Source organism: Vicugna pacos, chromosome 1 (assembly GCF_048564905.1).
Source record: "Vicugna pacos chromosome 1, VicPac4, whole genome shotgun sequence".
Lineage (NCBI taxonomy): Eukaryota > Metazoa > Chordata > Mammalia > Artiodactyla > Camelidae > Vicugna > Vicugna pacos.
Genome location: NC_132987.1, coordinates 76,659,317 through 76,731,405, shown reverse-complemented (window position 1 = coordinate 76,731,405; position 72,089 = coordinate 76,659,317). Strand labels below are relative to the sequence as shown.

The 72,089-nt window shown below is 38.2% G+C and overlaps 1 protein-coding gene across 1 annotated transcript; it reads left to right on the top strand.

Annotated features, from left to right (window-relative positions):
* Nucleotides 1–38,967: 38,967 nt before the first annotated feature.
* TRAT1 (T cell receptor associated transmembrane adaptor 1) lies at nucleotides 38,968–71,316 on the top strand. Its single transcript, XM_015249232.3, has 6 exons — nucleotides 38,968–39,105; nucleotides 50,375–50,485; nucleotides 57,143–57,179; nucleotides 63,433–63,494; nucleotides 66,068–66,156; nucleotides 70,930–71,316. The coding sequence occupies exons 1-6, from the start codon at nucleotides 39,099–39,101 to the stop codon at nucleotides 71,185–71,187; spliced, it is 564 nt and encodes a 187-aa protein (XP_015104718.1). The 5' UTR covers nucleotides 38,968–39,098; the 3' UTR covers nucleotides 71,188–71,316.
* The last annotated feature ends 773 nt before the right edge of the window (nucleotides 71,317–72,089 follow it).

The following is a 72,089-nucleotide window of genomic DNA, read 5'->3' as shown; positions in this document are numbered from 1 at the left end:
AGGCTCCTTTGATATGAAAAATAAGGGAGGGGGAGGGAAAATAAGGGAGGAGGTATGGTTGATTGTTGCAATCTTCTTGCTTCAGGCATTCTTTGTTCTTGCAGGCAACCCCGTGGGCTAGGTCATGGTGTCCCTGTAAACCTCCAACAAAACAAAGGTTATTCTCTACTACAGGTGGATTTGGGTTATACAGAGAAGGCTGAGCCTCTTTGGGGTTTCCTGATAGACTGGGTATGGGGTACAGGAGAAAGAGATCAGGGAAAGATCAAAGTTACGTTCTGAATGAATTGTTGAAGAGTGATGCCATTTATAGAAATGGGGACCCCTGGAGGAAGAGTAGGTTTGGCAAGAACATTAGGTCATATTGATCATGATCCATTTCATATGCCTGTTAGACATCCCGGTGGAGCTCTGACTTAAGGAATTACGCATACAAGTCTGGGGTTCAGGGGAAAGATGAGAGTCAGAGATACAAATTTGAGAGTAATCAGTCCAGAGATGATATAATAGTATAGATGATCTAACAAAAGAAGAGAAATCAGATTTTGCTTGAGGGAATCAGGTGAAGAAAGTGATAGACTGGGGAGTGGATGACCAGAAGCACTTTGGTTTAAAGATAGGAATTGAATTGCACTGACCAGTAGGTTTATTGAGAAAGACAAGAAAAGAGAAGAGAACAGGATCACAAGAGAGAACTTGGGCTAAAATAAGCCTGGACAACAGGGAGAGTAACCACCACCTCTGGGCAACACTTGTGGTCATTGGCATTTAACACCCAGAGGGAATTATTAATTTTTTATTCCATTCATTTATTTTGAAGTTTCTTAAAGGATCCCCTTTTTAAAAGATTAAGAAATATTTATGAATAGTCACATAATTCATGTCTTTAACATTCCAAATAAAGTTCAGAGTTTCCTGAAGGCTGTTTGGGGCAATTTACTTCACTGTGCCTTAGTTTATTCTTCCGTATGTTTCTGATCTCTGGGTCCTCTCCTACCTCTGTAAGTCCATATTAGTATACTAATCGTAGATAGGGTAATATACTTAATCTTACTTAAAACAAAATACAAAAACCAAATATAGGTTCCACAATTTACATTTGTCATTTAAAAATCTAACATATCAGAGATACAGAGGTTTTTTTAATTACAAAAGATTCCTGGCTATTCAGGTTATTCACACATGAGATTATAGGTGAATAGTGTACTAAAAATCGAAACAAATGTATAAAATTTATGGACAACAGGATCTGTGCTTGGAAGGGGCTCTTAGGTGTCAGGAGTCTCAGGTTCTTTCTGATGCATTGCAGTCAACTAGGTCTTCGACTGTATGCAAATCATTAATCTTACTTATAAAACAAAAGACTCATCAGATTCGGATCACTGGGTTCTTTTTTGTTCACATACTCCCTAAAAAAAATTTGGAAAAATCCGTATTGCCTCACAGCTTTTGAATTTACATTCAGAACTTTAATGCTTAAGTTTAGGTAGTGGCAAAGAGTATGATTTTTGACATAGTACCAGTTTAAAATAAACACTTATTAAATTTATCCTGAGACAGGAGGGAAGGCAGGCAACAGCCACTCAAGGAATGACAGCAATTTAACACCAAAACGGTGGAAGATCCACCTCCTAGTGGGCCTTAAGGATTAAGAGGTTTAACTTCTGGTAGACCTTGAGCTTCATTATATGCTCATTGTAACAATGTGATCAAATAACATGCCCGTAGGCACCATGACAGCCCCGAGGCTAACCGCAAAAGGCCAAAGACTGGGCGGTGGCCCAATTCCTGGTAATCCCAGCCCCTTCCCCAGGGCAGTTGAATTGATCCCACTTGTAGGCGTGTGAAATTACTGAGACCATAAAAAGTGATAACACCACACCTAGTGGCCCTTTCGTTCTCTCCTCTTTGGAGACGGCCCACACTCTGTCTGTGGAGTGTGTACCTACCTTTACTTTAACCTGAGCACCCAATTCCCACACCCCTTCCTTTGCCTCTCTCTTGCCTTATACTCTGTGCAGTATGTATCTCTCTAAATAAATCTGCCTATACTCAATGGTGGCTCGCACTGTATTTTTTCCTGTGCAATGCCAAGAACCCACACTTGGCGGGGCATATCCCAGGGGCTCAACCAAGACCTGGGACTCAGCCCTTCTCACGCCCCACATCTGTTTTCCCGCATCAATCCAATGAAATTTATATATCATAGCAATTTGATAACTACCACCCATTTTTTAAAATGCAAACATGAAGCTTGTATTAATGTGTGGATACAACTTGTACATGGATTACACTTACAATAATAAGTGGAATAGTAATGCTTCCACTTATGCAGACTAGATCGACTGGTCAAATTTAGAGATAGAAAGTAGAAGAGTTGTTGCCAGAAACTGGCAAGAGGGAAAAAGAAGGAATTGTTCAATGGCTATAGAGTTTTAGTTTTGCAAGATAAAGAGTTCTGGAGATTGGTTGCACAGCAGGGTAAATGTACTTAATGCTGCTGAACTGTACACTTAATGTAGTTAAGATGGTTAATTTTATGTTATATGTATTTTACCACAATTTTAAAAACCCTAAAAACAGATTTTAAAAAGTAAAGCTTCCACTTAATAGTCAAATTTCTATATTATTACTAGTTTTCTGAATTTAAATTTCCATTTCTTCCCTCTACAGAATTTTTTTTAGACTTTGTGAATGAAAAATATTGCAAACCATATCAGTAAACAAAGAATGCTGAAGCCATCAAGTCATCAGCAGCTGCCACCACTGCCCAGTGAAGACAAGCCTGCAGCCCAGCCTCTGCAGCCACTCATGATGGTGCACTCTGAGGGGACACAGAATAAGAAAGGACAGGATACTGGCCCTACATAGCTAGGTGCTTGTCAAAGAAATGAATTCAGTGAGCCCAAATGTTTGCTGTCTCCCATACACAGAAAAGCACTAAGTTCTTTAACTTGAGATGTCTGTTTTTCTTTAGATAACAAGTAATCTTTTATTGTTCCAACTACCTGGCCTTTTTTGTAAAGCTCCTATATATCCTAGCTCCTCTCCTACCTCTTCAGAGCAGTCCCTCAGAGCCATCTGAGGGGCTGTCATCCCGGCTCGAGTCCTCCTGCCAAATAAAACATAATTCTCAACTTTTAGGCTGCACATTTATTTTGGTAGACAGCTTAACAGTAATTGGATGAAATTCATTACGTATTCTAGATTTTTCTTTTTTTAAGATAATATTGGCTTGAAACATTATATAAATTTCATGCGTATGATATTATAACTCGACTTCTGAGTACACCACAGCGTGATCACCACCAAAAGTCTAGTTTTCATTTGTCACCATCTAGTTGACTCCTTTACCCATTTCACCCTCCCCAGCCCCCTTGCCCAGAGGGGATCATTCTTTAACATTCCCATCCTTTATATAACAAAATTATTTCCAGTAATAAGTATGTTATGATCAGTAATAATCATTATTTCTTAGTTCATCCTCTAGTTTTAAAACAAAACAAAAACTGTTAAAAAGAGCAAATGTCAATTTTAAAGACGCTGTTTAAATTCAGAATATCATTTTTGTGTGAACTAAGATTTGTACTTACCAAACAAAAACATTGTACTTCTCAGTTTGCACACTCTGAATTTAAATTTTAAACACAAATAAACTCAACATAATCATGTATAATGACCAAATTGATGTAATTCACGTACTCTTAATTTGTTTTAATCATCAGGCTACCATTGCTTATTTAGATTCTACTGTTTAACTGCTGGAATACATAGCAGGATAGGAATTGCAGACACAAATGCAGACTTGAATGTTTTTTAATTGTTACAAACTTACTTTAAAAATGAAGACATACAGCTGAGGCCAAGTACATGGGACCAAACCATAAAATTGGAAGTTTTCTCAATTAATTTTCATGTAGAATACAATGCTCGTTAAAAGATGAGTAACACAAATGTGCTACTTTGGAGCTTACATGAATATTATTAAAACTGAACAGTAATCATAGCATTGTTAAGGCTAACAAATAATGTTTTAGAGGAGGAGTATTTTACCATTGACGTTATTTAGAATTGCCAGTGGATGATGATAATAGGTGTCAAATTGACTTTTCCTCAGATTTATTATTGCTTTTAAATTCTCTATAGACGATGCACCCTGCTTCTTGCCTGCATCCCTACCCTCAATAGTCACTGCTTATAGTGTAAAGACATTGAGATCAGGTATTGTATGATAGAGCTTCCACCTCAGCATTCCCTGAAAATGTTCAGAAAGTCCTATACAGAGAAGGTGGAAGAAAGGGTTTTGTTCCTCCAAAATCTGTAGATAAACTAAGTGGAGTCTTTTATCATTCTCTCCTTAGAGCCGCCCTCTTCCTAAGAATGCACTTCTTTCCCAATGACCCAAAGGTGGAGGTACATTTTCAGTCTACTTTATCTCCTCTCCCCCTGAAATTCTTCACTGATTACTTTGCATTTTATTTTACTTTATAGAAATAAAGTTTGAAAAGTTGGTAGCATAGGACAGAGGCTGCAAAGAGGAGACCATAAATCTGAGTAAAAGTAACTGTGCAACTGGGAAGAGTAAAGGTGGGTAAGATGGGGCTGGGACAGGGTTGCCTGTTACAGGTTAAGCTAAGACAGAGCACTGTTTTCTCTGCCTTCCCTTGTACATGGGAGTGGGGGTTTTTAGTGTGGAATGTAGACCTCTAGAGGGGCACAGACTAAGCCATTGAGTTATAAGAAGTAAATAACAGAGCTTCTATTTTTATTTATTTTTTCTCATTCTTTAACATTTTTCTGTTTTGTATATGTCTCAGCCTAGACATATTACTACATGTTTATAGTTTTTAAACTTCATTGAAATGTATGCTTAATTTTTTTAAAACTCATGGCACATCTGAAAAAATAACAGGAGACCAAGAAAATTTAGAGCTGCAGAAAGTTTGTGGATCTCTCAAACACGAGTTTCTAGCTCAGTTTTTGACTAGAGTTGGAGAGCTCTCAGATGAGGCATTAAAGTGCTGCTATTTCATCTTGTGAATCCATATACTTTAGATACTACATGAGAAATCAGTCAAGTAGATATTCGATATAAAAACTGAGATGCAGATAAAAATTGAGAGGCTGATCCACACTGAGCAGAGATTAGTCATGGAATTGCTTGGAGATAGGGCAAAGTGCAAAAATGATCTTGGGAGCTGCTCAGTGGTTACACAGGTACCTGATTAGCCTGAAGACTTCTGCATCATCAAGCAAGGGGAAAAACTGGTGCTGGGATGATGAGTTGATGAGTTGATGCTTTCAATTAGCTGTGAAACCACAAAGTCTCTCTACTCATCAGGGTTCTAATTGGGTGCAAATTGGCTGTTAGAAGAAATTTTGTGTTCCAGTGGTCAAAAAGAGTATCCTAGAATGGTTAAATGAATTGATTTGTCCAAAGCTATTGTCCCTTTGGATGCTGGAAATGTCAAATACAGACAACAGTATGTTCCTGGCACTATCTATTGTCAAGTTAGTTGTGCTAATGTTGGCTAACAGATTCAGCTGTGGCAAGAGAGAGATACTGGGTGGAGAATGATTACGGGGAGGGACACTGGGGAGGGGATAATGAAAGAAGACGGTCTGGAGGAGACAATAGTGAGGAAGAAGTCAAAGAAAAGAGGATGAGCATGGTGGAGTCTAGAGGCGGCACAGGCATGTGAATTTTCCTGGAAGAGACAGCATTTCAGTGGAGTGGTTTAAAGGAGACATGTATCAAGTCTGCATGATCAAATCCACCCTGGGACTATGTGCTGTGGCAGCCATCCTAGCTCAGCACCCACTTCCCTACTTGTTATTCAGCCTGTCTGTCTCTGTGTTCTGGCTAAAGAGAAGCAACGGGGGATTCCCGGGCTCTGACTCAGGACAAAGAATCGGTCCATGGGGAGATTGACAAGAGCCCCCGTAAAAGAGGAGAGACCTGTGGAAACTGCCCCGCGCTCAGGAGAAGGCAGTAAAAAGTAGTCGGGCTGCCAAAAGATCTTTGGCAGTATCACTCCCGCCATATTCTTAGGAGTGGACGCCCAGCCATTTGACTCTCTAACTGATGCTTTTTGAAAGTGCCTCCAATTGTCAGTAGGGGGAGAGCCACCATAACTCAGGCAGGCTAGGAGCCATGTGCCCTTTAATTCTTTAAAGTTGTGAGAGGAGAACAGAACTGATGCGGGACAAACTGAGAGGCCTGAGCACACCTACGTGTCTTTAGCTCTCTATCTCTAGATCCACGTGTATACAGAGAGACAGGTAAAATCTACCATGAAACTGATCCACATGCATTTCAGTGACATGATGATTGTTGTGCTGCATGGTAATTGGCCGTGTATGGTAAGCAGCTGACATACGTGATTAATAAATATGTCTTTACAGAGCCTAATCAGGTTTCTGGTTTTGTTTTCTCCATATTTGGCTGCCTAAAAAAACGCCCATGTTGGTAGCATTCCCTGATATCAGGTTCTGTCTAACTCCTAGCATAATCACTGAATTAAATCTGATTGGCAAATCGTCTTCATGTACCCAGGAATAGTACACAGGATTGGGGAGCATCTGGCTAGTTTTTGGTTCACTCTACTCTTGAGAATCCTGGAGTGCTGAGCTGGGTCCCTGGGAGAAGATGGCCAAATGTATAAAGGGGCCAAAGAGGTTGCTGGGAGGAAGGGGCCTCCAACACTTCCACTCTGAAGTTCAAACATTTTAGAATCTTATGTTTAGAATCATACTTTTAAGACTGAGAGGGTTCTTTAGACTCAAAGTTGGAGGATTGAGAAGGTTGTGATTGAGTCCCGCTAACACAAAAGGACACCAAGATCCCAAATGTGGACACTTTAGGAAGGAGGAAGGAGTGTGGACTGGCTGACCTAGGCTCCACACCAGGCAGTAGGGACCCACAATTGAAGACTGGTCTGGAAAAGCCTGTGGCTGAGCCTGGAATCCGCTTTGGTATTTGTAGTGATTTGGTAACAAACAACTTGGGAGACTCTTGTGTAGGTGTGCCCAGATTTAAGTTATGCTTTGAAAAAGAGTCATGTTTCTGACTTGTTTATTCTTAGTGGTGAGACAAGCTTAATGCCACAAATAACTTGAAGTATAAGGGTCTCACTGTGGATGCATTGTAGTTCCATAGCCTAAATAAGTGGACACCAGCAGATGTCTCTTCCCTGCCCAGTTGTTTCTTTTCCCTAATGTCGGGTGCTTTACTAGATTTTAAGTTGCTTAAAAGCAAGAATCATTTCTTAATTCTTCTCCGTATCTCCAGCACGCACAGTGTCTGGCCCATGGCAGGTGTCAATAGTTGTTGGTTGGTTGAATAAATAAATGGATGAATGTTGGCATAAGGATCTATTTTATCTTTCTCTCTGGTTCTATCCTGAGTCAACTTGAGGGCCCTTGTGATCAGTTTTCACCAATACATGTGGCAGAAATAATGCTGTATAACTTTTGACGTTAGGCCATTAGAAGCCTCGCAGCTTCTACTTTGTTTTCCCGAAGTGCTGCCCTGAAACCACCATGTGAGGAAGCCAGTCTAGCCTACTGGAGAGAGAACAAGAGGCCTCACAGGAGAGAACTAAGGTGCCCCAGCCAACAGCCAGGACCAGCGGCCAGACAGCAGTGAAGGCATCAGGGACCCTTCGAGCCAGTCGCCTCTCCAGCTGAACGCAGCCAAATGAGTGAGCAAGCCCAGGGGAACCCAGCAGAGGAACCTTCCACCAACCCCCACAGTCATGAGAAATAATAAATTGTTGTTTCAGGCACCAGTTTGCAGTGAATTGATACTCAGAAATAGATCATTTAAACAGAAAAATGAACATTAATTTTAAAAAGGAAGTCATAGGTTGGCTATAGTTGTCAACCTAGATTCCAAGGAGCTTGAAAATACCTCGATGTTTAAGTGGAAGCTCTACGGCAGTCGTGGGACAGTTTGTGTTTTGGAAGAGTATCTGGTGAGAAGAGATTGGTGGTCTACAAAGGTCAGCAAATAGGAGTGAGTATGTTGTGTGTGTCGCTTTTCTTCATTGGAAGAGCACAGTTTCTCCAAAGCTCCCGCAGATGGCTCAGAACGGAACGCCGGCTGGCTGTTATCAGAGTCCTTGGATCCTCCTTCCTGTGGAAGCTTCAGGAGGGATGCTTGGCTGCATTCCTATGACCCCTTCAGAGCTTTCGTACCAGTGGGATGTCTGGGGTAGAGGAGAGGGAGGGCCCCCTACTATTTTTGAGGATAGTCTCAAAATCTTTATTTCTCATTCAGAGAAATGAGACATTTTTCAGGAATACTGAGCAGAAGTGGTACAGAGATCTCTGTTAACTCTTTCCTCTGAAGTCTGTTTGGGGAAATTTCCAAGATATCTTTCCAACACTCCATCCTCCAGTGATCCATGTATCATTATAGGAATGAAAACTTGAGGATGAAGCCTAAGAGTCCGTGTCTCAGGTGTCAGCCTGAGCTCAGCACCAGAGGGTTAGAAATATCAGGGCCTTTGGAGATAACTGAATTTACCCCCCGATTCAAAAGATAAGTCAGTCCAAGACTGAGATGGTTGTTGTGGCTTATCTCAGGCCACAAATGAGTGACCTCCAGGCACAGAGGTGGTGGGAAAGCCAAGTCTCTCTGCTCCTCTGTGTTGCACTTTGACATTGTTCCACCTTTCTGAGCCCAAATGAAACCTGACAGGTGGGATAAGCCATGGCCTTTGCTAATTTGGGATACATTTCACATTTCAGTGGGATCATTGGGTGTAATGAGGGAAGTCCAGAAAATTATGCAGCCAAGAAGTCTTATGCCATGACAGATATAAAACTATAAGACAAAATAGCAAAGTGATTTCTTTCTCTGGCTGCAAGACTGCCTGAGACCAGCAGAGAACGAAGCTGTGCAGATTCAGTTTCACAGGTTGTGTTCTCAGCAAAGTGTTTCCAAAGCCAGATGTCTGGTGATGGATGTTGACTCTCTCTCCTCCTACTGGGTAATTGATATTTATTATAAAACTAAACAGGAGCATGTGGGGCTTGGGGAGAAGAATTCTGACAACTGCTAGTTTCCATATTCAATTTTTCGCAGTTCACCTCCCTCAAGCATAATCCTCACGGATGTCACACTCACTGACGTGCTCCTCTGCAATCAGCCTCCATTATCATCATTTTGTTTCTTCTGTGCCAAGCCCTGCCCAAGAGCTCTGAGCTATGTATGAGGCCTCAAAGCTGTGTCAGCAGATATAAGGACAATGATTTATTGTCACATGTCCAAAGATGGCAGTTGTGCCCAGGGATCAGAGTCTAGGAGTTAGTTCTGCTCTGATGGCCCCTCCTTCTTTGTGCTGCACTTCCTCCTCATATTAAGAATTTCCAGCTCAGAATGAGGGAAGAATTTAACCCCCTGGCTGTTTCTGAAGCTTTCAAATGCCAACCACAACATCTGGGGTGTGTCTTCAGCACTCCCTATTGGCACAAGTCTCCGTGATGTCTGAGATTTTGCTAGTCCTGACAGCCTCCCATTTTTGTTGGTCCTCTGAATTCTCACTCATCTCACTCTGTTGCCAGCAAGTCAATAGTTCATGCATAAACCTGGCAAAGACCCAGGAATTTTGGCAGTGGGAGATGGGGTGTTGTGGGTGCTGTCAGTCTTTATTGGCATGGGGCCTGGTCCACTTGCTCTTTGTGGGCTCTGGCCTGGAGGTCTGGCGCTAGGATTGGAGGTCTGGGCAGTATGTGGATCAAGAGCTGGAAAACCTGCTGACCTAACTGAACCCTTACTTTTGGAGAGATTTTTGTTCATATAAATCAAGGTTACACATGGCCTTTAGAGCAGGAGTCAGGGAAGTTCCCAAGATATCTTTCTAACCTCCACCCCCTAGTGATCCATCTGTCATTATAGGAATGAAAACTTGAGGATGAGGCCCACGAGTCAGTGTCTCAGATGTCAGCCCGAGCTCAGCATCAGGGGGTCCTTGAAGATGATCGAATTCCACCACTTTGTTCAAAAAATAACTCAGTCTAACACCGACACGTTAGCGGTTGAGCAGACCTGGGACACGGCCAGTGGTAAAAGCAAGACTGGGAGCAAAGAAGGAAGGTTTGATAACATAATAGAGACAAATTTTGGCTGAAGAGCTTTGCCTGCAATAATATTTTGAAAAACATTAAGTTAGTTGTTTACATTTAACCCTAGGTTGTTTCACATTCAAATCCAGATTTCCGTTTCCTCTGGAAGCACCTTGTAGATCTGCAGCACAGGTAAGGGAAGACAACCCCCCTGGAGTTTTCTCTCCAACCACTTAACTCATCCCAGAGGAAAGTGTTCATTGCAGGTTTGGTTCACAGAATTACCTACATATTCACCATCTGTTAAGGGTTAGGATGAAAAGGTGGAAAGGAACCTCCCCTGCGGAAGTGGCATTTCTGGGACCTGAAGATGAGCAGAACGCAGCCTGTGGTGGGAAGTTAAGTGCAGAGGCCCACAGCAGGAAGTAGCCCCTTCCAAGAAGAGGCTTCCAAACTGATACAGGCCAAGCTGGGGGGGGGGGAACCTCACTCAGATATAACTTAACTGGTTAGGACACCGTTAGCTGGAACTGGATTTTGCATGCCAACGCAGAGGGGCTATTTGGTTCTTTCTAAGCTCTCAGGAAAGCTACAGGACCCGCTTGAGATTTCCCCCTGAAATGGAGAAAGTAGGCACAGAAATGAGGGTTTGAAAGTCCACTGGAGAGAGAACAGAACTGCATAATGATTTTATCCTCTCAAGTCCTGCTCATTCACTGAAAGAATTAGGAAAGATTGTTACTGATCTGCATTTAGGAAGCATTCTCTGGGCACCACTTCAAGAATGGCTTAGAAGGCAGCAAGGGAGATGCTTAGGAGAGTCAGTAACCTTGGGGAAAGATGATGAAGTCTGGAGGAGGGTGGCAGAAGGTGGGCTGAAAAGAAGCACAGACATCTGAGGTATAAAAATAAATACATCATAACAAAAACTGCTTACGAATTTAGCAGTACTTTTAAGAGTTAAGGATTCTATCAGCATCCTTACACATTTGAAAAATAATAAAATGCTTTGTGGGACTTTGAGTCCTTTGAGCTGCAGCTGCCCATAGGGGATGAACCTCACCAGGATCTTATTAGAGGAAAGAGCCAAGGAAAAGAAATAGGAAGGCGACCAGGAGCCAGGGGTCTGTGACTTGCAATGCAGCTCTGGCCCCAGGTAAAGGAGAGAGGGAGAGGGGTGGGTGACAGCATCCTCAAATGCAGGGTAGGTGTCAAGAGTCTTTGAACTGAAGTTGGCCCAATGGGGAGGCTGGGTCTACCAGGATGGGGTCTGCCTTAGTCTCCTCACTGCATTCATTCTGCTAGGAGGAGCCCATGGGAAGATTAGTCTGAGCCCAGGCACTGATGAATTTCCAAATTAGCCAATGGGGTTCTCACTCTACCCCTCTCCTTGGAGGAGGAGGTCTGTGAGGGCATTCTCGGGGCTGCCACACACTTAAATAGGTGTGTTTTATTCATTCAGGCTCCAGGGAGACTCTGAGGTTCTTGGGGAATTGAAGATCTCTGCAGTAACTGACGTCTCTCATAACTTGCTGTAACTCAGGGGACTCAGAGGTGGGAGATACCCAAGCTGAGTAGGTACATCTCATTTTTTTTTTTTTTTACATCTCATTGTTTCTCACACTTGTCTTTTCCAGCTTTCTATTCACCTAACATCTCTATGCATTCTCCTCTTGTCCTATAAAGTCCTCTCACTTCCAGCATATCACATTCACAAAAACATCCTCTTTGTGTGAAAAGAACTTTTTCCTGATCTTCCATTCTCCGACATGATTTTTGACTGTTTCCTCCCACCCCAGCCCTTCCTCTCTGCCTCACCAGTTTCCGGGATTGTGTCTCTCCATTCTCTCTCTCTCTGGCTGCTGAAATTGTTGGATAATGTTAAAAAATAAAAAATAAAAATAAAAAATCTGCTGCTCCATCTACTAATATATTGAAGCTGAGTAACTTCTACTGAGCTTCCTGGGGCTTTTTAGTTGCTTCCTGATGATAAGTCACAGCATGCCCCTCAAGACTGCCCCACGTCCCCTGCACTCTGCTTCAATCTCAAAATGACCTTTGATTGCATCTCTGAACATGACATCACTCCCTACTCTCCTGGCTGTGAGACGGGGGATCTTCCTTCCTTCATCACTGTAATGGGGAAATAATGGTTCAAGAAGCTGTGATGAGGATTAAATGGGCCATGTGTGCAAAATTATCATGGATGTTTGTTAGTATTACGTCTGTTAATAAATTACATTATTGCGTTATTATCCTCTCCTGAATCACATTTCAATAAGCTGGGCATTCGTTAATAGGCTGTTGGGCCTGAATGGGATTATTTTGAAGATGGAGAAACAAACTCTTTGCATTGGCAAGGCGGTTACTTTGGTTTGAAAGATGAAGCCTCAACGTGTTATCTCATTCTAGTGTGTCTCTAGGGCTGCGATAACGCATAAATCACACCCAAACCCAGACCGAAATAATAACCTCATACCCAAACACATCCTTCCTTTCCAGAAATTATTGCTAAAATGAAATGTTCCTGGTCTTTACATTCATGCCGTGTAAACAGCGGGAGAGTCTAGTCACCTATTTAACTTTCCCCATGCTCGCATATTGTTTACTTCGGGCTTTTAAAAAAAACCAACTTCATTAGTCAGTGTTGGAAAGAATACCCATTAAGCCGATTCCTGCTTTGGTTTTTCTACTGCTGTCCTAGTCACCTTAAAAATCAGCTTTTTAAGCACAAGACTCTAATTAAAACCAGACTTCCCTCATTTGGCCTGTTCTCACCTGCTTCTCTCAGACAAGTTTTTGTTATATTTAGAGATTTCTCATTGTTGTAAGGAAAAGACAGCAGATGCATCCTGGGGAGGGAAAACACCGAGAAGTTCGTTCACTCTCCTTTTCAGTCTGCCTTCCTGGGTCTGAATTTGAGTTTTAAATTTGCGCTCACATGTTCCGTTCCCCTCGAGGTCCTGGCTCTGTGCTCAGGTATCATGTGTTTCTGGTGATGGACACCTTTATTAGTTTGCTCAGCTGCCTTAACAAAGTCCTCAAACACCAAAATGATTTCCTCACAGTTGTTGAGGCCAGATATCTGTGATGAAGGAGTTGAAGAGGTGTTTCTTCCAAGGTTTCTCTCCGCGGCTTGTGGATGTCCTCTCCTCCTTCTGTCTTCACGCGCTCTTCCCTCTGTCCCTGTCTGTGCCGCAATCCTTTCTTCTTATAAGGATACCAGGCATATTGGCTTAGGGCCCCCTATAAAATCTAATTTTACCTTAATTTCCTCTTTCAAGGCCCTATCTCCAAATACAGTCACATTCTGCGGTACTGCGGGTTGGGACTTCAAGAAACGCATTTTGAGGGGACAGTTCAGCCCATAATAACACTATCAGGGGAAAGCAGGAGGAAATGTGTTTTTATTAAAAATTAATAGTTGCTATTGATCATATGGGACATGTGGGCAAGCAACTCGATGAGTAACCTTTTGAATGAAGCCTCTTTTTTCATAATGCGTTGTGATGAAAGTTTAATGAGATGCTTTAATAAGAATATATAAGGTTTGTTTTGAAAACAGCAGACAAGTTGGATCTCCAAAGAGGGACAACATTGCTTGGGGTGGAAAAATAAATGAGAAGAATGTTTTATGTGTTGACATAAGCATCCTTTCACAGCTAGGTCAAATCTTAGAAGCTAAAGTAATGAACTATTTATGCTGAATAAGTAGTGTTCTTTAAATTTCAACCAGGGCGGCACTTGTACAGGGAGGCAGGTGCTGACAAAGAGATGGGAGGTTAGGGAACCCTCTCCTGCAAGCAGCATCCTCAGAAACTGAAAAGGATTCCAGGTTAGTTTCAAATGATCTCTCTTCCCTTCATCTGTGGGACCGATTTTTCTGACTGCTTTAAAGGAGTAAACATTAGCAAGACATCTGAATGTCAAGTAGAGTGCCTCCTCTGCCTCCTCTCCTACAAAAAATATTTTGGTATCTCTTTTCCTGACTGGGATATCACCATTTTTGCATCTCTCATTTAGCCAAACACCGCACAGTCCTCCTAAAGATTATTATTAAAACATTTAATTCATAAAATCACAGTATCTTAAAAAAAGGAAGGACAGAGGGAAGTTAATAGCTCAGTGGTAGAGCACGTGCTTAGCATGCACAAGGTCCTGGGTTTAATCCCCTGTACCTCCGTTAAAAAATAAATGAAGATAAAATAAATAAATAGGCTTAATTACCTCCACATCAAAGCTTTAGGCCAACCCACTCCTTGATTTAAAATCATTCACAAGTAAACCTTTTAGACCAGCTCGAGCTCCCTCAGCACCTGTCACAATTACTATTGTGTTTGTACTACAACTTGTTCTAGAAAATGCTGATCTGGTCACATTGCCCTTTATAAACCTAAAAAGCTTCTTTAACACTCATCATAATAAAGATGATGTTTTGTTACTTATGGTAAATAGGTATTATTTGCATATTATGCAATTGTATTTAAAAGAGTCACATTAAGATGGGTTTGCAGCATCCTCAGAAGATAATTGTCACATATTTAACTAAATAGAACACACAATTCTTGCACTGTTCCTATAAAAATCTTTTCTTCATTCAAAACTATGTCTGGTTACTGTTTAATATTGCATTTATTGCAGCACTATTCAGTAGACCTTTCTGTGATGATGGAAATGTCCTGTAATATCTGTACTGTCTAATACATAATAACAAATTCAGAGAAGTGGGCCAGCCTTGAATGTCTCATTCATTCATTCATTCATTCATGAAACATTTGCTGAGAGCCTAGTTTGTCTAGGTCAGCAACATATAGCCCTTATCTTTAAGGAACATGTAAGCTGATAACTCACCAGACAATTGGAAGACCAGACAGTAGTTGGTTACAGGATGCTCAGGAAGGACACTGAGAGACACCTAACCCAGCTAGGTGAGAGGGGCTGGGGATTTACAACTTAGAGCGTGCTTTGCACTTCAATGAATTATTCACAGTAGACATGGCCTCATCCCTGTTTTTAAAATGGAGAAACAGTTTGAAAGGGTTTTGAGATTTACCCAAGCCTGCATGAAATCTACTCAACCAGATAGATTTAGTTGCAAAATTCACATGTTTTCTGCAAATGCCAATCAACATTTCTTCAGACAAGCTTTTCAAAATCACCCAACTTCTGCATGTTGTTATAAAAATAAAGAAGGGATTTTCAAGTGAGAAAAGAACAGGGAGGTGACTACTGCAGAGTTCTACATTAAATTAGATCCACAGATGATTGGGTTGTTAATGGTATATGCATAGGCAAATTATAGTTGATTAAATTTTGTTCGTGGTTATTCTATCAAAAAATAGCAGACATTATGAACTTGGTTAGAAAGCAGTACTTTAACTTAAATAACATATTCACTTGGATTCCTCCTGAACGTCTATCCCTTCGTACTTATACTACTGAGAAGTAAGTGAATTTGTAGGGCTCAATTCTTGAGCTTTGCAAAGCTGTATGATGAGAGAGTTGGTTAAAACAGATATCTTTCTTCAGTGAGTTCCTAGAAACAGAGGGAAATTAAGCAAGAATCTAAAGGTAAGCAGAAACCTCAGATAGTGAGAACTATCTTTGAATGGCAGAAATCAAGCTTCTAAGAAAGGAAGGTGGGAGGAAAAAGTACAGAACAAGAACAAACATTTTTACTTTTGGCAGCTGTACTGTTCAGAAAAGGAAGAGGAGAGGCAGAGAAAGTTTGTTTCATCATCGGTGGGGCCACCAACACAGTATTATGACTGTCTAAGAATACTGGCTACATTTATTGTTATCTTTCAAGTTCAGGTAGATGGTCTTCACTTGAGGTTGCTCAAGCAGTTGTGGCCAGATGTTGGCATCTGGAGGCTCAACAGGGCTGTGTGGTCAAGAGGGCTCTCACTCACATTGCTTGATGTCGGCTGCGAGCTTGAATAGGGCTGTTAATTATAGTAGTACACACTCATCTTCACGAGCTTGGGCTTCCTTCCGTATGGTGGCTGGTTTTATAAGAAGGGTTTCCACGAGAGCAAGTATTCTAAGAGACCCAGGAGGAAGCTGCAAGGCTTCTTATGACCTGGTCTTGAAAATGTCTGACATCACTTCTACCACCATGTTCTGTTAGTCAAGTAAGTTACTAAGGTCAAACCAGATTCAAGCAGAGGGAAACTGATGGGGAGTGACAAGGTCACATTACATGACTGGACAGAGCAAGCAAGAGGAGGCTAGTAAGAAGGCAGATCTCATTACATCCATCTTTGGAAAATACCTTTTGTCACAGACTTCTATCCGGACATGACAATTCACATCCCTCTCACATACAACTTATAATTACCCCCAAAGTCTCATCAGCCCCAAATTCAGATCTTGTCATTGAGACCAAGTGCAGGAGAGGAAAGATTCCTCAGCTCTGTGTCCAGTTCTTGAAGTACAACTCCCTGGGAACTGTTCTTCTTTTGCCCTAGTTGAATTAAATAACACTTCTCCTCAGCTTATATAATTCAACCAAAATGATAAAGTGGCTTTTTTATTTACGAACAAAGATACAGTGTAACCAACTACCTTCCCTTCTGTTTTCCTACCTCCAGTCCATGGTCGAATGGTCTCACTGAAGGAACAGTCTTTCCCGGGGAAGAACACGTATCTCACTGGGCATCTGGGAAGTGTTCATGGTTTATCCCGGATAACAGATCAACTCTACAGAGCCTCACATCTCCTAACTTTCGAAGAGTTGGACAAGTGAGTTTGGGTTTCAAAGAAGTATCCAAAAAGAAGTGAATGCCACATTAACTGTTTTGGCTCTGGCATGTGTCCAGAATTCAGAACTTTCACAGATTTACTTTCTTCTACTATTTCCCGAGTTCCTACACACCAAAAATATGTCTTCCTGATCACTACCCTTCCAGGCTGCAATATCAAAGGTTAGGATCATCTCTCATTGTCTTATTTCTTCTCAAGGTCCAGGCAGAAGACTGGGGTCCAGTTATCATAGACTCAACTATTTTATTTAATGCAAGTACTTTAATGAATTAGACAAAGTGGAATTTTAAGCCAAAAATACTAGACCAGACAAAGATGACTAATTTAATTTATATTTATAAAAATGTAATCAATCAAAAGATAAAATAGCAATGAAAGTTTAGATACTGATAAACATGGCATAAAATACATGAAATTTTAAAATTAATAGAAATAAAAGGAAAATTGAGAAAAATACTTAACAGTAGAAGACACTCCTTTATTAGAGGTTGACATTTCAAATGATAAAATAATAATAAGGATATCAAGGATTTGAAAAATAGTTAAGCCAATTGATTTAACAGACACATGTATAGAATTTAGATGCCATGCTCTTCGACATCCCTTGGCTCTAAGTCATACTTTCCCATTTGTTTGGAAAGCCTCTTCCTGCCTTCTCCATTTACTCATTTAAGTCCTTTCTCAAAGGCCAATTTCTCTTCTTGTCACCAGGATTAAGCATAGCGTCTTACAAATGCCTCTGTCCTAACACTTCTTTCATTGAGATTTCTAGTATGACTCATTATTTTCATATCTGGTTTCTGGTAGGTTACAAAGGCCGCAGTAATCTTCTCACCTCTGTATCCCCAGTGCTTAGCACAATACATGGGGGCTGTGTTGAAAGAAGAAGTAGTAATGCAATGCAGGTAAGCACAATTTATCAATATACAGTGAGGGCAGCAAGAGGAACATTCTCTCCCATCTGTGAAAGCTCATTACCAGAGGTGAAGCACAGCTGGGGAGAAGCCACCGTCTGCTCAGGGGCCAGCCCTTTGAGGCCATAAGCAGCCCATTACACTGAGATGATTTAATTGCCTCTCAAAATAGTAACTTACCTAAAGTGCTCTATCATTCCCCATCTGTGAGGGAAATTGCATCGGAGAGCAAAGTTAAAAGCAACTGAATGGAGAATGTAGCAGGTTGAAGGTATTTTAAGATTGGGGTTGACAAGGGGAGGGTAAATTTAGGCCCAACCACAAAGCAAAATGCTATCCCCCTCCTGACTGAAACAGCATCTAGACAAGCCACTCAAATCTGCAGACACAGACGCCCCGCTGTGTGTAGCAGTGTGGTTTGAGGTGTGCTGCACACAGCCTTTCCCAGGAGCCGTTCTGTGCAGCTGAGAATGAACTGGCCCATCGCCACCCCTCCCCCTGAGGAAATGCGGCAGAGGGTGGCCTGTCTCTGCATGTACTAGGCTCAGAGTCTGCCCTTCAACAGAGCCCTGGGAGGCTGGAGTGGGCTTGGGGAGATGTCTTCTGAACCCTTTGCCAGTCACAACCAGCTTCCCGGTTTTGGAAAAGCTTCTGAGAAGCAACCTGTTACTCTGAGCAGGAGGGGAGACACTTTTCTGCTTAAGCTGCTCTGTGTCTTACTCAGCTCCCGGTGTGGGCACCCCACTTACCTGCTGATCTGCCTGCTTTATCATGGTGGTGACAGATGGCAATTTTCATGAAGATTTTTACCAAGAAGCTGATGCAAAACAAAGGGAAACTGAACACGGTGGCATGATAGCAAAAGCAGATGACTAAAAATGTAAATTAATTGATCCACTTCAGTAGTATTTCTGGAGGGCCCACTTGAGATGAAGTCTTCCTAAGGCTCTTTGGGAAGGCTTTTCAGAAGCCTAATAGAACCACTTAATGGAACAGTAAGGAGTTTGGTGGTTTGGTATAATCAAAGGGGAACCAACTGATGAAGCATCAGGCCATAAGCCAAATCATTGCCTCCGGAAGAGTTTTTTTTTTGTTGTTGTTGTTATTTTCCATTCTTTTTTGTTGTGATTCTTCTGTTATAAAGCCCTGAGGTGACATCCAGTGTAAATTCAGTCCTGGAGCCCACATTGTCTGGTTTTGACAGCTAAAAGGTAATTTAAATGATTGGCAATTTAATCAGTCTCTTTGTGTAAGGAAAGTCTAAATAGAGGAAAGTTGATTTTAAAGCGAAGCAAGCATCTTCAAAAATCCTCTTTCACCATCACCCTCCTCTCTATATCCTCCACCCAAAATGTGTCTGCTCCCCTCAGTTCTTTCTTTCCCATGTTCGACTCTCCCAGACTCCTCTCTCCCCCAGCCCTTGGAGCTTCCCCAGATGCACACAACCTTAGTTTTACTGTAGTTCCATATTAAAGCAGTGCTGAATTCCCTGTCTTTCTCAGTGTTCCCTCCCCATTATTCATTTCTTAGAACCAAGTTGTGCCCAGGAGGTGACTCAAAATGCAAAAAAAAAAAAAAACAAAAAAAAAAAACCCCAGAAAACCAAACTTTGGAATTCTTGACAAAGGGTGAAAGTTGAGTGTTCATGAATTAATCACTTGGTCATTAGTAAAATTTCTATTTTTTGAAACTAAAAAAAGAAAACAAGACAAGAAAAATCATGTTGAGGAGGCATACCATGAAATGCACAATCAAGCAGGAGAATACAATCCCCTGATGTTTTTCCTTAAGCTCAGTTTTGGGACTGCTTTGGAAAGTGGACCTCATGTAAGAGGAGAAAATCTGATGAAGCAGTGTGCTGGAGATAAGGCTAGATCTGAACAAGTTGCTGAGAGGTAGAGGTTAACTTCATTCTTTATAGTGGAGTTGGATGAAAATACAGACATCAATGATTTGGTCTCTTTATTATTTTTACTGCATTTATACCAGCAACATCTGAAGTCAGGTTAATTTATAATGTACTTGATGGTAAAATAACTGATGAAGTTTTTAGCAAGAATTTTATTGAGCATGTTATTCAATGGAACATATGTACAGATGTGGGGAAAATTGGTGCCAAATCTACAAGGAACAAGACTCCCAAAGTGGATGCTCGTGTGACCACTAAGCTCTCTGAATACAGCAGCGAGACACTTTGCCTCAAAGTCTGCCTTTGTGTGTTCAAGAAAGGGATAAAAATAAATTTAAAGGAGTTACATGTGACTTTTTTTTTTAAAATGTATTTTGCTGCAAAGTAATACATTTTCTCAGCCAGGGTAAGTTACTGGTCAGTTTTCAAACCGAGACTTGAATTGCTATTTTTTCATTCATTAATAAAAGAAAAAGCCGCCATGGCAAAGGGTAAAACTGGGAAAGGCGTATGAATTTGTTTCCCATTTTAAGGATAAATAGACACTCATAAATTTAGCTTATTCAGCAGATAATTTTTCAAGGCTGAACCTTCAACACATAATTTCAGGAATGAACTATGAATATTTATCAGCACAGGACAAAATAAATGCAAACAAGGAAACATTTAAGAGTTAGGTAAGAGTTTTGATAATAGAGAAATAAATCACTTAGAACTCATTTCATTTACAGGACTGAGTAAAAAAATAGATACTACCATTAATCATCTTTCTTGGCTGAAAAAAAAATCTGTTGAAAATTACTTCTTTGACGAATTAAAAGAGAATGATCAATATATCAGCAATGAGTATATGTGTCAGCCAATCATCTGACACTGGCAAATTGACTTAGTGGAAATTTACATATCCAAATTTCTGTTAACAGTTGCCTAAAAACTTGGTTCTTTAGAATCCTGGGCATCTCAGCATAGTCATTTTCCTGATCTTGTTTACAAGCAGTGAAGTAAATACTGTCATGTATTAGTTAGCTAAGTGCTACCATAAGAGTGTCACAGACCGGCTTAAACAACAGATACATATGTCCTCACAGTTTAGGACCTAGAAGTCAAGGCGTCGATACAGTTTCTTTCTTCTGGGGTCTCTCTCTGGCTCATGGACGGCTGTCTACTCCCTGAGTCTTCACATTGTCTTCCCTTTATGTATGTCTGTGTCCTAATCCATCTTCTCACGACACTAGCCGTATAGGATTGGGGCCCACCCATATGACCTAATTTTACTTTAATTACCTTTTAAAAGACTCTATCTTCAAATATAGTCACATTCTGAAGTACTGGGGGTTGGCACTTCAACATATGAATTTTGGGGAGATACAAATCAGCCCATATTATGCATACATACATTTTTATGTGAGTCTGGTTGCTTAAGTTGACATCAATCAAACAAAAGTAATAGATAAGACACTGGATATGAAACACAATGCTCTGGCTTCTCAATTTATAATATTCAAAACTGATCCATTGTGTGCAACATTTTACCCATTAGACAAGAAGACACGCACAAGTCTTTTTCCTCTGGCCCCACCTAAAACATCAATTTTGTATTATAAAACAAATGTCAGCATATTGTAAAAAGAATGTATATAAGAGGCTAAAAGAAAATTTCTACTATAATAATTCTGCTCCCAGGTCCCAGGAAGAGGAGAGCAAATCCATTTCTGCCCAGTTTTAAAATTTCTGGTCTTTACAAGTTTTAAGTCCATTTCCATGAGAATCAAGATTTTTATCATGACAAAATTTCTCTCTCAACAACAAACATGAGGCAGAAAAAGTTATAAAAAAACTACACTTAAACCTAAATTAAATATATTTAAATAAGCATTTGCAGATATGAAAACAAACAACACTGAGGGAGAAAAACATGGGAAAAATAAAGCAGGAAGATGTAGAGAGAAATTTATCAGAGAACTACCCTACAAAACATACACCAGGAACAGATAGTTTCACAGGAGGGAGTGTATCAACCTTTCAAAGACAAAATAATTTCAACACTGTGACGTTGTCTCCAGGTATAGAAAAAAAAAAGAAAAACTTCCAAATTCCTTTTATGAAGCAAAGAGAATTCTAACATTCAGAGTTTATACTCGATAAAGTATAGCACAAACTTGACAAAGTTAGCATATACTCAAAAGAAAACGCTATACCAGTAAATTGTGAATATTGATGCAAAAATTGGGGCAATATTAGCAAGTTGGATTAACCAGCAGATTAAAAAACAGACATCATGGTCAACTATGATTTGTTCCCAGAATATAAGGATCATCCTACTTATTCAATTAAATTTGTTAATTTAATTCACTATATTAATAGATTTAAGGGAAAAATAATTTAAATATATCCATATATGTTGAAAGATCTTAAAAATAACTGGATACTCATTCCTGAGGAAAACACTGACTAAAATAGTAACTGAGATACCTGCGTAACATGATAAAAACCATATAGTTTGCTACTTAAACTAATCAGTCTAGGTAGTAGAGGGACTCTAGAAGCTTTCCCAGTAAGAGACAAACCATCAGAACCATACTCAGATATGACACAGACGTTGGAATTATCAGGAACAGGGCAAGAACGCCCACTATTTCCATAACCATCCTGTGTTGTATTAGAGGCTTCTAACTAGCAATCTTGTTTTTCTTAATGTGGGTGGTATGATTTTATAATCATTCTCTAAATTGTACATGTGTGTTTTGTACATTCTTTTGACTATGCATTTCACAATAAAAAGGTAAAAAATGCAACATAAGGGAACCATCTATACGTACATTGAAATGGGCTATTTGATGTAATTTATGTTCATTTGTACATTTAAGATTTGTGGCTGAAGGCTATAAAGCCAGGCATTTTCAACAAAATAAAAGGAAGCACCGTAGATGCAAAATAGGCAGCGTGCGATGTAAAATGGTCTCTGGACTTTTTATTGCTGGTGATAAAAATCTAAATCAATGGCGGCTGATGTATTGTCAGGAAGAAAAGCACAAACATTTTTAAGATTTAAGTATGAAATTTTCATCTGCAAAAGACAGGCAATTAAAGTTAAATGCAGGTTTCAGCTCCAACATTTAAAGAGCTTAGAGGTCATCACTCCTGTCTTTGCTATAAAAAAAAAAAGTTGTACAAACTGAAAGTCAACACCTTTTCTTGGACCCATCAGAGAACTCAGTTTGCAGTGCAAAACACTGCCCTGAAATCTGCAGAGACAGGCAAATCGAGCATCATAGTGAGATTTGCTTAGCCTAAGCAGAAGCCCCTGAAGGCGTAAACTGATAGAAACACTTAAATAGTAATTTTAATGACTTGCTGATGGACTAGTGAGCAACTCCTGGGTCAAAGTTTTAGGGGTTACCCCATACTTTATCAGCATTACCTCCAGGAAACCCAACAAGTTGCTTAGTGAAGATATGAGAAAGATACACAGAAGCCCAGAGAATATAAATCATAATTAGTATCAAAAAGCACACGTGGATATATCATAGTCAAACTGTAGAGAACCGAAGACAATGAGAAAACCTTGAGAGAAGCCAAGGGGAAATAGTAAATTAAAAAAGACACCTTACCTACAGAAGAACAAGGTTGAGAATTACAGCAGATTTGTCAAAAGAGGCAAACCAGAGGAAAGTGTAATAAAATATTTAAAGTGCTGAAAGAAAAAAATTCGTCAACCTAGAACTCTACATGTAGTGAAATTATCCTTCAAAAGTGAAGGAGAAATGAAGACTGTCTCAGACAAATAAAAATGGGATAAATTCATCACCAGTAGACCTACTGTGTAAGAAATGGTAAAAGACTTTTTTCAGGAGGAAGGAAAATGATATATAGGTCAGAAACCTGAATCTACATAAATAAAGTACATATTTTGAAGAAGCAGTAAATGCAGGCAAAGTACAATTTTTAATAAATTCTTAGTTGGTCTAAAAATAACTATTTAAAGCAATAACAGTAACAACGTATTGGATGACTATAACATTACGGATAAATGAGCGTCTGACAGCAATGTCACAAGGGATGAGAAGGAGGAATTGGGAATACTCTGTTAGAAGGTCCCCGCATTACACAGGAACTGGCATAGTTTTATTGAAGGTAGACTTAGTTATAAAATATATACTGCAAATTCTAGGACAAACAGTAAATTTGGTTTTTATAAAGTGTAATTGACATGCAAAGAAAGGAGAGAAACTGGAATCTTATAAAATGCTCAATTTGAAGCAGAGAAGACAAAAATAGAAGCCCCTGGCAATGAATAGAAAACAGTTCCAAAATTGTTTGATGTTAATCCAAATATATCAATAGTCATTCTAAATGTGAATGGTTTACATGCCTTAATTAAAAGACAGACTGTCCGAGTGGATTAAAAATACCCAACTATTTGTGGTTTGTAAGATATCATTTTAAATATAAAGACACTGATAGGTTGAAAGTAAAGGGACAGAGAAAGATACACCATCACTAACTGAGATAAATCTACCAGTGGAATGTAGAATGTTAAGAAGGAAAACCAGTTGTGGAGCATATAGGAACTCTCTGTGCTGCCTTCATCACAATTATGTAAATATTAAAGTGTTCTAAAATTGAAAGTTCATTTAAAAGGTGGATAATAAATTATTTAAATGAGAAACAAAGCAGACAATTAAATATAAAATACCTTTGAATTAAAAAAAACAAGCTGCTCTGAAACGTGTATCTTAGAGATCACAGCATCTCTTCAGCCCGCCATGCTACTCTAAATGTTAAATGGTAACCACATATTAGGCTGACAGAGTAAATAATTCAAAAGCTAGTTTTTTATGGAATCTGCATATTGTTCACTAAGAACTGGTACTAATTTATCCATTTATATGCATTTGAATTTCAAGAGATATAAAAATTTTAATATATGACAAAATGAAGTTTTACACAATATTTAAGTGTAAAGCGTGAATAAGTTACTGTGTAATTTAGGTCTGTCTAGGTTTCTTGGTTTGAGTTAGCTCAATTCCATTTTGTTAGTAAATAAACATTGAGCACCTCCTATGTTTGTGGAACTATTTTCAGCATCATAGAGAATCACAAAAATGCACAACAAATAGTCTGTGCCCTAAGAAGGCTGCATGATACAGCTTGAAGTCCTTTAAATATTACTTCTATAACACTGACCCTTTCTTACAAATCCGTATTTTCTTAATACCAGTAGAATCAGTATATAAATTGACCCTTTGCCTTGTAGGGTTCTACTGGGCAGTGAGTATGTGTGTTTCACCCATAAGGTGGAAACGGTTTTGATTTCTTCTCAGGCACATGATAACTCAGTTTACATTAGGCTAATGTTACTATTTTTTAATTAAAAAATTTTGACTAAAAGTATTTTTTTCATTTTTCTTTTTAATTCAGTGTTGTTTAAATACAAAAAGAGCTGTGAAATTCCAACATTTATACTTGGCCATGATTCTGAGAATGATTTGTTAGCCTTTTATTTTGTCTGGATGGTTTTAAGGGCTTCAGTCTGGCAGCTTTTTGGTATCAAATGAGGACCTGGATTTCTGAGTAAAGTGATACCCTTATGCTATGATCTTTTTCACCCAGTTTTGCTTTTATTAATAATAGGGCAATATTGAGCATTTTTGCCTAATGACTGATTGCTGGCAATTTGTTTTGATATTTCTAATACAAAATCTCAGTGATATAAGAAGGATGGTGGCAAATAGGAATGATTTGTGTGAACATTTACTGGAATAATTGAGCAAGGGGAGGCTCTCAAATATGAAAATGGAAATAGGCAACAGAGTCTATTTAAAAACTGAATTCTCCCCATAGTGAGAACAGGCTAAAATTGAAAGGGTTTGTACCAATGCATGCAAAGTACTTTAGTAAACACTAAACAATTAGCAACTGTATACATAACATTGATATGTTCCTTCCTTCTCCTCTCCTTTTTATCTAACAATAGAGATGCTTTAAAATAATCACTTTGGTGTTAATATTATTTAGTAACTTTGCAGAGATTCCTTGCAAATGATAAAAATTGATGCCAGTTAAGACCTGGTGGTGGGAAGGGGAGGGTTAGGGGCAGAGTGGTGGTTTCCCACAGGAAATCCATCATGCAGCTTGTAGTAAAACAGACTTCAAGGGCAAGATAATGAGATCACAGCTTGCTAGTCATTTTGAAACCCATCATTTGCTATTTCCAAACAGGATGGCAATTGTCAGGCAGCTTTATCTTATAACATCAGAAACCCTTAGTATCTTTTAATACTGCCATTGCAAATTTATCTATATGTACAGTTTACAGAACGTTTCAGAAACTAATCATATTAGCTAGCTGTGGGTTTAGTAGCATGGAGCACCAACCCTACTGAAGGGAAGAAAAACCCAAGCAAGAGTTTTTGGTGCCTTCATTGCAGATGAAATCATAGGGAAAATCCCTTCTCTCAAAGTGTGCTTGCTTGCTATTCAGTTTAGCAAGTATTTAAGAGAATTCTATGTGAAAGCCTCTAAGCTGGGCACTTTGAGAGCTGCAAAGATAAATAAAGTAAGACCTGCAAGATGTGGCCATGGCCAAAGAGAAGCGATTAAATGATTTGCAGTGGTAGAAGGAGCAACTGTCGTCTAAACAATGTAGGGAAATTATGCTTTTGCTCTTTTTTCCCACCCTATCCTTAGCTGTCAGATGACATTTTGTCTAACTCCACAAACACCCAGTGACAGAATTGTCCAAATCCCTCCATTGCAGAGCTAGATCTAAGCCCAATATCTCTGAGCTGCGAAAAAGTTCTCCATCCCAACCTACTCCTCCCCTCCGGAGCTGACCAGACTCACAACTCCCCTCCAGAGCTGACCAGACTCACGCCAGTTACTTTATCCCCAGTTACAGAACGCCTCAGCCACATCCACCCATGCCGAGTTCTACAGAGCGGTTTCCACTGGGGCTTAAACCATCAAGGCTGACTGTTCTTGTCCTGGGGTCAACAGCAAGTCTTGCTGACTCTTTGAGGCAGTGGTTCAGGATGAGTAGGGTAGTGTATTGGGGAGATCTCAGAAACTGTCCTTTGGACTTTCCAAATCTCTTAGTCACATTAAGACAATGACAGTCATGCTTCTGCCCAACGGACAAGCCTATCAAATCATCCCTTGCCCCACACTCCCCACAAATGGTATCAGTACATATTTGTTGAATGAATAAATGGCTGAATCAATACAAAGAGGAACGAGACTCCCTCTAGGAGCTGCAATCCCAGTGTGTTGTTATCCTCTCATGCATTCTAGGCTGTTCTGAAGGGAGACGAAAAGCACTGTATTTCCCATGGGAAATTCATATTAGATGCGCAATTAAATGACTGAAGTCCAATTTAGGAAAGTCAGCTATAATAAGTACTTTTTAAAACTGACAAATATTTGCAGAACACTGACTCTGTGCAGTCACTTTCTAGGTATTGGGGAAGCAGTGCTGAGGAAGAGAAGACAGAGACAGGACCTGACTTCCTGTAGCTCAAAGAGTTGTGGAGGAGAGTAGACCATAAACAAAAACATCAGCAAAGTAATTTCTATTCTAATGTGTTACACAGGAAACAGGATATGATAGTGTGTACCCAGGGAGATGGGTGCCCTATTTTAGTTAGAGTTATATAAAGTAAGGCTGTTCAGAATATTTAAGTTTAAGGTGAGCCATGGAGGAGAAGATTGAAGTTTTGTAAAGAAACATTTTACTCTTTCCAAGCAGAAGGGAGGACGAGTGCAAAGGCTGGAGCTAATAAAAAGTTTATCTTGATCGTGGAGAGAAAGGAGACTAGCGAGGCTGTAGAGGAGGAGCCAGCACAATTTTCCTATAAAGGGTCTGACAGTAAATATTTTAGACTTTTCAGGATATATGTTCTCTGTTGAAAGGCAACTCTGCTTTACAGCATGAAAGCACTATAGATGTACATGCTTGAGTGAGTGTGTCCGTGTTCCGATAAAACTTTATTTGCAAAAACGGGTGATGGGATGGATTTGGCCCATGGAGTGTAGTTTGCCCTGCTGTAGACTCTAGAGCTAAAGGAAGTGCAACATGTTGAACTTGGAAAACAGCGCAGAGTCCAGACCATGTGGGCCAAGGGCAGAGTAAGAAGTTGGAATTTTATTCTTAGTGAAATGTAAAGCCGTTGAAAGCTCCCACTAACCAAGGGGTTGATTTGGTCTAATTTAGTTTTTAAAATAGTATTCTAGATGCTGTGTAGGGAATAGATCAGAAAAGCCATCAGTATAGAAGTAGGGAGGCATTTGCAGTGGTCTGGGAAAGAGATCATGATGCTTGGCCTACAGGGGGCAGCAGAGAGACGGTGTGCGTGAATTCATGCGTCTTCTCAAATCAGGACAAGAAGGTAGGTCAGATGTGAGGGTGAGAGTCATGTCGAGGCAGCAAGGATGAGTTCTAGGTTTCTGTCTCGAATTAGGTTGCTGTTATCAAAATGTGGAAGACAGGGAAGGAATCAAAAGTTCAGTTTCAGAAAGTTTGACATGTCTGTTTAGACATTCTGAGTCGTCCTTCAGAAAAAGAACGCCAGAATAAATAACTACAAGGGAACATGGACCATTTCTGAAGCAGATCAAAGAGAGAAGCAAGGCCAGTAGCCTATCATTCACGCTAGAATGACTTTGTAGGGAGCCAAAGCCCCTCTATAGATACAGTATATACAGATGCTGGGCTGTGAAGTTACATGAGCAAACTCCACTTAGGACTTTTGTTCAAGTGGCCACAATCATAACTTCCTGTCTCAAAACAGAGGGCGACCTCCTTCCCCAGCATCTGAAGCTGCATGCTTCCCTCTCGTGTCTGTTTCTGCACCGTCAATGAGCAAGCCCGCACAGCAGTGAAAGGGGCTGAGTGCAGGCAAACAAAAATAACTCGTGTAGAGAAACACAGGATGCTAATTGTGACCAGCAAACAAAGCCTGCAGGTTAGTTGTGACCTACAAATGTGCTGCTACACGTTTCTCCGTTGGGCTTTGACCACATCCTAAGACACAGTTCAGCATTGTTGATTTTTCAGAGCTAGTTTGCCTGCTTCAGTCATCCAGTCATAAGCATAAGAAAAAAAAAAGGGACCATGTTTTACTGCTTTTGCTTAACTCAGCTTCGACTGGGTGCTCCTAGGAATGCTGCTGCAGAAAATATCTTAGAAATAGGGAACAAGCTAATGAACCATGGCGCAGAGCACAGGCTAAATAATGTCACCTGGTCCATTCCACATTAGTTGGTGAAGTTTTAAAAGGTATTTTTATTCACATGTTTAAGAAGCATTAATTTTGTTGAAGTAGGTTTATCTATGGCAGAACATTTTAATGCTAATAATTAATATCATTCACGTTAATATGCAGTATGAAATACCAGAAGGAAGATATAGTATTTGGTGTTTTCAAATTTATTGAAAACATACCACAATTTGATAAACACACATGCATATACACTATATATATATATACGTACATATACACACACACACTATATTTTCATCAGATAATAGAGTCATCATCCTATTTTATAACTTGGGTCAGTTTGGATTATGCTTTGCTGTCAGTGACAGAATGTCCAATTTTAGCTACTTAAACAATTAGGAGTCATTTTCCTTAAAGAGCAAGAAACCAAGAGGTAGGTTAGTGGCTTTATTCAGTGGCTCATGAATGTTAGAACAAACTCTTAAAATTTCTCTTGACCTTTTCCTCTTGGTTGTGAAATAACTTCTGCAGCTTCAAGTACCACAGCTGTGTACAAGGAGAGGAAGAGAGAATCAGGAGGCAGTAAGAGGCGACCAGTTTCATCTGTTCCTTGTTAACAAGGAAAACATTTTCATAATTCCTGTAGCAGACATTTCCTTGGGTCTCATTGTCTTATTGCCATCAGGCTCCTTGGTCACATCTAACGGCTGCAGAGGGTGGGAGGGTGGGTAGAGGCTCCAGGAAGCAGTGAACAGGATTCTCGTAATTGGTTTAGACACATACCATTTCACCTGGCCTGGGCATGTCAGGCTTCAAACAAATTAGACACAAGGAGAAGCTGGATCTTGGTGAGGCGACTGAGTCTGCTACACAGACTGTGAGAGCAGACAAGCTTAGCATAACTCATTTGTTATTTTCAAATTGTGATGAACATTGCGATGTAGTGCCCAGATTCCCCTTCAGGAATGAAGGACTTGTTACCCAGCTGCTACGAGGGTTACTGGAAGGAAGACGGGCCTCAAGCTCTCAGCTCCCTTGAGTTATCCCTGCAACTGAAGAGTCTTTTTCCCAAGGACATGAGCCTTCCTAAGGCTGTGTTCATCCACAAAGGCTGCAATGGCCACTCCTCTTGCCCTTCCCTGACCCCGCTCTGTGCTCCCCACACTCAGAACAGCTCTGAAAGGGCATCGTGCCCTCAGAGCAGAGGGTTGGCTAAAGCTTCTGCCAAGACTGCAACTCAGCTTGACTTTTCCCTCTGTGAAGTCCTGCTGTCTCTTGTCTTCCACAGGTTCTCCTGATCCCGATGGCACTTCCAGTAAAGCTCCTGCAAGCTCATGCCCATCTAGTCCTGAGAACCCAAACTGCTCCAAAAATAGATCAGGAAATTAAATATACTCAAAACATATTCCTTTCTCTATTTTAATTTTGAAGTTTGTTTGGAAGCTTGAAGTATTTTTTTTATTAAAGTTAAAATGAAGTTATTAAAGTTAAAATGTAACTTTTCAGATACCACATGGAAATGAAATTCTTTGTCATTACAACATTGGTAAGTGTGAAAAAATTTGCTATCTGTACCAACTTTTCATTTCTCCAATTGAGCAAATACTTGATTCTGTTTATAATTTTTTTAAAAAAGCTTTATCTGAATTAGTGCTTTTACTGCAAAATTACAAAAACAGGCGAACGTTTGCAAAAGAAAAATCATCTCTAATCTTAACACATGTTACTCATCTTTGAGTGGTATCTGTCCAGACTTTTAAAAGGAGTTTACACCTGCTTCTTGGACTATTTATTTAGTCTTAGGAAAGTTTGAGGATTTGATCCATGTTCCATATTAGCTCCTCCTTGCAATATTAACTGAAAGAATATTTAGGAATTGAATGAGAGCTGATCCTTACTAAAAGAGAATCTGTCCAAGGACTACAGGACCAAACCATACCTCATCTCTCTGTTGCTCTGTTATTCTTTCATGTTAAACAAAAGCTTTTGGGATACGGTTTTAATTCCTGTGTTGATTATTTTAGCTGTATTCTTTGAGATTTGTTGTTAGTTGCTCTAGGGATTAAAATATTCATCTTTAACTATCACAATTTACTTAAAGTTAGCACTGGCATAATGTCAGTAAAAATAGTATACCAGTAAAGCACCGTATTTTCTCTCCCTATTCTTTTGTGATATATATAAATCCTTCATATATTCTGTAAACCCAGTATTACTGCATTAGACTTATGGCTTTAAACAGTTTCCTAATTTTAAAGAAATAAAGGAAAAGAAAAACATTATGCATATACACATGGTCTTTATTTATTCACATATCTCTGGTGACCTCTATTTTTTTCTTGTGGAGCTGAGTTACTGTCTGGTGACATTTCCTTCAGCCTGAAGAACTTCCCTTGTTTTGTTTGTCAGGTCATCTAGCAGTGAATTCTATCATTTTTTGTTTATCTTTGTTTAGAAATGTCTTTATTGTGCTTCTTTTTTTGAAACTAAGTTTTACTAGGCAATAGAATTGGTTGCTTTTTTCCCCCCAGCATTTTGAATATGTCACTTCTCTTTCTTGAGGCTTGCTTTGTCTTTTGTAAGTTAACTATTAATCACATTGTTGTCTCTTTCCATAAAATAAGTTGTTTTTCTCTTGCTACATTCAAGATTTTCTCTTTTCACAATAGCCAGGACATGGAAACAACCTAAATGTCCATTGACACAAGATTGGATAAAGAAGCTGTGGTATATTTATACAATGGAATACTACTCAGCCATAAAAAATAATAAAATAATGCCATTTGCACCAACATGGATGGACACAGAAATTGTCATTCTAAGTGAAGTAAGCCAGAAAGAGAAAGAAAAATACCATATGATATCACTTGTATGTGGAATCTAAAAAAGAAGATAAACAGATTTATTTACAAAGCAGAAACAGACTCGCAGACATAGCAAACAAACTTGTGGTTACCAGAGGGGGAAGGGGATGGAAGGGATAAATTGGGAGTTTGAGAATTGCAGATACTAACTAATATATATAAAATAGTTAAACAAGTTCATACTGTATAGCACAGGGAACTATATTCAATATCTTGTAGTAACTTATGGTGAAAAAGAATATGAAAATGAGTATATGTATGTTCATGTATGACTGAAGCATTATGCTGTACACCAGAAATTGATACAACATTGTAAACTGACTATACTTCAATAAAAATATTTATATAAAAAATTTTCTCTTTTCTTTGGCTTTCAGGAATTTGAATATGATGTGTCTGGTTGTGTTTTCTTTTATATGAGTATCTACTTTGTGTTCATTGGATCTGGAAATAAATGTCTTTTCATCAAAATGGGAAGTTTTCAGCCATTACATTTTAAAATACTTTCCATTCCCCTTTTCTCCTCTCCTTTCATGACTCCCAATAAATGTATTCTTGAAATTGTTCTACAGATCTTTGAGACACCATTCCTTTTTTTTCCCTATCTCTTTTATTTTTGTTCTTTGGATTAGACAATTTCAATTGATCTATCTTCTGATTCACTAAGACTTTAGCTATTTCAAATCTGCTGTTGAATCCACCTAGTGAATTTTTTATTTCGGTCAACGTAATTTTCAAGTCTAGAATTTCCATTTCGTTATTTAATCTGGGTTCTCAAGAGTCAATTTTTATTGACTGCTTTTTTTTTTTCTTTTCTGAATATGGGTCACACTCTCCTGTTTCTTAGCATGTCTTGGAATGATTTTATCACTTGTGTATTCTGTTTTATTTTTCTCAAGCTCATTGTATTGTGGGTTTCTGTTGTTATTTGTTTTAGTAACTTGCCCGGACTTAAACCACAGAATCTCTCTTCTTCTAAAGCTGACAATGTGTCTGATCAGTCTATTTTAGCATTTCCTTTTTGGGGACCCCTCTGTCAGCATAGGTTAGTGGTCAGCCAGTGATTTGGGCAGATACCTTGATTCTCTAAGTCTTCCCCAGATGTTGCCAATTGAGGTACATGTGTATTGAAGAACACTTTCAAACTTGTAGCCAGTTCTCAAGTCTGCCTTGGTTTTCATTATTTGCCTGCCCTTCTCTGGTCTCCCTGACACCATACATAGTTTAGCAGTAAGGCAGGAAAGAGTAGAAAGCATATTTTAGCACTGTTATAGCTCTTGGCATTACATTTGTGACTGGCAGAAAATTTGTCCTAAACCAAGCCTGCAACTTTAGATTAGCAAAGTGATGGTCTTTCCCCATTCATTCTGAAATAGGCTGCTGCCTTTAGCCAGCAAGGTATGGGGTTGTCACGCTCATCTTCTCCTTTGCTTTCCTAGCCCTTCCTCCCCACAATCGCCAACAAGTCTGCCACCTCTGGCTTTAAACTGTTGGGTTTTCTTGCCTTTTTCAAGCTGGTAAGCTACATGCAACGACAGGCGAAGAAGGAGGGGAATGAGAGCAGCCAAGGCCAGACAATCATGGACTGCTGTCATTCTTACCTGAAACTGTAGCAATTTCCCAATAAGCATTTTTTCTTCCAGTTTTATTGAGATATAATTGACATACAGGACTGTATAAGTTTAAGGCATGCAGCATGATATGACTTACAAACATCATGAAATGATGACCACAGTAAGCGTGGTTGAACATCCATTGTCTCATATATAGATATAACACTAAAGAAATAGAAACAAATTTTTTCCCTTGTGATGAGGATTCTTAGGATTTACTCTTTTAACAACTTTCATATATGACAGAAAGCAGTGTTAATTAAATTGATCAGTTTGTGCATTTTATCTTTAGTACTTACTTATCTTATAGAGTTTGTATCTTTTGACTGCCTTCATCCAATTTACCCTCCCTCTCCCCAAGAGAATAAGCATTTCTCAATTTTCATATTGTAATTTTAGGCACTTTTCCCCTTTATATTTGCTTTATCCTTGTTTTTTTTGCACAGTGGAGCTCCATAACCTCTTCATGTCACTTACAAAACAACTCCTTCCATCTGATTTTTAAAACAATTCACATGTATGATTTTGATAAAAATTACAGAGGATTTGATGGCTATTTCCTTAACATGATAATATAGCTATATCTTTTTACAAATCTATTGTGTCTCTATAATTAAATCCATATCTAAATATATAGCTATACCTAGCTTAGCATCTATTGACTATTTTTTCTAAATCAGTTATTAATTTGATAGTTTCAAAATTGTGAATGTTCTAACTCCATCATGCCTTCCACATTTAATAGTTCGCGTTCTGTTCTAAGAAACAATTTTCCCTTTTAATTTGTTCATTTTTCTTCCTTCCTTCCTTCTTTCCTTCCTTTCCTAATCAACATGGATCCATAGATTATTTATTTTTTCTTTTCTCTACCCAAAATTTTAAAGTTAGACTTATCAAGGTATATTTTACATAGAGTAAAAATGGGTCATTTAAAAAATTTCCCAAAACAGTTCCCTTAGGTCCCTTTGCATTCAATCCTTTCTCCAACCTCTAGCCCCCAAACCTACTGATCTCATTTCTGTTCCTGTTTTAATTTCTGATTTTTTATTGCTAATATAAAGTTTTATATATTAATCTTATATTCTGAAACCCTGCTACACTTGCTAATTAGTCCCAGCAGATTGTTTTTGTAGCTTCCATATACAACATGTCATTTGTGAGGCTTCTTCCTTTACTCCTTGCTTTCCAATCCAGATGCATTTAATTTCTTTTGCTTATTTCTTGGGCTAGAACCACCTCTAGAACAATGCTGAATTGCATTGGTGAGAGTAGACAGCCTTGCCTTATGTCTATCCTAGAGGGAAAAACATTCAGTAATTACAAGAACGTTGTCCTTAATCATTGATTGAGGATGATGTGAGCTGTAGGTTTTTGGTAATTTCTCTTAATCATGTTGAGGAAGTTCTCTTCTATCCCTAGTTTCCTGAGAGTTTTATTTTTTTAGTCAGGAATGCATGTTGAGATTTTGTCAAAAAGTTTTTCTGCCTCTACTGAAATGATCATATGGTTGGTTTTTTTTTGTTTTGTGAGTTCTTTCAGTCTGTTAACCTGATTTACATTGATTGATTTTTTAATGTTAAACCATCTTTCATTCCTGGGGTAAATCCCACTCAGTCATAATATATTATTATATTATTCTTTTAATATATTGCTGGATTAGTTTGTTCCTTGTTTCTGAATTTTTGTTATCTACTCTTTTATTTTTGATTTTCCAAGAATTCTGGTTCTGTAAGGCTATAATAAGTGTAATAAGAAGATCTGAGTCTGTTATGCCAAATCCATGCAGTGTTCCATTGCTTTTAAATTATTTTTTCTCTTCCATCTGAATAATTATGTTTTCTGGAAGATCTGATAGTGTAAACTCAATGAAAATATGAATCATCAATATAGTCTAATCAGAGGCGATTGTAACACCATAATTAATTTTGAATAATTTCACATTTTAAAACAGCATGATTGGAAGCACAGGGGCCCCTTCCCCTCTTGTCTTTCATACAGCTGTTTTCTTACTTTGTACTAGCTTCAGTCTTACTAAAGAATGATTTACCAGGATAAAGAAAACAATCACAGAGAGAGAAATTCTGTTTCTATAAAAGCAAGGTATTCCAAAGAGCCTTTAGAATGAGGAAGCATCAATGATAAAAGTAGTGTAAGCTATTGTAAGTAATTTTAAACACTAGATAAATATATAAAATGTAAAGTTAAGTCCCAGGCAATCCCCTGCTAATAACTACTCTTAACATTTTAGAACCCCTTGAACCAAAAAACAAAAACAAAAACAAAACCTCTGTGTGTGTATGTGATATATGCATATGTATGCAAATAAAAATAAATACACTATATAGTGATAATGATTAATTATAAACTAATAGAAAAAAAGAAGTTGAAAAATGGGCCTTTTTTTTTTATACTCTATGACCCATTTTTCTGAGTGTTGAAGCTCTGATTGGCAGCTGCCATTTTGATGTTTTTTTTATTTTCTTTTGGCAACAAAACCTCAATTTTGTTGCCCTTAAAATCCTCATTTCTTGACAGGTACCCATCAAAACCACGCACCTTTCTCCCAAATTTCCTACAACATTTATAACTGCTTCAAGCTTGTCAGGACATTTCTGCTTTGCCCAGCTATCTCCTAAACTTCATTTTGATAACCTCTCTCACTAAAAAGTACTCCAGAAGCTTCATGTTTATTTATTATTTGAATATGACTCATGAAGCCATCAGTCAAGTCTCTGAATGCACTCCCTAATATATTTCATAACAAACATATATCCTTAGGTTTTTATATTCTGATAACATCCTTATATGCTCAGCCATCCATATTTAATGAAAGACTATCATTTTCCCCCTGGCCAATTCCAACATCTGCAGAACCATCTAATGCACAGACACGGACTTTCTATGTGACCTTGGACAATCTTGTTCTATCTCCTGAGTATTTGAATGTACGGAATGGGGACCACTGTAATGCAAATCACTTTTCAAGAACATTCTAATAATTAGAAATTGTGAAGTGGTTCAGATTTATCAGCCTGTTTGACTATTCTGGAAATGCCAATCATGCACATTATGTACAATCATGTACCTTAACCCTGTTAAGCCATTAGGTAACCACTCAACATACACCTCAGGCTGCTGTATTGGCCTGAAGAGGGCGGGTGTGTACTTCCTTGGCCCCTGCCTGTCTCCTGTGCTCCTGTCTTCCCTGGATCTCTGCAGACTTGTGTGTAGGAGGCCACAGACTTGAGATAGGCAAGCCTAGGCATCTTCAGGCGCTGTCCCACTGGTGGGTTTGGCCTCTCTCTCTCTGTTGGGCTGTCCTGAGAGCTATACTTCTCGGGCTGACCACAGAATTCCTGCATTTTGACCTGAGGCATTATTGCTGATTCTGACCTTCTCTGCATCCAAAGCCAACTACTAAACACTCTTATTGTTTCTAGAATTGCTCTTTATCGATCGGCCAGTATGAGGGCATCCTTGTACCTTCTTTTCCCAACCTCTGCACTGTTCTTGTTCTAACAAGGGGGATGTCTGCACTAAATTTCCAGTCCTGAGATTCCTTCTCTCTCCAGGGTCCTCTGCATGCTCCAGTTGATATAAATGGAGATCTGCTTTGCGCCTATGCTAAGGTCCTGCTTAGGGAATCTCTGCAGTTCCCTTTTGAGCCTGGGTTTTCTACCCTTCTTGCCAGTCATCTTGTTTTAGGACCAAAGGGTACCCCCTCATGGCCACCCCACATCAGGGTCCTCGCTTCTTGAATTGATGTCTCAGGTGTTCAAATCGTCCTGGCAGTCTGAAAGTCCTCTCTTCAGCTGTCTCCATTGCAGGGTTCTCTCTAATTCTTGGATGGATCCTTCTGGTTCTTTGTTGTCCTCCTCTGGTCCCTACATGAACTCAAGACTTCTATTCCCTTGAGCTCTTCGCCTGTAGGCATCCAGGCCTGCTCGTGCAGTCTGCCACCCTGCTAACAGATGGCAGCTGAACCAAAGCTTCTCTGCACAAATAGGTTTAAAAAAGCACCGATAAAACACATTATTCAGGTTTCCTTTTTTGTACAACTTATCTAAGCCTTTACTATACAAATTTGCATCCACAGAGGTGAAAATAATACACAATTTTTCCAAATACGTTTGTTGAAGGCATATTTTTTCCAAGAGTTTCTTAAAGACCTAGAACAAAATGTATTCTATGAAACATATTTTGAAAATGTTTTTTTAGAAGATGAGACCAGAGAATCTCCATGGTCTCTTTCTGTTTTATAGATTCTGAATCAATGATTCACAAGAAATATTTTGGAGGGAAAAAAACCTGTTCGTGTTTAGTTAACTCAGTCCAAGGACAAGAGAAGCACTGTATTTTGGTTACTAGGGAGTTGTTTTCTACAATGGAGCAGGGAGAAAGCAGAAAACGAATGTTCCTTTTATTTATTCAATCACTGTGAGAATATTTATTGAGACCTACGATGTGCCAGGTATTATTCAAGATGCTGGAGTTTTAATAATGCATAAGATCAATGTTCTCCTTGCCCTCAGGAATCTTAGAGAAATCAACTAAGCAACTAATGTCTTTGCTTTGAGTCCGTGTGCCCCAAGTCTCATTCTGAAGTTTCCTTTAAAGTTTGAGTTCTTAAAGTTTTAAGTACGTCTCTTTCTGTCATAAAAGGGATTCAGATTTGCCATTATTCTATAATTAAACAAAATTGGTGAAGTCCATAAGCAAATATGCATAAGCATATAATACGCAGCAGGTAGACAAACACAGAAACATGTACAAACTGTATACGTAGATGTGACCCAGACAGTCTCTATCTGAATCATGTTAAAAACAAAACTACCAGTGACATATCCATGTAAGTTTCTCAGAGGTTGCCCAGAACACTTATATTAAAATAGCCAAGGATAATAGTGAAAATGCAGATTTCCACTCCAAATACTTTGATTCAGTAGGGCTCAGGCATAGGCATGTTAAACTCACGCCACATAAGACACTTCTGCATACTAACCTTCAAGAACTTCTGCTGTGGAGACTCTGGGGTGGGGGTTGAGAGCTGGAGCTTGTCACCATGGGGCCCCAGACGGGACAGAGAGACTCACATTGGTGGGGGCAAGGATTGGCAGGACAGAAGGCAGGCACTGAATGTCCCAGCAAGATAGTGTGTAGAAACTACCTGATACATAGTTAAGTGTTCAAAAAGTGTGAATTCCCTCTCCTCTGCCTCAAGGAGAACACAGCCAGCAGCTGAACACACCTGGGGGCTTCTCACTGTTTCCTCCCCGGTTTAGTATATTTCACTTTATTTTCCTGTGACCTCACTTGGGAGGGGATCCCTAGATTCTCTCCCAAGAGATGGCAGATCCTTCCTAGTCTAATTCATACCTTGATTTTACTACTTATTTTAAAATTTGATGCAGGTATTGATAAAAATTCAAATACCAGAGTACAGAGGCTTGTGGGATTTTTCTTCTCACGTTTCACAAAAATGTAACAGCCTACTGGTTTCAGATTAAAACTCTAGAAGCCACCATCACCACGTTTCCTGTTTGTAACTGAACAAAGTACACACAAAAGATTTTAAGAAACAGAAGAGAGAAAAAACAGAGGTGCAGATAAAGACAAGGTTTACTGCCACACTGCTTCTAACATAATAGAGCAACGTTAACTTAGAAAAAAAAGCTTGGGGGAGCATTTTTAATCCATACATTTGCCTATGGCTACATAAGGATTTCTCTGAGAGAAGAAGCATGTCAGGTAAGTGGCATTTTAAATTCTTTTGTTCAATTCCTATGCTTAAAAATTCACACGATAATTCCCAAGCCTCTGGCAAAAAGACACTTCATGTTGGGCAAGTAAATTCGTTTACACAATTATTTCAAAAGTGTGAGATAACCTTTACCATAATTAGAACATAGTTTGAAATATATTAACGTGCGTAAGTTGACTATTTTCTCTGAAAATAAAAAGTTAGGCAGTATTTGATAATATAAAGTTAGTTGTACCTATTCAATTACTAAGTGTTCCTTGATAATCACACCATTTAGAGTATTTATTTTTAAAGAAACTTTTGTTGACCATGCATATTCCTCTTTGGTTTAGTTATAAAGCAGGTTAGGAGTAACAACATTCTAATTCCTTAGATTTTAGGCATATATTATCTTCCCAGAAATCGATCCAATCATCAGCTCTCAAAGAGATGACAATTTGGCAAAGGCCAGTGAAAATTCCATCACTTGTAGAATGAACTGTGAGGGTGGAATCTACATTCATTAGCCGAATGTCTGCTCCACGTTGATTGATCATTCCTCCTTCATTCTTTTCTGTACTTTTTATTTCTTTAATAAAACATCTTTTTGTTATAAGAGAAGATATGCATATTATATAAAGTGAGAGAGCTGTGAAATACATATGGAAAAAACTTTTACGTCGTTTTCATCATCTTAAAAAATGAGATATTATGTTGTATGTCTTTCCAACTTCTTTGTGGTTTGCTTTTCATAACTGAAATAATAATGTACATAAAATAATATATTCAGCTTTTTCACTAACATACTATAACCATTTCCATCTTTATGATAACTTCTGCTTAATTGCTTTATGTGAATGCACAAAGTGACATCTGTTGGGTTAATTATAGTTTACTTAGTTCTTTGTTTATTGTTGGACATTTAGGTTGTAGCCAGTCTTTTTATATTTTAAATGGCAAAAAAGATGGACAACTCTGTAGCTTTTTCTATATTAATGGTTATTTTCTTAGGAAAGATTTCTAGACATGGAATTACTGAGTAAGAAGTTGTGAACATTTTAAGTCTCATTAATGCCAAATTGCCTTTCCAAGACTGATGCCAGTTCACTCTCATCCCAGCAGCGTTTCTCCTTAACAAGCCGATCTCACTTAAAAAAACCACTTATTTGATGAGCGCAACATGCTAACCCATTGTTTATTATGTATTACTTTGATTATAACGAGGATGAACATTTTTGCCTGGGATTTTAAACAGTTTACAATTATTCTATCATTTGCAAATTGTCTGATTACATCTTTGGCTTAATTATTATGCTAATAGTATTTTAATATCAATACGTATGAGTCATTTATAAAGAAAATAAGTATTATAATTTCTGTGAATTTGCTTCCCAGTGGCTTGTTCACTGGATTTTAAAATCAATTGGTTGGATTAATCACACAGGGAATATAACCTGATGTATGATTTTCTTAACTCCCTTTATCTTTTCTAGGTATATATATTAGCAAAGAACAAAAACAATTGTTCCAGTTTTGCTAGTGACATATTTCCATGAGCTCATGGTCATGGGGAACTTGGCAAGGATGGGCAGGCTGAAGGCTCTGAATATGGCATTCAACTATTTCCCATTAATTTATTCTAAATTTGGAAGGGCTGGTCAGATTTCCTCCATATAATTTCGTAGTTTAGATTTAGATCCCTTCAGGAATAATACAGAGCTCCTCTGTTGTCAATTAAGACCTACAGTTCCACAGAAGAGATAAAATATATACAGTATTTGTCATTAAAGCCTCATAGATCTTAAAAGCAAACCAACAAACAAAATCAAGACCCCAGAATGCTTAATGTGAAAAAAAGATACTTGAATGATAGTATTTTTTATGTTTAGATAGGTGAAGTCAAAAATGAAAATAAGTGTGAACACAATGAAAAAGTAAAAGGATTCCTAATTGAGTAAAATGATGTCTGACAAGAAAAACCTAAATCTCCCCTTTTCTCCTACCTCTAATGCCTTGCAACCACAGCAGCAACAAGTGTTCCAGCATCATTATTTCTACTGTGTTTCTGTCTTCATATAAAATCAGTATTAGCTGAATCAAATGGCAGAAACAATGCCTTTTGGCTACCATTAATTTAGGTTAAACTATGATTCACAATGTAGTTACACATCGCTGTTTTTCAGAAGAAAAAAAAAAAAGGATTCTCATTGTCTTTACTCAGTTTTGTCTTCCCTTGAGCCCCAATCACCTTTTGAGAACAATGAAAGTCTTTCTTTTAGAGGCTAGATAGGACTAATTTATGAATCATCTTTGAAACTCAGTTGTTCTTTAAATTAAAGATGGGTCGATGTTTCACCATTTAATTTAGGCAATATTGGACAGAGAATTTAAGTTAACCCAGGAGAGATTGTCACTCAAAGGTCACAGCTCTAAGAAATAAATCTCCACAAATGGCTAGTTCATAGTGAATAAATAAATATTGGACTCTTTTCCAGGCATTTAAAAATTTCATTTTTTCAGCATTCCTGAATTAAAAAGAAGACAGAAAAAATTAACAGGCCTTCTTAAAACAGTAAAGAAACATAAGAGTTACGGTATTTTGTTGGATGAAAGTTGCCACACACCCATGCCACCTTCAGAGGCTCTTCCCAGGCTCTCCTCCAATAGGAAACGAGGAGCACATATGCAAAGTGGAGCAGCCAAATCCAGAGAAGGAGAGAGAGGTTTGTCCACAGCAGGGGTTTTGGCGGCACGTCAATCCCAGAAAGACTTCTTGAGTTCACCAATTCCAAGTTTAAAAGAGACGAAGAGTGGAGTACTAGAGGAATCATAACCTATTATCTTAAAATCTACCCTTTGTCTCGCGCCCATGTATATGCCGTCCTCAGTTAAAACCAGTAAGCATTACCTACGAGGAATCATGAAGGGGGAACTTCATGTCACACAGATGGGGATCTGAACTCCAGTAGCACGGTTGGCTTAGTGCGAGGTTCAGGGATTTGCGGAAAGTAACACAGCTAGTGAGTAACTTCCCTCATTCTTTCTCCACACACTTCAAAAACAGACATTCCAAAGCCTCATGTGGCTACCGTCCCTCTCCCCACCATGAGCCTACCCGGCATATATCATTCACATCTCAAATAACCTTTTGTTCATAATAGACACTCGTTTAAGTTTGGCAGTAAGTTTGGCAGTAAGTTTGGCAGTTTTCCAACCTTGCATTAAAAACAGTATCTTATTTACGCGAAAGCCTGGGACGAGGTCTGAGAACTTCTTTCAGGGCTCGTTTCCGTGATTCTGGTGCCTCTGCTTGATGGGATGATGGGAACGGATAATGGGAGCAGAGGCTGTGTCCATGGTGACAACGAGCCACATCAAAGAGTCATCAGGAATGCGCCTACTTTAGCACCAAACCATCACCATAGAAGTAGAATCCAGGGGGACTGTAATATCAGAACTTTTTGTTGAACTTTCTAGGGTGCTTAAAATAATACACATTCATGGAAATATACACAAAGAAGAGATGGTCACTGCACTGGGAGAGTTTACAAACCAAGGAAGAGAAACCATCAAGGAAAGCCATGTCCTATATGCTAGAAACTCAGTTACAGAGCCTCTGAAGGAGAAACAATTTGGGCATTACATTTATTGCTTTTCTGTTGTTAACTGTTTAAGTTAACTGTTAAGTAAAGGCTTCTGTATGAATCAAACCTGCCAGCAGAAAGACATTACATTTGCTTAGCTGGGTTTCTTTCCAGAGTACTTGTAATTGTGAATTCCAAATACAGTGCTTGCCAAGTACTGTAGGTTTTAAGGGAGTCAGAGGTCTTATAATTAAATCTACTACTCTTAGCCCCTGGTAGTTGAAAGCTAGATAGAAACTTAAATCATAGCTTTCCTAGCTGTCATTACCTCACGAATAACTTCCCGAGACCTTAGCTTTGTAGCAGTGTAAATTGCTAAATTAAAATTGTGTAGGCATTCTTTTTAAATTGATAAAAGCTATATAAATGAAAGTAATTACAATTAATGAAGAATGATACTAAAGACTGCATTTGCTGGGCAAGAATTTTTAGGCACTTTGCGCATCTACTATTATAAGAGGCACTGTCTGTGCTGAATGGATACCCATCTGGGGCTGGAGGACTTTCCATGCTGCATATGGAAAATAACTGGGTAAGGGGAGGTAGGAAGTACGTGAGTGTGTGTGTATGTGAATATTTATACAAATCTATCATTCAAGTTGAAAATCTCCACCATTTAGCTATTCAGTATCTTCTCGTCTCTGTGTGTTTTGTTTTCCAAAATGGGGGCATTTATTGCTGGCAATCTCAAAATTATGAACGACATCAAGAATGTCATGAAATACAAAACTTCTAAATGAAAATCTTCCTATTTGTAACTCAGATTACATCACAAAAGAAAAATATCTTGGAAAACAGAAGGGTTAGACAGGAATCATGGACTCCTAAAGTCAGAGGAAAACTGGAGACTATGTGAAACCAACCCTGACATGTTAGAATTTAGCCTGGGTTTTAAAAGGCCTTCAATTGTTTATGTGAAACAAATTTACTGTTACAGCAAATGAAAAAACCTAGCCCTACAGGAATGCACAGTGTAGTCCGAGTTCTTGCCTTAGAGTTGCTGACATATTTCATGAAAATTATTAGGACCTTCCTAAGCCTTTAGTGTAAAGTGTAGACTTGGGATATTGATTTGGTTGCTTCCCTGTAGCTGAGAACAAAATTATCTTCTTGTAGCAATTAATGGACTAATAACAACTTTTCAGTGCTCCCCTTAATTAAAAAAGAGAAAGAAAAATTTCTAATTGAAATATAATTTTTGTGTGAATGATAGGATAATTTATGGTTAGAATCAGTATAACTTTAAAATGAAATTAATGCTCTCTGCTTACTGCTTTGAAGTACACCTTTTAATACTGTGCTATATTTAATTTGCCCAAACCACAACTATTTACTGAGTATATACTGAATTCTAGACGCTGTGAGAAATGGAAAGGAAAAAAACTAAGTACAAAGGAGAAGGATTTTATTAGTTCTCCCAAGAATGACAAATTTCAAAGATCTGTTATTACTTTCTATGTATGTATTTGCTTTCTTACCCCTCCCTCAGAAAGAGAAGTATTAAAAGTGCATAGAAGAGTTATAAAAGATAACCAGATAAATCAAGACAAAGATAAAATAAGGAGCAAGGGATACAATTAGTCACAACAAGGAGTATCATAATCCCAGAGATTTCCTTAAGGTAGATTGTGTGTCAAATGATACACAAAGACAGACAGATGGCCAGTAGCAATAGTCACATGGATTATAAGAGTAAAAAAGTCTTGTTCTTGAGGAGATCCCTAGCTTCTTATACCTGATACCAAATGATGTATTAAACAACATCTTCTAATCCATAGCATCTCTATAAGGAACAAATCTAACAGCAAGTTCCATACAGGCTGTTCTTCCTAACATGAGCTTTTTCTTGCCCTGATAACAAAGGCAGAAAATGTGGAAAATGAGAAAGAACAAAAAGAGCAACAGAGAGTTTCAATTTTTATTTTGCAACTACTACCTGAAGTTCAGTTCTCTGCTGTCATTTTAGGCAGGTCATTGGCAGAGATGGAAGCAAGTTTGATATTCTCTTAAGAAATCTTGGGAACATAACAGGAACATGTCCTAGAATAGAAAGTCATCGAAGCCTCCATTCAGAGATAGATTCAGGGAGAACCTCCAGCGAGGATCAAAACTCTCCTTCCAAAATCAGTTTTTCACTCTTTCGTCATGTGTATAAATAAATGATCGAATTCCCAAAGTATATGTCATAGGGATTTGATGCAATATTTCCAGACCAGACTATTTCTAAAGCCAGGTTACAAGTCACCCAATTTGGCCAAAGGTAAATTATTTAAACATTCATTAAAGGCTTAATTTTCAGCAGTGCAGCTTTTTGGTCAATGTGTTGTGTTCCTAGGTAAGTTATACTGTACTACATTATATTATGGTGTATAGTTTCTAGGCTGAAAATAAAAAGAAATAATAAAGAACATCTGCTGAAAACAATTTGAGTTTTAAGTAGTGTTGTGATTTGATTGAAAAAAAGTTAATGTGTTGTCCTCTAAAAGAAAAGTAGTTGGTCTTCAGTCATTCTTTCTCTGACAATGACTAGACAAAACAACTATTTCATGAGGCTTCTCTCGGTTTATGAAGGTAGAACCATATTGTCAGCATGCAGGAATACATCCATTTTTCTGTTCTCATAGGAGGGGATGTGCATTTAATAAGTAAAAATAAACATATAAGGTCTTTAAGGCAAAGGTTGAAGAGGAGAGAGTGAAAGCACACCCTCGCGCTACGCTTCTCAAGATGATCCTGTGGTCTGTGAAGAGGCTGTTTCTACTCACCCTGACTCTCAGCTTTTATGCCAGCATCCCAGTTTTACACAAGCGTGTGTTATTTAGAGTTGCAACTGGGTTCACAGCTTAGCTCAGCTAGCGGTGTTTTCTAAATTTCCTTTTTCTGGGGATTTTAATGACAATAATCAAAGTCCTCAAAGACTAATTTTTTTAAACAAGAAAATTACATTTTACATTTAGAGCTGTGACCACCCCCATAAATCTAATCAGACAGCTAGCTGTTAGCCCCGATTTCCTTGTATCAAGTTTCCTAGGAAACAGATAATCACAGATGTTTTGGCCGATATAGATTCGGGGCAGAGAGAATTAGGATTCACCAAAGCTGCAGTGAGTTCCTCTTCTCACAGAGATGTGTTTCCCAGCCGTGGGAGATAGGTCCTTTCCCCTCGGTAGTGCTAGAGACAAATGTAACAATCTCAATTGGTCTCCTCCTGGGTTGTGGTTGTGTCTAGCTCTCACTTGATCAGAACCTTTCTGTTGGCCCTGGTCATTCCATTCCCCTCCTTGATTCCACTCTTCATATGTATTTATCAGTTGACACATGTTTAGCCAACACCTACTTTGTGCCGAATAGGTTGCAGAAATAATAGTAGGAGTCTCACCAGTATTAAGATAATAATAAGATAATAATGGCAACAAAAGATACCATTTTTTGAGCATTTTATTAGTGAGAAATGCTGTACTGTAAATCTCATTACATGTCTTAACTCACTGAATCCCCATAATAATAGGTACAATAGGAAATTAAAGCATGAAGATAAAGATCAGTCAGACATTCCTTCTGTCCTTTCTGTCACAGTCTAGTGGGGGGCAGACTTTTATACACAAATGATTACCTCAGTATTTGTTGACATGTACAGGGATATATAAGAGGTCATTTGGCGAGGGAAGGGTAGCATTGAGTGAATGCTTCAGAGAGAAGTTGAATTTGTAGGAATTTGTCAGATGGCCAAGGGGAAAGGTATTTCAGGAAAAGGGGCAAATATACAGACATAAAGGCATGAAATGGTAAGTGTGGTACCTACTGAAAGCTGAAAGTGCTTCAGAATGACTGGATCAAGGCGTATTATTAGGTGGGTATAGTGGACAATCCCTAAAAGACAAGCAGGAAACTTAGAGTAACATTTTGTGGAAATAACGCACGGTAAGGAAAGAAAAGTGTGATGTCCTCTATGTTTAGGGCAGAAATAGGAGCAGGCACCTTCTCCTGAAGGACCTATGTCACTGGCTCTAGAGACAGAACAAAGGGACAACGTTCTCCAGAAACCTCGGAGGAGGGGAGGGCATGGGGACAATGTGGAGAGATAGTAGCCAGATTAAGAGTGGTGGCTGAAGTAGCCAGGATTAACGGAAGAAACTGTAAAGTCAGGGCCTATTGAACTAATAGGAACAGAGGCCACAGTGACCTGAGAAGGATCTGCTTAGTATCTTTTTAAAATGTTTGCCATCAAGACATCAAAATCTTTTGAGATGTCCATATCCTTTGATCCAGCATTTCCCCTTCTAGCAACTGTTACCTTTAAAAAAGTAAAATTGGGTGTCTAGTTTTGGCTACAGATATTCATCACAAGATTGCTTATGTGACTAAAAATTAGAAGCAACTTAAGTGTCTAACAATAGGGGGTTGATTCAATAAATTATGGAAAATCCATATAATGGAATATAGGGAATGGAAGAATATTTTGCTTCTAGGAAAAGAAGCATGCTTTAAATTATTGGGGCAAAAGTAGGTAACAGTATACTCAGTACAGTTAAATCCTATGCCTTCAACTGTAACAATTGCTACACAGAAAATAATAATAAGTTTAGAAGTATATTAACTGAGGTGTTCACAGTGATTGTCTCTTGATAGTAGGGTTACAGTTGATTCTTATCATTTTGTTTTTTGCGTATCTGGGTTTACTAACTGTTTTTAACTATGAACATGGATGATGTGTATAATAAGTCTGGCTTCCTTGTAGCAATTAAAGTTCATGTATTTAAGTGTCACCAAACACAGGGACTATAGATGGGGAGTGATTAGTCTCCATGTGGCTGAGCAGGTAGCCTAAGATGATAATTGAAACATACCTCAATAGAAAATATAGTGTGTGCCTTCAAATCGCTTTAAAATGTGGATGAAGTTAGAACTGTAGCTAGACTGTGGATCCTTAAGGGGCACACAAGGAAAATAAAAGAAAAAAATCTTTACTAATAGGAATGATTAATTTAATCACAGAAATCAGACATTAACAACCCTGTATTCTGACAGCAAAGAGGGAAACTGAGACCAATCTGGCAAGTGAGACAGCTTGCTGGTCCCAGTTTTCACCATTACAGTTAAATTGACCACCTGGAAGGGATTATTATCAACCAGAGGTGGGGAACAATCACTCTCAGAAAAAGTTTACCTTAAAAATTTCCATTAACTCAGCATTCTACTCCCAAGAACCTTTCTCCAGATTAAGTCCACATATGGACAAGATGTCTGCCCAGTGGAGTTTGTTGCATTATTATTTATAAAATGAAAATGTTTTTAAAAAGTATGTCCATTTTACAGGAATAGGCAGAAAAATTATACTACAGCAACACTGTGAGATTCTATGCAACCACTAAAAGTAATATACAAAATGGTAAAAAAACAAAGTCCCCAGGTGCGCTGGTAAGGCTAAAAGTGTTATATTAATGTCCCATTTATGTTTTAATAGAGGACCTTAAATGTTATTCTACATTTTGATATTGTTGGAATTTTAAAAATTTACACTCAGCAGGCATTTTTTTTAATAAACAATTAGACAAAAATCAAATAAATAATTTTAAAAATATATGCAGTACCATGCAATAACTAGAATTTCAAATTTATTTTAAATAGTTAATAATTATTATGTTGTAGTATTCTATAAATATTTATGGGATTATGATCATGATGGATAAATTAGGCTTCTCCAAATCTTAGTGTTTTTAGCCAAATTAGTTGGTAGGTCTATTGCAGAAGATAAAAATACTTTCACATGTTCTCAGTTTTCTTATAATTTATGAAACATAAAAATTCCCTTAAAGAAAATAAAATCACACATTTCACTACCATTATCAGTTAACTTTTCCCATTTATTAATTCTTTGAAAATTTTTATAACTCATATACGATATGTCTGGCATAGCAAGTAGAAGGCAGAAGTGGTTTTGTTCTCTGTGGAGCTTATGGTATTTTGAACATCTAACTACATGGTATAAAATTAAAGAGGTAGCAGACATTAGTAGACAGATTTTCTCATGTTGAAAGAGCCAGAGGCTAGTTCAAACCAAAGCAATGTATAGATGAATGTGATATGCAAATTATATGCATGTTTATGTATATGTACATCTATATCATAAATGTATATATATAATCACCTCTATGCCTAACTATGCTCATTTAAAAATAAGTGATGCCAATAAATAAATAAAGCAACTCAAATACACAGGACTACGGAGGACAGTTCAACCACTACTGCAATGTCAATAATTTGAAGAAAACAATTCAAATGTCAAATCTGAGATACAGAAAAGAAGTAAAATAGAGCAACACAAAGAACATTTGGGTTTAGGGATTCTTTATTCAATGGGTTAAAGAGAGGCTACGAAAGTAAAACTCATTTCCCTCCCATTAAGTTTGATTGTGTTTAACATTGTGGTATTTGGATTTCTTTGAAAGGGCCTAAGATGTTTTGATTCCAGGCAGTCACAGAAAGAAAGCCGAGACTACGAAGGAGCATAATCTGTAGCATGGCTGTTTTCACACTGCATTTCTTATTACGTGTTTATACGTTCATGTCCCCAACTAAACAGAGTTCCTTGAGGGCACGGATTCTGTTTTCTTTGACTCCCTAATATAGGGCATAGTTCCTGGCACAGAAGAGATGTCTAACTGATACTGATTGAATACATAAATATTTAGTATTAGAGAATCACAAGTTAATTTTCTGGGGTCAGCATTCACATGGGTATATGACTACTAGAAGAATTAGCCAAGTTTTATATATGTATGTAAATATATCTTATTTATATTTTATAATATATTTATACATATATTTATAACTAGGCTAATTACCTTAGCAGTCACTCGTATATGTGTAGAGTGCCATAAATAATTAAGGACTCAGAAATGAAAAAAGAGGCCTTCACAGAGGGAAAGGAGAGAGAAAACCAACTCTCCATTACCAGTTCATGGGGATTAAATAGAGAAAACTCTGTGGCCAATCTTTTTTTTTTAATATTTTTTATTGATTTTTATATCATTTTACAATGTTGTGTCAAATTCCAGTGTAGAGCACAATTTTTCAGTTATACATGAACATATATATATTCATTGTCACATTTTTTTCTCTGTGAGCCAATCTTGATGAAACTGGGTCACTACGACTTCAGAAGTATTGTTTTATCCCAACACACACTGTTCTCTAGTACTGGGATCAACAGAAGGTAATAAGTGTTCTCCATCACGAGAGCATGTATGACTATAGAATTAAAGAAATGGGAAAAGTATAGCCAATTATGATTCTACATAATTTGGATAGTCTTGATTTTGAGCCAGAATTTTTATAATCAGTCACCAGTTGTCAACTTTTAGTAGCTAGACTAAAAATGTCTTCTATTTCATCATCACTAGGAATGTGGGGAACTTGCTGTCTTTTACCCATGCTGAATGCAGGGACTTGTCACTAATACCCATTTTGAAATCTGTAAAAAGCCTTTGGCTGTCAATGTTAATTAATTTCTTGGCAAAGAATTTGTCCTTCATTGTGGATAAATACAGTGGTTTTAATCGTAGGAATACCCAGTTCAAAACAAATGAGTAAGCAGCTACTATATTAAGCATGTGTTTGCTTTTGTTTGCAGAAAACTCTGAATGCCAGTTTTATGTCTGGGCAATTCTAGCCTTCTTGGGTTTAGCTCTGACTATATCGCTGATCTTCAACATTTCCCACTATGTGGAAAAGCAGCGACAAGGTAAGACGTTTTGAAAAATAGCCATGTGATACCTGCTTGAATGGAGTTTGAGCCACTGGAAAGCCTACCAAAAAAAGACTAGCGTTTGATGAAACGCTATTCAATAGGATATTTTTATCTGTAGAAAATCTATTTGATACATTTCTTTCACCCTGAGGGTTCAATTTGAGAATATAATCATGCTAGAAATGTAAACAGACTCCCAATTTTAGCTTTATCTCTAGGATATAGAATAGGAAGGGATTATCCTGTTAAAATGTATTTTTCCTCCTCCAGTTGAACAACTAATGAAACTATAGCCTATTCTACAGCATCTCTAATGGCTCTTTCTGATGTGTGATGAGAAAAGCACAGACTAGCTCTTTAAGGTTCGACTCAAGTCTACTCAAACTTCTCAGCCTCATTCAGTGCCTCTAGAATGCAGCAGGCTCAGTTGGAATCAGAAGGGAACTGGGCAAGCAATAGACTGAACCACCGTTGTTACCAAACACTCCCACGACTAGAAGGGCAGGTCAAGAGGACCTGCACCATCAGCTTTTCTTTTCAATAAGGCGGGCGGCAGTTTTAACCATGTGGCTTTCACCCTGGGGTGCCATGATGGAAACAATGTGATGCCCAGTGTCTGGCACGATCTTTGCACACTGTAGGCATTCAACACAGGTATGGGTGCTGAGCACATGGACAGATAGATGGGAGAGTGAAAGTTCAACTTTTTCTCAGAGTAGTCTTAATATTCCAGAATCAAAAAACTCTTGGGGGCAGGACATTTAAGTGGTAAACAAATAGAAGAGAAAAGGTAAATACATTTTCTTTTAACAGATGAAAATAAATGAAGTAAACTTAACAAAACTAAGTTAGACATATGTATCCAAGACAAAGTGTATGAAGCTAATTTAGAACAATGTTCAGATTCCAGGGAGAGTCCTTGATCCTCTTGAGTGTCTTCCTAAGTATTGATTACACGAATGTAAAATTTGAAGAAGGCATTACTGTCATACAGATTTGAAAACAAAGATGAGAGGCACTAGCAGATGAAGTGACATAGCTGAGATCACACATCTATTCAAAACCAAGGATAAGTGCTCAGTTTTTCTAATTATCTGTCTAAGCCGTTTCCACCAGCACATGCTACTTTCACATCCTTGACCAAATGTCCTCAGACAGAAATCCAACTCTTTTAGGATCTCTATCAGTTCTATGCCTAAGATGAAATTCTAGGGGAGCAACACTTTTTCACTAGCAATGATTTCAGTAGTTACTTTTTAAATCAAATATTTTTCAGACTGACAAACCTTCTATGTTAGTGCAAGAAAGACCTATCATCAGACCTCTTCTAAAAAGTTTCCTTCCTTTACAGAAGGAAGAGAGCTAGGAGTAGCACTGTTCTTTACACAGTAGCTTAAAATGACTATACTTTAATTTCCTCATTAAAATATTCCATGAATGCAGGTAATATTGTCACCTGAATTAGTAAAAGGCGAATTGAGAGCTGTAAGAGGTGAAATAATTTAAGGTGGGAACCAGGCCGAGCATGGTCATCTGAACAAGCACTTCGCTCTCCCGCTGACACCAGCGGAAAACCTCTGGAGGTCTGTGTGGGGCCAGGGGACAAGTGGGTTCTTATGTTTAACTTGAACCCAACTGTCTAACTGAAATTTTATCTAGTGAATCTGAACTATTTAATTTCAACTTAAATAGCCCTTTTTTTTCAGCCCTATGATTGTACTGAAGGTCGGTGAATATGAATGTTTAGAATCACTTTTATCTGTGATCCAGATCAGGACTGGCCTAATTTTATTGACCTGTTGCTTCTGCCCCAGCTATGTTTGGCTGCACCGGTCTTTTACAACACAGTGTAAGCTCTCCCCCTCTCACTTGTGGTAGTTTGTGCGCTGGGATTTATTTATCCATATTCATACCATTTTGCCACCATACAAACTCCTCTGGGGAGTTGTTTGCTGGTGATGGTTTAGTTGACCAGTGTTATAGACAATAAGTAGGCTAACTAAAGATCGATTTCTTTTTTTTTCTTCTTTTTAATTGTACAAACTCTTACTGCCTCAGGCGTGCTATGCAGGACTCTGCTGCCTAAGTCACCGCACCCCCAGCCAGGTCTGAGCCAGGGCCAGCGGCTCTGTCTGACCGCTCCAGGCAGGAGGACGCTGTCCAGCGGGGGAGTCACCAGTGTCAGCCCTGGTCAAGTGTAGGGTTGGGGGTTTTATCCCACACCCTCATGCACACCCTCCCATCCTTTTGGGACACCCTCTTCTCCCCGCCCACTCCCAACCCTTGAGACCTGCCATCTGCCAGGAATTATGGGTACTGCCCACTTCCACCAGGGGTTGGGGTGGTCAAGTGTAGGTTCAACCCCATGCTCATGAGTCCAGGAGGGGGAAAGAAAACACACACTGAGACTTAACTCAGTCTTTACTCCTTAGGTGAGCGCATAACCCTGAGTCTTGCACTTTACTGGTGTGCAGATCTGAGATTAGCCTTAAAGCAGTGTTCATTGCTGCCAAAAACATGCCCTTTGTTCTCATCTCATTTCACCTTTTTCTCTCTGCAGCCTTTCCAAGCACCCACGTATTACTAATGACTGCCATCCTTTCAATTCCATATGAGCAAACAGGACTGTCTTTCTTTCTCACCCAGACATTCCAGGTGGTTTGGGGGTTGGCTCTGCAAACTGTTTGACCCCTTTCCAGTCCTCCTGAAGATACCTCCCTGCTTTGTTTCTCCTAAACAGACAGACTGGAAGAGATTCCATCACATTAGCAGCTTTTCTGCCCTCTGGTCTGTGTACACAACGCCCCTGTATCTGGGTTCATGCAACTTTATTTTTATATCTTTTGCTATTCTTTGTGGTTAAGAAACTTGCAAAATCTGACTCCACCTTGAAGTCAGTGAATAAGTTTTGCTGGTGTATTAAATAGCTTACAAAAGAAAACCTATATCCCAACAACAATGCAGTATCTACACATTCAATCAGATAGACAAGATAAGCCTCTCCCTTGGTGCTTTCTGTAGCAGGGTGAGGTAGAAGCTTTGAAATGGAGTTCTCCCCACCCCAAAAATAAATCTTTCACTTTTATGATGCTCTGTCCAAATCTGTTCTTTAAGAGGATTATATTAATTTCTCTTTCTGATAGGATTGCACTCGCTTTTTCTTCCATTAATCCAAAAAATATTCTTTATCCAGCCTTTCTTCTCTGTTTTGAGAAGGCTAAATAACTGTATGGTTTGCTCATACATCGAAGTCCTATCAGTGTATCTCCTATTTGCCAGAAAATTATAGCACATTATTTTTACATTTCCACGATAAAAATGTATCATAAAATTTGTATTATGGAGTTTAAACCATGTGCTGTTGTTTCTTGTTGTTGTGTTTTGCACGTGGAAGGGTGAACACTACATGCAGGAAAACATAAAAGCAAATGTTAGCCCACACCCTCTCCACCGTGAACCTGACCACAGTGTTTGTATCTGAATCAAAGGAGAGGATTATGAAAACTCCCCTAGCTTTTCCAGCACAAAGTCTTGCAAATATAACTGCCTTATAGTAAAATAAAAGCTGCATTTTATTTTATTAAATACAACTGAGATGTGTAAGGTGGTTTTAAATCATGCCATTTATTTTAAAATTAACTTAAAAGTCCTCATGACAGAGCACGCTCTTTTCTGGAGCCTGAGCTTGCTGACCTTTCTCCTGTCCTGTAACCTCTAAACTTTTGATGGCTACGCCCCTGTTTAAAGAGATGGTACTCTATCACACTTCTTATGGTAAGTACTGTTAAACTAAAAACACACAAGTACTGACTGCCCAGCTCCAGATTATACGTCTAAATTCTAAGAGTAGCGTGATGTGAACTTGACCTTTTACTGTTCCCTTTCAGGGTGCTTCTTCAGTATAGTTGATTCTGATGTATACTGTTCTTTACTCATTACTTATTTTCTTGTTGTTCACATTTAGTTCCCTTTCCTTCTGCCTAAGCATCACATTATACTGTATCCTTTACATAGTTGTTTCTCTTTCCTTTTTCACCCAAAGCTTTTTGGTCTAAATTTTTTTTTTTTTTTTTGCTTTTCTCTGCTGATAATATGTCAAACTACATTTTCCTTCTCTAGAGCTATCCTTTTACATGTTAAAACAGTATCTTTTCCAGGTGCCGTCATTCATACACTAAGCACCTCCAACTGGAAAATCCACATTATCTTTAAAAACTGTTAGTCTGTTTGGAGAAATATTTTTACCCCATACCTATTTTTTCTTATTCCACTCAAGTACTGTCACTATTTTTTTTTTTATCTTTCCTTTCAATTTTCTACTCAGTGACAATCTTCTTGCCAAAGGTGAGATTTGATTATTTCATTTCAAATTGAGCTTTACTTATAAATCTTTTACCTTTAAAATAGCACCTTAACTGTATCAACTTGTTTTTAGCTAATCCATTTAATGAAGAAACTTCTCAATTCAAATCAGCACAATTAAATGTGCCTTGTTACATGACAGGGAGTTAGAATGTGGAATAGTAATAACCAACTTTGTCATTTCCTAAAATATGTTTACAGAAATTGCTTCATTTATCTTCCACATCTACTCCATGATATAGGCATTACTAACCCTACTTTATACAAAAACTGAGTGTCAGAGTTTTACAGTGATTTGCATGTTCATTTGCAATGAAATGCATTAAAGAGCTGGTGCCCAAATCCAGTGTCTTCTGACTCCTAACCCTAAATTTGTTCCATGCTACAGCAGGCTATAGGCTGACTAAATTCTTCTATATGCACCTTAATTCCAGGCAAATCTGAATAATAATTAATGACCCAAGTCATGTCATTCATATAAAAAGAAATCAATACTTACTTTATATTTTCCAGTTTATAATTTTCTAGTCTGTATTAATTAATTTTCTTCCTATACGTGTTGATATTGTTTACATTTCTCAAGTGTTCTGGTTTTGCTGGGCTTCCATTAACTTGTGGCTATTGTGCAGCAGTAGACTTCTCCAGGCTTCTCCCAACACACATGTTGCATTTGTAGTCACAAGACTAATGTGAAAACAACTGCATCTTTTAGATGCAGGCTAGATATTTCTGATTGATCCCAAATGGATTACATTCATCACTTTTGATCCCTTGGTCTTGGTTGCTTGATGTTTGTGCTCTGCAAAAACTTCCTGCATTTGGTCCCTCACATCATTCGTACAAACACGTTGACATGTGACATGTCCATTTTGCCCTCCAATGTGATGACTTTAATAATTTGCTTCAGTTATGTTTCTCTAAGAGTTAATGACCTCCCTGGAGAATAATTCAACTTTGTCACACATAAATTTAAAAATAGTCTTTGCAGTTGTTTGAAGACTTGTTCAATTATTTGGAAATGTTTTTGTCAGTTTCTTACGAACACACAGTGGTTTTCACATGTTAAAACTGAAAGATCACCATTTGATTCCTATTGTCTCTGAGTCATTGTCAGAGACTTAGATAATACTGGGCTTCACTTTTATATGATAGCTTTTGCAAGACTTTGGCTTTTAATTAATGCCAGGTTAAATAATATGCAATCAAAATATAATAAATATCATACCAAATACATCTATCTAGTTCAAAGAAAATTTATTGATGAACAGACAATAGACTTCTTCATAATTTTGATCTTAATTATTAAAAATGAACTATGAATTTCTCTTAATTTCCCTCAGTTAGTCATTATCAATCTATTGCCTTTCTAAAAATAATTCTCGAAACTTTCCTTCCCATTTTGATTTATTTTTTAATAAATATATTTATTTAATTTGAAGTAAAAATACTTCCTTTCATTTGCCTTTGAACCACTGCCTCCAAGGTTCAACAGTGGGTGCTTTCTGAGATGTGACACATAACTTTTATTATGATTTTCACATCAAATTTCTGGTCAGCCTTGTTTCTACAGGACACATACTGTTCTGTATAAAACTCATTTTACTGTTTTGATTATTTTTAGAGACTGTGTTCCCAACTTTTTCCATATTTCTTCTTCCTAGAACCACCATATGTCCTTTCTCCTATTTGCATCATGTGGATGAAATGGAATGAGGACCAAAGGAACATCCCAAACATCTTTTTCATGTTGTTGTCACACACCAAGAAATGTTAACAGACACTGCAAAATTAGGTAGATAGGTAGATAGATAAATAATAAATAAATAGAAGTATCATCTAGGGACTTTGTGTATACATAAGGATGAGAAAATCTATTCAAACCAGCAAGGGCAAAGGGGGAAATTTGTCAGAAGGAAGCAGAGGTGTTTCGTGGAACCCAAAGGCAGAAAGTACAGCCGTGCCCCACAACAGATTGGAACCACAGAAAAGGCAGTGACAGAGGTTCCAGTGTTTTTGGCTTGGAGTTTCCCCTTTATGACATGGCCACACATCTGGGCTGTACATCACTTCTAAGCCAGCTGCATTGTTTCTCCATCCTAGATTACCAAGGAAGAACATGATTGGCCCAAATCAGAAACGTCTTTATCTCTAGGTCAAACAGTGGTGGCCAAGCGGCTTGATTAACCATGTAATGACGTTGAAGCAAAGCTACTCTCAGAACCTGCTCTAGGAGGTTTAACACGTTATGTCAATTTTTCTTTTAATTTGTCTACTTTGATTATCTTTCAGATAAAATATACATGTACCCCGATGACTGCACTCCCAGGTATGTAGAAAATAAGCCATAGATTACGATTCCAAGTAATAGGGAAAAGTAACTAATGCTATATTGCTTATAGGTTTGGCTTAGGAATGTTGTACTTGGGTTAAAATAAAACGAAAAGTGAGTTTGAATGACTTTTACTTCCATCTGAAGATTAAAAGCTATAACGTTATTATCTGCCTGAGCTACCTACTCATGCTGAGTCAGTGAGACAGCTGGATGAAAGGCAGAACGAGATTCTAACCTGGTATCTATAGAGCCCTCATCAATTTCAGGAGCTATCCTAGATTATGATTCAGATCAGATGGTAAGAACGTCATCTAATTAAATACAGAATTGCGTGGCTCTTAGGAATCCAAGGTAGAAAGAAATTTGGCAATACCCAATAAAAGTAAGGTAAGTATACACACATTCGTAGACACGGATGCTTCGCACTGTGCTGCTTTTAAGGGGATTGCCGTTCACTAGGGAAATGTGATAAATAACTCTAAAATAATGTGCAGCTATAAATAAAACATAACTTATTTTCTTACACTTATTGAACAATTTGCAGATAAATTTATATAATATGAAACTTCTAAAAAACTTTTAAAAGAAGGTTTATGGTAAAAATCATAGTAAATAAGTTTTATTTTCTTGGACAGTATATTCTGACCCAAATATGTCATCAGATTGGAAATTTCTCTGTTAGAATAAAAAAAATTTAAATATAGAGCATTTCCTAGAGGACTCCTCAAGACCTTTTTGAAATGGTAAACTAAAAGGCTAATAATGTCCTCCCAAAACACAGCTTTCTCACTGGATAGGATAAGACTACAAGCTTTTTGTTGGCTAAAAGGTCCTTTTTTGAAACAGTCTTCTCCATGTGGAAATGTCTCTGGAAGATTCAGGATCTGGGCTATAGGCAGGCCCACACAAAAAAAAGAAAGTCTTTATTTTTGACTACTTTAACATTGGATTCTATAGCATGAGATAATGTTCAAGTCATTAGTTCATATCAAGAGTGATTTGCTGATTTGGTTTCAGCGAAAAAATATGACATAACCAAGTAGGAGTTAATCTGATGACTGATTTAGTATTTGTCATTTGAAAGGCAGTTAAGATGCAATGTGATGAAAGTCCTGTGATATGGTCATTCTGCCAAAGTCTGGGTTGGTGGTTTTTGGATTAGGATGGGAAGATTCAGAAAGGAAAATAGGTAAAATACCTATCTCAAAGCAAGGAGGCTCTTAGCTGCAGGAAAAATTCAGAAAAGATGTTGGTTCCTTTATAACATTTGTTCATTCAATAAATATTCATTCAACAAATAAGCATCTGCTAGACAGTAGGGATACAAAGATGAAAAGATACAGATCCTTCCCTCAAGGATTTAATAATCGGTTGTCTATTGTAATAAATCTTCGTTTAGGAAAATTTGAATACACAATGCAGATTTTATCTATAAAAAGCAGTTGGCATATTAATTTACAAGTTTCTGTATGTACTTTGCAGCTTGTCTGTTTCTCTGATTATGTAGTTTGGGAGCTAAAACCATCTTGATAGGAGAGCATGGAGGCTTCAGGGAAAAAACAAATGAGCTATTTCCAGCCACTAAGATATAGACAGTAAAACAGCAAATGGAAACAAGGGTTATTTTCCTTAGGTAGGGCTAGAATTACGGATGCCTCCTCGGTTCTTAGACGTCTGAGGCTAGATAGAAGGGTGGCAAATGCCCATCACACCAGGCTCCTGGCTGCACTCTCTCCCTGCCCCTGCTCAGCATTGGTTTAGGTGGGAAGCTCATGCTGGAGGGGAAAGAAATTTGCTTCCCTGATTTTATTACCCTACTTCCCCCGGTCCCTGCCCTTCCTGCATTAGAAAGTCATGAACATGATCACTTTAAGAACAGCATTGCATCTACATCTAATAGAGAACTAAATATACACTTCTTGGTATTTACCGCCAGGCCACTTAATTTTTCCTTTAAACACAATTCTACACAATTCTTGTCCTTTGATCTGTGTCAGGAGGTTAATTCTGTGAGGATATCATGGATTTGAAATCCAGACAGTTCTGGGTTTTAATCAAACTCTTGCAATTACTATGAGTAAAATCTTGGGAAAATGAGCATTAGTGATGTTGAATTTTATCATCTGAAAAATACAGGTTATAATATGATTCTGTATTTACAGTGGGTAGTTGCTAAAAAAAAGCTGGCTGCTTTGTTAGATGAAAATTAAGGTCTAGGGAAAGTCCCACCCATTTGAATTATATTCATCTCCTAATTTAGGAAAGGAGTTCAGGTTTACATTAAGCTGATTGTAATTCCTCAGTGAGTGTCTCTCAAAGACTTGAGGCAGATTCCTAGCAGCTTTTGCATGGTCTCCTCCTGGGTGGAACCTAAATTGCTTTTTATCACAAAACATATCTCATCTCAGCTATTCCTCTATCTTAAGACTGTTCCTTGGATTTCTGTATCTCTGCAGGCCGAGGACCCGCTTTCAGTTCCCCTCTTTGCTAAATACTAACCTGATGCCCTGGAACAGACCTGTACTCTCAACTGTCCTCTTCACCTGTTCCTAGGGCTGAGTGCCCTGATAACAGTGGAACTCCTGGGTAGCCGTCCCTGCATCTCAGACTTCCAAGTAGATGTGCAGATGAGGCCCTCTCTGTGACCATGGCCACATTTGGAACCAAAGCATCTCCGTGTTTTCCAGCTTTCTGTTTACTTCTTTTAATGTACAAATAACCATAACCCAAGCTCCAACCCTGTGTGACAGCAAGAAGTCCAGTCTCCTTCCTAAGTATTTTTGGGACTCCTTGAGAAGTGCTCACAAGTTCCAAAAATTATTTTTGACTGGCCTTTGGGTACCCCTAGCTCCAGGAGACTGCTCTAGGATTCTTTCCCCAACTCTTTAGAATCCTTCATGCTAGCCAGTTTCCTTTCCCCAAACCTTTGACAAAAGGCCCTTCTTTTGAAGTGCTCCAAAGCACTAGCAATGTAAGTGTCTGTGTTTGATTGACTTTACAAAGAAGTGGGCTTCATCAGAAGGGCATTGGAGCACTGACAAGAGAAGAAAAATTTAGTGTTAGATATCATGGCTCTGAGAGTCCATTAACATCCTCCCTCACAGGAAACACTACTGATTCTTAGCTAACCTTAACCATAGAAAACTTCCTGGGGTTTACATTTCTCCCCTGTACCAGGGGTCTATCTTTGGTGTCCTCTCACCCCAAGTTCAAGACACCTACATCCATGGCATGGTCCCTGTCAAAGAAAGCAAAAATCTAGTGTGCATACACTCAGGGACACATTGCTGCAGCAACTTTCCCTTTTCTCTCCTGCATTATCACTTTTTCTGTCCCCTTTGTCTCATTCCCATCAGTATATACACAGATAGTATTGTCTCATATCTTAAAAAAAAGAAGAAAAGCTCCCTTGATACTATATTGCACACAGTTACCTCTCCATTGCCCTGCGCCCTTTACAGAAGAACTCAGAAATTCCACCTGCATTCTTTGCCACCTTTGCTGGCTTCTTTTCCTCTTCTCCTCCTTCTTAAACCTGCTCTATTCAATCTTCTGTCCTCAATAATCCACTGACTCAGCTCTTGTCAATGTCACCAATGAAATCTACATGGCAAATCTTAGTCTTATTGTACGCAGTCCATCTGACACATGGACATTCTCTAGTTCTCTATACGCTTGCTTCTTCGAGCTCGGGGCCACCCCCTCTTGGGTTTTCCATCTCAATTACCAGCAACTTCTTCTTGGCTGGTTTCTGAATCTTCGACATCAGAGTGTCCAGGGCTTGTCTAGTGAACCTCTTCTCTGTCTATACTCATTCCATTTGTAATTTCATCCTCTCTCACTTTTATACACTGGGGAAGCCCAAACTTCTGACTTCTGAGACCCCTAAACTTGTTCTTTCCTCAGTCTTACAACTTACCAGCCCCTTAAAATAGCTTTATTTAGTTTTGTAGAAATGTCTTTTATTTATTTATTTTGGATATTTATCACAGTTATGTGATAAAATTTGGGAGCTGAAAAGATCAATGGGGATTAAATAATTTAATATCCTTATTTTATAAATAAGGAAACTGAAACTCAGAGACTTTCTAGCCAAAGCCACTCAAGCAGAAGTAATGATTATTTAATAATTGAATTCACTTATTTAAGCTACTTAAATAAAGTATTTGAGGCATTTTCTTTAAAGGACTTCACAATAAAATAATGATAAAATATAAATAAGAACTTTAAAAATAGAGACTAGAGAAAACATATGTGAAAGCAGAAAAACTTGGATGCAATTAATATTATTTTAAATTCTGGAGCATCAGTAAATATGCTGATCGGTTAGGGGATTATCTCAGACATGTCGAGAACAATGGAGAATCTGATCTGGCCCCAAACTCAGAGGTGCACACGCTTCTGGGCTTATTTATTAATTTATTTTAAATAACAATCAATCTGCCACATAAAACACTGCCAAATGTTTGTGCTTGAAGTTTATTAGATATTCACAACAGGCTGGAGCTATTTGGCATTGCCAAGTAAAAATATACTTTCTAATTTGTTGGTTAGGCAACTGCTGCTTTATAATAGGTTCTTTGAGCTGATTAATCATTTGAGACCTGCCTGTAGACACAGGGCATTGCATTATAAATCACATCTTATTTTCATTCATAGAGAATGAAATGATGTTCATTTTTTGGACATGATTTATCATTTACAGGTTGTATCTGCTATCTGTGTGGGCTAGGAAAATGGATGGATTGTCTTATTAAAAATTCTTCACCTTTTGCTATTATATTCACTGCATAGCCAGAGAAAAACCATGAACAGGGACTGCTCCATATCCCAATATTAAGCTGTATTAAATTGCCAGTGGAAAGAAAGGTTACGGATGAGTTTCTTTGTTATCAGGTAAATGAAATTCATGCCAGCATCTGGACTTTTCAAACCATTCCATGCAGGTATCATTTGATCTGTTTTTTTTTAAGGACACCTACTTGCTATTTACACATACGGTGTCTTTTTTCAGAAGCACGGGAGTGGTATAGGTGTTATGCCTTGAGATAAGAGTTCTTTTTCCTTCTGATGCAGTTCCCTCCAGCTCTTGGTGATACATAATCTCAAAGTTAAAGTAGTTGCTGCTAATTTATGAAATGCCACTCTCACTGCCTGAAATGTTTCTGTGTTCCCAGCCTGCTATTGTGAAAGCTGGTCATCAGGGCCATCGTCACTGTCTGGTGACAATGGTAGGATGTCTACCGTAATCCTAATAGGATTACTCAGATGATGCTGTAGGGAAATTTAATCAAACATCAAGAACAAATAGTATTCAGAGCTTTAGGACCAGACTTGCATCACAACCCTAGCACTGCCATCATTGTCTCTGTGTCTCTGGACAATTTATCTCTATGCATTGCAAATTCCTTATGTGCACATGAGGATTTTATTTTAAAAAATGTCTCTCATATGGTTGTCCTGAGTGTTGAATGAACACTGGCATAAATAAAAGCTTTCACAGTTGGTATTTATTGCTGATATTACACATAAGGTTACGGAAAATACATTGATCTATCTGAATCTCAGACTTTTCATCTGTAAAGTGGGAAATAATAATATTTTTGTAGAATTTCCCTGGGTTTTTTTATACAATACATGTAAAACAGCACAGTGTTTGGATATAATAGGTGATCAGTCATTTTATTGCATCTACCAAGCTGAATCTACAGTGTTTCTCTGGACTCTTATTTTTTTAATCATCACCGCCAATTAAGATTTACTTAGCAAACAGAGTGTTAGGGGGCCATTCAAAGTGATATTCTTGGCAAATAAATAGGAAGTGCAATGTATAGTTTAGAGCACAGATAATCTAGTTCTAATCCCAGCTCTGTCATTTATTGGTCTTGTGACCTTCAGCCTCAGTTTCCTGATTAGGAACTGTCTGGTTGGACTGTTATGAGAATTAAATGAATAAATATACATAATGCACTTCAAACAGCATCTGACACACAGTATTATGTACTAAATAATATTTGCTATTATTATTCCCTGAAAGAAGGTCCAAAACACAACTTTTCAAATTCCTACACCCACATGCATGCACATTTGCAACTGACTCTCTCACGCTCACATCAACATATCTACTTTGGGTGGTCAAGGTTAAACAAGAACATGTAATCATTTACCCAATATTGAATTGAGCTGAAAAATTAGTTATGAACTATGTGTAGATTCTAATGAGGCAAATTATTTTTCCTTATTATAGGGAAGATGAGTATGATTTTGAAGACACACCGATTTATGGTAACTTAGATAATGTGGCCTCAGGTAAGTTTAATTTTTCCAGAAAGTAAATTTATCTATAAATTAATTATTCCCACTTAATTCTACAAAGACTTTGAGGTGGCTTATTATTTTTCATCACAATCACATTTAAACATTCCAACGGTAATCATAAATTCAAGTATATTTCGCACGTTACTTAGTATATATTTCCAAAGCTGCATACTGTAAATCGTACTGCAAAATTCAGTGTAAATCAACATCCTGTTTTTCTATATTCTCTTCATTTCCCTCTAGTATTAATGAGAATACAGGAAGACTGTACTACCCTGAATTTTGACACAAACAGATTTCTTTGAAATACAGCTATCTCTAGAACAGAAAATGGCCCAGGGAAACAGTGCTTGATGCTCTGTAGAAAAGAGCAAATCTACAGTGAATAATTGGGAACAAAGAACACGTTCTCTGTTTCCCTTGTTTTAACTCATTCTTTTTAAGTGGAGAATCTAGGGTTACATGGAGGGAAAGAGAAGAGCCAAATCATCACCGAGTGGGTTACACAATTTTTGTTCTTATGTAACAAGTACTCTTCAATTCCCAGCATCCCTTATTACTTGAAGCATCCCAACCAGCCCAGAGCTAAATGCCCCTAAATGCCTCCTAACAGACAGCTGTGATCTGATCCCAGCACTCTGACAGTAACGCTAGCATTTAACCCCATCCTTGCCCTGCAGGCCGTCACTTAATTCATGATAGGAGACTTGGAGGGTAAGTCCTGTTGATCTCTGAGTCTTCAACACAGAGATTTCCAGCAGCAGACTAAATTTATCTGAATCTCTATGTATATCAAAACAGTATGGAATCTCCAAAAGTTAAGCATGAGAATAATCTCTATGTATATCAAAACAGTATGGAATCTCCAAAAGTTAAGCATGAGGATTCAAGAATATAATTTTTGTCTCCCCCCCCCATTGTAAATTGTCCTCTAAGCTCTGTATTCTGAAGAATCAGAAACAATTTTTTCAGGAATAGACTATTAAAAAGAATTTGCCCTACCAAAGGGGAATGGGGGGGAAGGATAAATTAAGAGTTTGGGATTAACAGATACACACTACTATATATAAAATAGATAACCAACAAGGACCTGCTGTACAGTGCAGAGAGCCATCTTCAATACCTTATAATAACCAATAATGGAAAAGAATCTGAAAAAGGATATGTAATATATACATATTACTAAATCACTTTGCTGTACACCTGACACTAACACAACATTGTAAATCAACTATACTTTCATTAAAAAAATAAAATAAATAAATAAAAAGTAATAATAATTTGCCCTTCTGTTTCCCCTTGCAGAATTGTGGTGCCCACCTATAATATTTGAGGACTTAATTTCTTATGTATTCTGGTGGCTCAAAGCCTACCATATCTGCAGTTTCCATGTCTAATGAGCACAAGTGTCACTCCTACAGGTTCTGATTTATAGTTCCACCATAGGGCTCAGTAACCTGCTATTTACCAATCCTCCCAGGTGATACTAATGCATGTTTTTCATGGACCATGCTTTGAGAAACATCACTCTATGGACTATTTCTCTGCATGGCTTTTCAGAGGAGCTTGAATGACTATGAAGTGCCTTGTATTACAGTAAATATATCTTTTTGCTTATGGGGTCAAACTGGCGCAATCCACATTTCTGCCAGGCTACTCGCCATCCTACAAGTCACTAACTCTCCTTCCTATCCCTTTTAAATAGGAGTATCTGGGGGCAGAAAGGTATGGATGATTCAGTAAGCATTCCCGCAGGATGAAATGAGTGCAGGTCTGCTGGCTGGCGGACACAGCACAAAAACTCCAAGCACTTAGAACCAGTATTATACACCCCAGACTCTCAAAACAGCCTGGCTGAACTGTCCTATCACTGATTTATAGGACAACAGACATAATTTAAACGCTCTTTTTCAAAAATAGGATGTAGGGCATCCTAAACGCATTTAAAATGCCTCTGAGGAAAACTTCTTACTTATGCAAAAAAATTACTAAATTATAATCATCAGTGTACGTGCATTGTGCTTTATGCCCCCTGCACGATTTGTAATCAGACTTAAATAGAAGGGAACACAGGCAATCCTTTACGTTCTGGAACCTCTATCACATCTAAATGGTAGTTTAAGTTGAGTCTGTCAGACTGTCATGTCTTGCAATGGTAATGTGAAAAAATGAATATGATCTAATCCTTATCTCAAGTGATCTTTTTTGGGGGAGGTGGGGGAGGTAATTAGGTTTTTATTTATTTTTTAATGGGGGTGCTGTGGGTTGAACCCAGAACCTTGTGCATGCTAGGTACACACTCTACCACTAAGCTTTACCCTCTCCCCCACCCAAGTGACCTTCTTTTGTCCAGTTTTTCATGCTATGGGACAACAGACTTCACAGTCTGATCTGCAGAAAAGAGCTTGTATTTCCTCACCTCTGTGCATCACCATGAAAAAGACTAGTCAAATGATCCTCAAGGGTTTCACATTTATAGCTAAATGTTGTTTGGGTCATGTATTTTTATTTGTGCCAGCATTTTTATTATTCCTTTATAAATCTTGATCTTGTCAACTCCCAAGAACCAGTGGATGAAAATTGCTATGAACAAATGAAAGCCCGACCAGAGAGGTCTGTGAATAAACTGCAAGAAGACAACCCCCCTGCACAGGTGAGTTTTGTTTTTCTGTATCGAAGGGTCAAGGTCAGCCTAGGTCACAGCACAGCTGCTTGTTTCAAGAGCATAAAAACATCATATTCTAACATCGGCAGGAGCATGTTAGGAATTTTGCAGCCCCAATCGGTGTCCGATTCTCTAAAGAAAAACTCAAAGGCAAATAAACAATCCTCAGAGCCACACTCAGGGTCAAAATTGTGTCCAATTACAAAAGCAATAGATTTCAAGGGAAGAGTGGATCCTCTTCCTAAACAGTTAAGCTTTTTTCTTTCAGAGTAAAATAAATTACATGTATCACAGAAATAAATATGAAGGTTGACAGAATTATAATGCTCAGAAGACCCAGAAGTCAGGAACTTATGGTGGATGGAGAGAGAAAGCGAAATCTTTTAGTTAAAAGATAAATTCGCTAGCTATAAAAAACAATAACGTCTGTTTCACAAGGAAAATGACTGTAAATTTGAATACTAGTCTTATGGCTCTCATCTTATCTCAAGAGACTCACACATGGCTTGTGTGGGGATAGGCAGGACTGAAGCCTAAGCAGGAATAGAAGAGCCCAAGAAGAAATAAACAGTTTATCCTTTTCCCATCGTAACCAGCGCAGCCTCCTCAGACACAGAACTGCCATTCACAATTCTTAGCCTATGTGCGGCTAAAGTATTAGAAATTTCAGTTAAAATGGTTTTTCCTTCTCCTCCCCGATTTTGCCCCTTTTATCATATGCTCTCTTGCTATTCCCTAAAAATAGCTTCAGAGCCAGCATTTCCTATGTAGTTGTTATGTGTCAGGTATTATGTGCTTTAAAGGCATTATCTTAGATTCCTATGAGGAATTCAGCATGATGATCCTATTTGACAGAGGTTTGAAAAGGATGAAAAACTTACCCAGAGACACAGATACTAAGTGGGGAGATGGAATCCAAACTGAGTCCTGCCTAACAAAGCATTCCTCTGAAAATAGGTCACAACTTGGAAATGTCCCACTGAGATATAATTTCTTGTTTTCTTTATACGAATCCCCTGAAAAAAAAATCAAATTCTTGAAAATTTTTATTAAGGAATCAAGATGTGGTGAGGTTTAAGCAAAATGTAAAGTTACCCTCTCATGGGCAAATCTGTCACGTGATGTTCAATTAATTGTAAAATGGATTTTTAGATAAAAGATAGGAAAACCTGCATGTAATAAAATGATCTGCTAAATTCATGATAATAAAAAGAAAACCTCTCAAAGAAGGTTAAAATATAACCATGCCATCTAAGATTCATGGCACCTTAGTAAAAGGAACTGAGAATTCTGAATAAAAGTTGCTGTTTAATACATGTGAATTGAACAGGACAGCTCTATTTGTGCTGCATCTGGTTTTTACTAACATGGAAACTGTGCAAAGCCTTAAAATGTCTTTAATACAAGTTTGCCATTTTATGAATTATATATTTAAAGACACTTCTAAAGAGATTATTTCTAAACAAAGACTAATCTCTGTATTTGCTCAATTCCATTTTATTAGAATGATCATTATCATCAAAAACACTACCCAGTTTGCTACTACGATACTCAGATACTCTTATCAATTACAAAAGCATAAGGAATCTAGAATATGATGCATAAAGCTTGATGGATAAAATGATTGTTGGAAAAAGAAATAAGCTCCTTGCCCTTTGAAAATGATGTGTGCAGTTCAGAAGTTATAGTTTCAGTATCTAAATCTGCTATTAGCTAGGAAGAGTTGATCAGGAAACCTAAAAATAAAATGAGTTCCCGAGAATTCTCATATCCTAAAAAAATCGAGGGACACAAGTGTGAACTTACTCCCCTTCCCTTACCCTCATGTCAAACCTCTCACCCACATCCCTCCTTTCCCTCCTGTGTCAGAAGCATCCTCTCTCCTTTCCAAAGTCAATGCTCCTAAACAAGTTTCTTCTGGGAAATATGTTCAATAACCTATAATGAAAAAGAATATGAATATATGTATGTACATATATGACTGACACATTATGCTGTACACCAGAAGTTGACAACATTGTAAACGGACTATACTTCAATAAAAAAGAAAAACACAAAGTCAGTACTCCTACTTGTGCTCTTGACTATTTCTCCTATTTCTTTCAAGATCTTGCACCTTCAGTTATTTGTCTCTTTTTAAATTAATTGCTATTTACCTACCAATATGCACAAATCTCCACGATACTTAAAAACAAAACCAAATAAAACAACAAAACTTTACCTCAACCATTTTTCTCTCCCATTCCTAAACTGGTTCTTACTTTCCTCCACAGTTTCTGTTTCTTTTCATAGATGCAGATTCTTTTATCCCTGTCTGTATCTTTTCTACCCATCTACTCAACTGAAACAAAATTCTGAAAGTCACAATGACTATGTCACATACAATTTGTGGTCCTTCCTCAGGACTCACATTGTTTGAACTTGGCAACACTTGATAAAGTCAACCAATTGTTGACTAGACATATATTCTTTGAAATGCTTTTAGTTGTGAGTACAAAAACCCAATTCGAACAACTTTAGCATAAAAGGGAAATCACTGGGTCATATAACTGGAAGATGTAAGGGTATATTTTGGTTTAGAGATCATTGATTGTGTGGGCTCTCTCCATTTCTCCCTGATTCTCTGTTACTGACTTCATTCTATTACCAACAGACTCTTCCATTGAGGCTGGGAAAGCCACTGGCAGACCCAGAATTTCTTCCTTCCAACTCCAAGAAAAGATGCCTTTTCTATTTCTTCATCTGTACGTCAGTCCCAAGGATGCCATATAATTGGCTCTGCTGAAGTCACATGCCCACTTTGGACCAACTTCTATTGCCAGGAGGATTGGCAGGGTGGTTGGTTCCAGCCTGGGTCATGTGCTTAGACCTGTCCTGAGCCTAGAGTACAGTAACTGACAGGCTTTCCAGGACCAGATAAAGGAGAGAAATTTCCTAAAGGAAAATGGAGAATTTATTCAAGAAAAAGGGATAGAACAAAGTGCTGGACTGTCAAAAAAGATATCTACCCATTTGAATTACTGAGTGCCTTCTGGTTTTTCTGTTTGTTTGTTTTTAACCTCACTGACATCTTCTCTGTCTAGGCAAAGGCAGAGCTTGTAAAACACAAGGAATGTTCAGGAAGCAGTGAAATGTTCAGTTGGCTTGGAATACAGAGTAGTGGGAATCAAAACAGAAGATGTGGAGTTATAAGCATGGAAAACCTTGAATGTCAGGCTATGAAATGCAGACTTCAGTCTGTAGGCTAAAATTTTGGAGACAGGATGGTAAAGTATGAGAGCTGTGCCTTAGGACAATAATTTAAAGACAGACTGAGCTAACTAGCAGAGGGTAGAGACTAGAGCAAGGACACCAATTAGGTATCTGCAGTTTTCCAGAAATGATTATTTTAGGATTAAAAAGTCAGGCCATCCATCCGGCTGGTAGAGAACACAAGACATTTAACTCTTGGCATGAGAGTGAGTGTCCACAAGGAGAAGCTTATCCATGCGTTAGTGGTTTTGTTAATCCACAGGTTGCTTCCTTACCCCAGAGTCCACAAATTGATATCACTTTGACTTACTTTTAAACATAAAATTTTAATACAGAAATTTGTGATGTATTTAATGGCTGTCCTAAAGTTTTAGCACACAACTTCTAATAATTAGAATACCACCTTGCTTTTGGACCTTGAATAACCAGGTTTGAACAATGTGAGTCTACTTATACACTGATTTCTTTCACTAAATGCTTACTGCAGTATTAACAACAAGGGGTTGGTTGAATTCCTGGATGCGGAGCCATGGCTACAGAGGGCTGACTCTAAAGTTACATGCAGACCCCCTGCTCAGAGGGTCAGCATCCCTAACCTCTGTGTTGTTCAGGGGTCAGCTGTTTACTGTCTCTATTTGCTAAGAACACTGTAAGACAGGTGCTGCCATTCTAAAATCAATAGGCTCAAAATAGTTTAAAAAAAAAAACTTCCCAAGGGCCCATGACCAACATATTACAGAGCTGAAATTCAGTCCTAGGCTTTCCAACACCAAATTCAAGGTCTTGTTTTCAAGCCTACTGCTTTATCCAGTATCTCTAGCCTCCTGTTCTTCTTCTATTACTGACTCAGCTCTAGCCCAGAAACGGCCAACAGGCAGCCCCCTTGGGTGTAAATGAATATCTCTGAGACCAAACTAAATGAGCTCCAAGGGGATCTGGGGACAGACAGGCAAGAAGGAAATAATAGGGGAAAATGGTAAAAGTAATTCTTGCCAAATGCCAGTTGTATAAATGGACACTGTTAGCCTTATACTTCTGAGTCTCAAAAATGTAGAAAAATTGGGGACTTTTGTGGGTACCATCAGAGGCCCAATTATTAAATGTATGTAAAGCAGATTGCTGATTTGTTAAACTGGGAACAGGCATGAGAGGGAGGAATTTAACCCAATCAGAGTGTGTCACTTGATAGGCAAAACGTAGGGCAAAGCACTCCCAGGGTGAAGGCCAGGGGAGAGGCAGGTGAGAGCCTATCTAAAAGTTTCATGTTTATCTTGACTATAAGAAAGAAAACCACACACACAAAAAAGTTCTTTTAAGCACTTTTTTCCCCCACTCCAAAGTCTTGCGTTGACTATTGCTTTTCATTATCATCCTAATTGACAAATTTGTTTAATAAGGTAGCTGAAGTCCAGAAAACAAGCTGTGTGTTTTTTGTAGGCCTTAGAAATTCCCAGAAGTCAAAGTTAAAGAATGGTTAACAATGAAGAATTAACGTGCCTTTCTTTGTAGGAAACCAAAGAAGCAAAGGTGTTCTACGCCGCGCTAGAACACAACCACGAGAGGAAGCGCAGGAAGCCCAAGAAACAGAATACTTACGTGTCAGACAAGGACGAAGCTGGGCTGGCACATGCAACGAATGTCAGCCTTTCTAAGACCACTTTGGTGGACGATTTCCCACCAGAAAGCCAGGTGGTAGAGGAAAACATTCACGATGACCCCATCCGGCTGTTTGGATTGATTCGTGCACAGAAAGAAACTGTAAACTAGCTGGAACTAGCATCCAGCTCAGTGATCTGGCGCTTCCTGGACACGGCTATTAAGAACACAAGATCCCGAGATGACACAGTATGGTTTGGCAGGGTGATGGTCTGGTCATCTGTTGGTGGGATGGTGGCTGACCTCTAATCCAGAGTTTATGATCATGCACACCAAATGTAATTAGTGGATTTAAAATACACTATACAAAAATTATCTAAATTACCTGTGTGAATCCACTTTAAAAAATGCCTATGTAGTAAAATACAAATGAAATCAAGTTTGCAAATTGATCCTGATAACAAAGTCACAACTTCAAATCAATTCTTAACACTCAGTGAAATAAACCAAGATGTTTTTAAAGCATAGGTATGTTCTGGATCATATTGAAAGAAAGAAAAAATTTTGTTAAAACAATTCTCCTTTCTCAGCAATGTGAAACACCCCATAATTGGAAGACATTTCTGATTGAAAGGCATGGAAGATGTTAAAATTTGTTCCCAAGAGAAGAGGGATCATCTTCTTAAGAAGAATTTTTTTCCCAAATGGAAATATGTTTATTAGTTTAAAAAATTATAAAATTAATGCATGTTCCTTGTAATAATAAACAAGTATCAAAAAGAATTTAGATATTTTACTAGCCAGAGATAATGACTGTGACCAACTTTCTACATACCCTTCTAGATCTTTTTCTGTACAGGACCATATATTCACCCATATATATGCCCATTAGTTGTTGTGTCTTTTAATCAAAAAAGAAAAGGTGCGGGGAGGATTATTTTATACCCATTATTTAAACTTTTTTCACTTAACAATATATTGTGAATTTATTTCCACTGTTGTTTTTAACTTTAACTAAATATAGTTATAATTTTAATACCTGCTTAGCATCTCACTGATAATTACACCAAAAC

Coding starts and splice junctions, on each gene's coding strand:
- TRAT1 (XM_015249232.3), top strand. Junction 63,495..66,067: donor CTTAGATAATGTGGCCTCAG/GTAAGTTTAATT, acceptor TCAACTCCCAAG/AACCAGTGGATGAAAATTGC. Junction 66,157..70,929: donor AAGACAACCCCCCTGCACAG/GTGAGTTTTGTT, acceptor CTTTCTTTGTAG/GAAACCAAAGAAGCAAAGGT.